Below are 71,091 nucleotides of genomic sequence, written 5' to 3' on the forward strand. Positions count from 1 at the left end.
GCGAAGCGCAGACCCAGCACCGATAATAGAGGCCTGAGACCTAGTCAGATGCAGGGCTCACCACCACGGACCCGCGCCTCCCAGTCCCGCAGTGCTCCCGGAAGCGTATGTGGGGCTTCCTCTTCCACATATGCTGGGTTTACACCGAGCGATGCGCTTTTCTGGCACCCGTTGCTCTTGGAAGGGTTTGTATCTCCTTTTAACCTGATTCCACCATGCAGAAATCTTGGGGTTGAAGCGTAAAGGGGCGGGGGGGGGGGCCCGGTCCACAGAATAACAGGTCGGTGTCAGCAACGATTTCAAAAATCCCTGGTGTCAGGAAGTAAAGAGAGTGAGGATGGGAGGGGCGCGAGGATTGGCCGAGGCACCACTCGCGGCGACGCTCGCTTTGCTGGGAAGGTGGAGGGATGCTGCCGCGCCCACCTCGCCCCGCGTCACTGCGGCTTCCGGAAGCTCCACGCCCCTCCGTATTCGGGCGCCTCCGAGGTTCCGGAAAAGCACGACGGAGCGGGCCGAGCGGTCACCGGCCGGCCCCCTGGGCGCGGCGGAGGGGCTAGGGCTAGGCAAGCGCTTTGTTCTGTGGTTGGTTCTCGCGCTCGCAGGCGCGCAGGAGAGGCGCTGGGCAGGGCTGGCGCGCGCGTCCTGGGGATCTGCGGAGGCGGCTCCGCCTCCAGCCCGCGGCAAAGGAGCCGACGCGAGCCAGTGCCTCCAAAGCAGTCTCGGGACCCCCCAGCCCAGGCGCCCGGCGGAGACACAAAGGCTGGCGGGGTGTGGGAGCAACTGTGGAGCCGGCAAAGGGAAAGCGAGAGGCCCGGGCCAGGCCAGTGCCTGAGTGAAGGCACCCTCCCGACCCCAGCGGTACCCAAGCCTGCCCTCGTGGGCCTGCCTAGCCCAGCCCGGCGCGCCACAGCCATGGCCATTGCCCATCTGGCCACCGAGTACGTCTTCTCGGACTTCTTGCTGAAGGAGCCCTCGGAGCCCAAGTTCAAGGGGCTGCGGCTGGAGCTGGCCGTGGACAAGATGGTCACGTGCATCGCCGTGGGGCTGCCGCTGCTGCTCATTTCGCTGGCTTTCGCGCAGGAAATCTCAATCGGTGAGTCGGGCGGGCGGTAGCGCAGTGGTTTGGGCCGGCCTTATCAGAAGTGCCCTGGTCTCTTATCAGAGGAGCCCTGGTCTCCGGCTAGAAGTGATTTTACTGGCCGCCCCTGGCAGTGCTCGCCGCTGTCATGGGCATGAACGATGGGAAGGAAGATAGCCGGAGTTTCTGGTCTGAAGCATCCTTTGTCCGTGGGCTTCCTTTTCCCCCTGTAGACCCTGCTCGAATCCCTACTCCCCTGGTCTCCTGTTCGCTGCTGCCCACTGATCCTTGCTGTGGCTTAGTGTTCACGTCCCTGTCGTAAGACCTGCGCTCCCGTCACCAGATTTGCCAAGAACAACAGTCTCCTCTCCCCCACACTCCCATTTATGCAGGCACCCCCAAAGTTTGTATCACAGAAGCTCCCGAGTGGCTAAAGGGAGGTTGTGAAGACAAGTCCCCCGTGAAAAGTGCATAACTGGTGTGTCCTGAGACTTCAGCTCTGCAGCTGTGAATAGTGGGAAATAACTGCTCTTGGCCGGTTTCAGAAGGGAACCCAGATCTTCTACCTGGACGCCCTGATTTTGAATGTGGAAGGAACAAAAGTGCCCTTCAAATAAATTCTCATTGCTCATAGCAACAGTTCTGTGAGATTCTGAAACCTGGTGGTTTGGACAGGATCACGTGGCTAATAAGCGACTGTCTTCCTCCTCACCAGTTCTGACTTTCAGGGCAGGAGAGAGTGTGTATGAGTCAACAGGAGCGCGGTGTGTGAGGCTGGACACAGCTCTGTGGGGCTGGGTGGTGGGGGAGAGGTTCTGTGAGAGTTGGGCTGGCCCCGAGCTCTGGAGCCTGGGTGGGATTTGGATAAGCAGAAGGATGAGCCTTGCCAAGAATTGGAGATGGCAGAGGATGGTATGTGGTCCTGGAAGAAGACTGAATGTCCCACCTGAAGCAGGAGGATTAGTCACCGTTCCTGGAAAATGAGAGTGAATGTGGGCCTGAGTCAAAGGGGTACAGACTGGATGGTTTAAAAAGTGCAAAGTTGGAGTTCCCATTGTGGCTCAGTGGTTAACGAATCTGACTAGGAACCATGAGGCTGCAGGTTCAATCCCTGGTCTTGCTTGGTGGGTTAAGGATCCGGCATTGCCATGAGCTATGGTGTAGGTTGCAGACACGGCTCAGATCCCACGTTGTTGTGGCTCTGGTGTAGACCAGCGGCTACAGCTCCAATTAGACCCCTAGCCTGGGAACCTCCATATGCCGCAAGAGCGGCCCAAGAAAATGGCAAAAAGACAAAAAAAAAAGTGCAAAGTTATGGGGAGTTCCCGTTGTGGCTCAGGGGCAACAAACCCGACGAGTATTAATGAGGACTCTGGTTCAATCCCTGGCCCCGCTCAGTGGGTTAAGGATGCAGCGTTGCCAGGAGCTGTGGTGTAGGTTACAGATGAGGCTGGAATCTGGCATTGCTGTGGCCGTGGTGTAGGCCAGCAGCTATAGCTCTGATTTGACCCCTAGCCTGGGAACCTCCATAGGCCACGGGTGGGGTCCTAAAAAGAAAAATAAAAAGTGCAAAGTTATCATTTGAGCAGAGGCTGGGCCAGGTGAAAATGGCACTTAATCGTCTGAGGGTAGCCTGTCGGGTCTGTGAAGGAGGCACGGTGGAGGTAGGGCGGCTGGATGCAGTAAGATGGGGCATCAGCTGAGGTCTTGTGCAAGATGGGGAAGGTGGGCGGGATTTCTGACAGCGAGGAGCAATAAGCAGCTCTGGGGCCCCTAGTTTTTCATCAGCCAAGAAGGGCCGAGACCGATCAAAGATGCTGGGAAGGCTGCGGGCCTGGATGACTGGAGAATGGTATTGATGGAGAGAGTGAAATTGAAAGAAGAGTTAATTAGAAAAAGGTTACAGTGAGCCTGATTTTGTAACCTGCACCACCAGTTGTTTGTCTTGACAGGAAGTTGCTAAATTCATTTTGGAAAGTAGTTTTCAGTTTTCCTTGTCGCTGAGCAGACAGAGAGAGTCGTGGAGTTTCCCTCTGCTGTCCGGATGGCTAGGAGTCGAGGCTGCCAATAGAAGGGGAAACCACCCCGTTGCATGGTCCTGGAGATAATTTTTCCGTTCAGCAAATTGTTTCTTGTGTACCAGCTGTGGCTGGACCCAGTGCTGGGCCCCGAGGACCCAGGAGTCAGAAGACGTGGGCCCTGTCTGATGCCAGGAGGGAGGTGCTGCTTACCCTCAGTGATCAAACTTCACCTCTAGCCCACAGCCGAGAGGGACTCCCGAGGCCCCTGCACCAGGAGTGCTGTAGATACACCCTAATGGATGGGCCGTCTGAGAGGCATTTGTTTGGGTTTACGCAGTAATTATGCTCCGTGTGTTGCACTGCTGTGTGTTGAGGGTGGGGGCAAAAGGAATTTGAGGTACGGTCCTCTCCCCGCCCTGCAGGGTTGACTGTCCAGCTGGGCGCTGGAACAAACCCACTGGAGGGAGCATCGTTCAGCAGTGTGTGATTCGGTGACAAGACAGTGTCGCGCTCTGGCGACCAGGTGGGTGATGGTGGGCAGGGGGCTTCGGTGACGGTGTTGAGCAGACTCTGTGTCCTCCTCTCGAGGGCATCAGGACTCCCCAGGTTGGGACAGGCTGTGGGATGAAGACAGGATCAGGGAGGACCTTAGATGAAGCCAGAAGAAAGTCTTGAGAGAGGAGAGAAGAGGCGGAGAAATGAGTGCGTGGAATGGGTACAGCGGGGTCCTGTGAGGCTGGGGGTGGGAGCAGAAGGAGCTCTGCCTTGCCGTCTGTCCGTGGTGTAGGGATACGGTGCAGAAGGCCAGAGAGGGGCTGGTGCCCATGGTCAAGCTGTAGCGCGGCTCTGGTGGCCTTTTAGCAGCCTGGGGCTGTGACCGCTCCTTGAGCCTGACTGGCCCTGGAATGGCGGGACTTACAAGCAGAAACATTCTGGAGCGAGTTGCTAGGAGATTGTGTTGAGTTGTGGCCCGAGCATTTTTTCAAGGCTTTTGCATAGTGAGCGGAGACTATTGGATGGATGTAAGAATTCAGATGTGCTCCTGGTCTGGTTAGGCCTGACATTTCTGCTCAGCTCTTCTAAAGTACTGCAGGCCTGGCTCCCCTAGAGGGTAAATTGGATAAGGGGGGGGGGAAAAACCCATTGACCCATTAATTGGCAGCAGCAGAAGACAGATTAAATTTGATTGTGACTTTGGGCTCAAAAGACTAAATGACGGTGGGAGTCAGGGAAGGGGAGTTGGTACTGCATTTCACCGGCCTTTGCTTTTTCTCTCCACTGGCCTTGCATCATGTCTTACATACAGCAGGTGCTCAATTACGATACGGTGAAGGAAATGCCGGAGCACGTTAGAGAACACTCCTGGTTCACCTGTGGAGAAGGGCGGGCCTGAGGGGAAGAGGGCCCTTCCAGGAAAGGGGCAGCATCAGGAAGGGAGGCAGGGCCTCTGTCTCCAGGTCAGATGCCGAGGTCAGGGCAAAGGTTGCAGTTCCCATGTCCCAACCCGTGCCTGGAGTTCACCAGCTCGAGGTAAGGGGGCTCCCTGGTATGGGGAGGGAGACTTCCCTGTCACCAGGGACCCCGTGTCACTTAATAACACACGTGGTGAAGCCATTCATGGCTCTCTCTCTGACATCCGCCTCTGATAATAGTAGCATTACAGGATCTGGCCATTGTGGAGGGACCAAGCTGCCCCACTTGACTTGTAAGCATAGGTTATATTGCACAGGTTAAATTGTTAGTACCTCAGATTCTCTTTTGTAGTTTTTATTTATTTATTTATTTTTTTCTGTTTGTTTGTTTTTTGTTTTTTAGTGGTGGCACCCATGGCATACAGAAGTTCCTGGGCCAGGGATTGAATCTGAGCTGCAGCTGCGACCTCCACCACAGCTGCGGCAACCCTGGATCCTTTAACCCACTGCACCAGGCTGGGGATTGAACCTGGGCCTCCACAGTGACCTGGGCCGCTGCAGTCAGATTCTTAACCCACTGGGCCAGAGTGGGAACTCTCTTTTGCAGTATTTTTGCGACCAGGAGGAATCTGTGTTTAAAATGTTGAAGGGCTCTGTGGAAGGAGGGGTGTTGTTCTCTATGGCTCAGAGAGCACATGGGTGTCACCAGTATGGATGGTGCAGGGGGTCAGAGGTCGGTGCCACAGAAGGGCCTTCATTTCTAACACACCTGGCTCCAGGTGCCTCTAGAGGTGCAGCACCTTTTGCCCTGAGATATCTCTATCTCTGTGTCTATATCTATATCTTTATCCATATATCGTGAGAGAGAGAGAGAGAGAGAGAGAGAGAGAGAGAGTTCAGGAAATAGCTTGTGACAGCTCTGTGTAGAGTAAAAGCATAATTGGGCTGCATGACCCTCAAGCTCTGAATTCTGGGAGTATTTGTCTTAACTGTTGAAGAAATGAATTTCCTAAGTGTGCTCTTTTTCGATAGCCAGGCTCTGAAAGGGATTCCTGTCCTTAGCATCTTTAGATGGGTCCGCAGTGCCCTTGACTTAGGGCTGTGCAGGGCCTGAGGCTGAGATGTTCTTCCGTCAGCACTGCTCTGATTCCCTGGCGCCCTGGCCTGGCGTGTTAGGAGATGCCGGGAGAGCAGAGCCCCTGTCCCCACCAGGATGCTTCATGCCCGGAGCCAGGCTGGCTGGACCAGATGAGCAGCAAGGCGGCCATTGGACTCCTGGGCGAGAGTGACTGGTGTGCCCCGGGAACCTTCTCTCCTCCGTGTCCTCCCAGGGGATGGCCATCGTTTCGGACAAAGGGACTCTGTCCCTCTGGGTTAGCTCCACTCTGCTGCTGTCATTCCAGGGCGGGCGCTGGGCCAGCCCCAGTGAGTCAGGGGGCAGATAGAGCTGCAGCTGCTTTCAGTGCTATGAGCCCCCAGATACCCTCCTGTTTCCTTCCAATTGAGTCAGCAGCCGGCTGGCTTAAGTCATCTGCGCTGTCATGGCTGAGTTTAGGCACCTCCTTGGGAGTGTGTCCAGGCCGCCTTTGAGCACATAGCAGGTGGCGGAGCCGATTGCTTCTTTTTGTGGGTGGCTGTAAGCTGCACTAAGACTTAGCACCTCAGGGCAAAGGCCGCATAACAGCACATCCCCAGCCCACACTTCAAGCCAAAGTGCCCAGAAAGCCTCCTAGTCCCCTTTCAGAAGGATGCCTGCTGTCCAGGCTACTGCTGCATCCGTGGTTTTCCATCTTACTGTTTTGTTGTATTTTTATTGTACAGGTAGTCCCTAAATGCCTTCTCCTGGTAAAGGATTCATAAACCTCCCTTACAGAGTGTTAGAGGCGGCCACCACAGACACTTGGTACAGCCAGGAAGCCCCCTTTCTCAGCATTAATAGAACACATTTGTATGCACATTGGTTTTTAACTGCAATGAGTCTCATCATAGTGGTTTGCGTTTTCCCACTTAGTATGTTGTGGGGAGCCTTCCATGTCAATCCATAGGTGTCCCCTCCTTGTTTTTTATTTTTTATTTCATTTTCTTTTTCTTTTTTTGGCCTCCCTGCAGCATATGGAGTTCCCAGGGCCAGGGATTAGATCCGAGCCACAGTTGAGACCTAAGCTGTGGCTGGATCCTGAACCCACTGTGCCAGGCCAGGGGTCGAACCTGCATCCCTGTGCTCCCAGGATGCCACTGATCCCATTGTGCCACAGCAGGAACTCCATCACTGTTTTTTAATAGACGGGCAGACAGATAGTCCATAGCATAGAATGTTCTCATCACGGTTCATCCAAGCGCCCCCCTCGTGATGTACATTTAGTTTCTTTCAAGTTTTCCACGATTACACATTAAGCTTCTTGGCACTAAAGTTTCTGTAGGGACCTCCCTCCTCCCAGCATTGAAAGGAAAGGAGAAGAGAACAGTATTGGTTTCCAGAAGGATGAAGTCATTTTCCAGGAAAGTTTTGCTTTCTTGAATTCTTACTTCACGTAGAAGAAATTGCTGCCTTGCATACGTTCTACCTCTAACTCCTCCTAAATGTTGCTTTATCAGAAGAGTGGAAGAGGAATTTCGATGAGCTCTTGCTTTTAAGAAGGAAACAGCGCCTTTCAGGGGTCAGATGGCAGCTTTCCTTGGACTTTCGAATGTGTCCTCGTAGCACACTGTGCATTTCCTCCTAAGCACTTAGCACAGGTTTCAGTGGGGTAATTATTTGCATAATTTTTCTTGAATGCTATCTCCCCGCCAGACTGTAAGTTCCTTGGGGACAGGGTACGTCTGTTTTCTGTCCGGTATTCTGCTCTGTCCAGTAGACTGCTCTGTCCGGAGTTTCCAGCATAAAACTTGATACGTAACAGGCATTCAATAGAGTGTGTAAATGAACAGTGTCATCGGGGGTGTCCGTGGGGATTTTAGCATTTTGGGATCCTGAGTGTTAGTTATTCTGTTGTCAGTGATGGGATTTTATGTGTCTTGAAAGAATTTATGTTAAAAAAAACTAGCATTGGAGTTCCCATCATCGATCAGTGGTAACAAACCCGACTAGGATCCAGGAGGACACAGGTTCAGTCCCTGGCCTTGCTCAGTGGGTTAAGGATCTGGTGTTGCTGTGGGCTATGGTGCAGGTGGCAGATGCAGCTTGGATCCCGAGTTGCTGTGGCTGTGGTGTAGGCCGTCAGCTACAGCCCCGATTCGATCTCTAGCCTGGGAACTTTCATATGCGGTGGATGGGGCTCTAAAAAGACCAAAAAAAAAAACAAAAAAAAAAACAACAAACCATGAAAAACATTTGTGAACTCTAGATAGTGTCATTGGAGTTGACTAGAATAACAGTAATAGAGGAAAGAATGTGAACTGACTGATAACACGCAAACATTTAGTAATGATGAGGTTGATTTTTAAAACATACTAGAACTTACCCAAGTAGCATTTGTTCTGTTTCAGTGTACACCGTTCCCTGACTTTAAAAGACCTAGTCTTTAAAAAAATTAAAAGATTCGTATTTAAGGAGTTCCCGTCATGGCACAGTGGTTAACGCACCTGACTGGGAACCATGAGGTTGCAGTTCGATCCCTGGCCTTGCTCAGTGGGTTAAGGATCCGGCGTTGCCGTGAGCTGTGGTGTAGGTCACAGACGTGGCTCAGATCTGGCGTTGCTGTGGCTCTGGTGTAGGCAGGCGGCTACAGCTCTGATTCAACCCCTAGCCTGGGAACCTTCATATGCCGTGGGAGCAGCCCTAGAAAAGGCAAAAAGACCAAAAAAAAAAAAAAAGATTCATATTTAATTATTTTCTACTCCCTTTCTCCGTCCTCCCCACCCCCTGCCCACCCTCACCCCCTAAAGAAAGAAAAGACATGAGATTGTGAAAAAACCCTATTATTCCGAAATAGATGAAACTCCCACCCCTAGCAAAAACTGAACCAGGCTTCTTGGAGCCTTTGCAGATCCCAGGTTTAGATTAGCAACATCCTTTTAAAAACCATGCAAACATCGTCACCCTTCCTCTGCAGAGTGCTTCCTTCCCAAACCCCTAACTAAGGTGATGAATTTGGTCCAGGGTGGGCGAGGGGAGGCAGTTTGGGACCATCGTGTCCTGGCTGAGCGAGGCAGGCACAGCTGTGCGCCATGGGGTTACTGAGGACAGCTGGGGACATGGGTTTGGGTGACGGGGGAGGTGGCCTGAAGGTGACCCTGGCCCTGTGTGGGGTACAAGGTGTGTGTCAGCAAAGGAGGTATTCTTCTCATTGATTTATTCATCCTCTCTAAAGGTTGTACTCCTTTTTCTCAAAAATTGTTCATACGTGTCTCTATCTGAATTATAAAGACAGGATTTATCATAGAAAATATGGATTAAAAAAAGAAAAGAGCAGTAATTCCAGCACCAGAGATAGCTTCTGTGAAATCGTGGTGGCTTTCCCCATAGCGGACAACTCGTATTGTACTTTTTAAAACCCAGACACCTAATCTGGTCAATTTACCATGTTCCTAAATCTTATAAACTGGCTTTTTTTGTTGTGGCTGCAAAATTAATTGTTACATAAGTGTGTTGAGTTGAACCTTTTCACAGTTTTTTTTTTGTTTTTTTTTTTTTTTTGCTCAAATACATATCATTGTGAGGAGCACTGCTGAATATTAACCCCTAAGCCATAAAGATATCAGTGTTTCATCAAATTGTATGTCTAGTTCTGAGGTCAAAGTGTACGAACTTGTTCAGGGCTCTGGATTCGCCTGGGGACTGATTTTCTGGAAAAGACACGGACACTTCCACCAGCAGTTAAGTTCCCTTTTCACCACTGTCATCAGCACTTAGTGATTATTGGTGACAGTTCAGGTAGGGCACTGTTTTAAGTCACATTTAATTACTGTGTTGAACATTTTTCCATATATATTGTTACCATTTAGGTAATTCTGTGAATTGTTCTGGACTTCTGCTAATTTTTCAAAGGGGAATATTAATTTCTCAGTGGCTTTTATTGATTATTTATATGGCTAGCTAGAATAGTTTTAAATTTTTTGGCTTTTCTTTCTTTCTTTTTTTTTAGGGCTGCACCCACGGCATATGGAGGTTCCCAGGCTAGGAGTCAAATCAGAGCTACAGCTGCCAGCCTACGCCACAGCCACAGCAACACCAGATCCTTAATCCACTGGGATTAACCAGGGATCGAACCTGTGTCCTCATGGAGACTAGTCAGATTCGTTTCCACTGAGCCATAACGGGAACTCCTGGCTTTTTTTTATTGCAGGTATTTTCCTTTCCAGTTGTCAGTTACCTTTGAAGTTTCGAGAAGCAGAACTTAAGAACTCAAGTCATCAAACCTGTCCATCTTTTAACTTTTTCTTTCTTTAGTGCTGTGATGAGATTGATTTAGCTCAGCTCTGGAACAGTTAAGTCTCCATCTTTTTTTTTCTCATTATCTTTAATGATTTTCTTTCACCATTTACCTCTTCCATCTGTTTTGTTCTCTGGATGGTATAAGTCAAGACTAGCTGACAACCCCTCCAAGTGTCGTTTATGGAGGAAGCCACTCCCTATCCATTGATGATGATGCTTTTCCTTATTATGTAATAAACCCTTATGTACGTGATCCTATTTTAGGACTCTTTGCATTATTCTCCTGGTCTATTACTTCTCATGAAATACCTGACCATTCTGTTATTGCTGTCATCCTGGCTTGTTTGTAGAGGCAAGACAGATACCCGAGTAACTTGGATAAATAAAATCATAGACTGTGGGAACCATCAGGAAGGAAACTGACAGCTCAGCAGTCAGAGTGACCCACTTGCCTAGCACAGACTGTTACATCTTTAGTAGATACATTCCTCAAAATATGTTAATTTCTTGTTGTTGTTGTGTGGGAGTGGAGAGAACAAGAATACATGGTGCATGCCAGGAGTTGGGCCTCCAGGATTGTGGTCCATCTATGAAAAGACCCTAGGCTAACACACGGTAGCCCACCAATCAACCTGGAAAGTTTTGTCTTTTTTAGGGCTGCACCTGTGGCATGTGGAGGTTTCCAGACTAGGGGTTGAATTGGAGCTGTAGCCGCCAGCCTACACCACAGCTCACAGCCACACTGGATCCTTAACCCACTGATCAAGGTCAGGAATTGAACCCACATCCTCATGGAGACAATGTCAAGTCCTTAACCTGCTGAGCCACAATGGGAACTCCTAAAAAATTTTCTTTTTTTTTTTTTTTTTGGTCTTTTTAGGGCCTCACTCACAGCACATGGAGGTTGCCAGGCTAGGGGTTGAATCAAAGCTGTGGCCACTGGTCTATACCACAGTCACAGCAACACCAGATCCGAGCCATGTCTGCGAACAACATCACAGCTCACAGCAACACCAGACTTAACCCACTGAGTGAGGCCACGAATCGAACCTGCATCGTCATGGATGCTAGTCAGCTGAGCCACGATGGGAACTCACTAAAATTTTTTAATTAAAAAAACCCTGCAAATAAAAAATAAGGTCTGTTGTGTCTGATTAAAAAAAAAAAAAAAGAAAAGGCATCTCACTCTTTCAGTCTCATTTACACTGGAATTTCATGGGACAGTTCTGGGCTCTTGCAGGTCCCAGAGCTGCTCACTGTCTCCAGCGTCTTTACCGTTGCCTTTTGGCCTAGGGTGTTTGATCCTAGAGAGACTCTCAGGTCTCAGCTGGTTATCATTGGCTTATAAAATATTTCCCTCTTTCCCCATCTGTCAGTTATCTCTTTTATCTTTTTTTTAAGCCAGAGATTGAAAAAATAAATAAGTTGTTTCCCTTCTGAGCCCTGTTTCGTGTTTAAATTTAATTAAGTAGCAAAATTAGCAAATATTATTTATTAGGAACTATAAAGATGTCTTATTCAGCTTTACCCTTGCTTGGCAAGGTTCACCTCACCTCTCTGCCTAGGTCATCTTTTGCAAAACAGATAACAATGCTATTAAACAAAATCATGTATGGAAAGAGCCTGACACATGGTTTGTATTCAGTACATGTTGGTTGACTCTGAAACTAGTCACATACGTGTCTCCAATCTGAAGGGACATTTTGATATTGTGAGCAGCCAGGGGCAGGGGTTCAATCCTTGGCCTGGGAACTTCTGCATACCCTGGGCTTGGCCAGAAAAAAAAAATAGTGTGAGCAGCCACCAAGCTGAGACAGAGAGCTCACGCTTCTCTCCAGCAACCATGCAGATTTGAGTGCAATTGAGAGGGACACCAGAGGCTCAGCTCCAATGCGTCTGGGGGTTGGTGACTGTGACTTGCCTACCTTTCCTTCTCCCGTGTCCCTTGGAGGGAGGAGAGTCCAGAGGCTTCATGCCTTTTGAGTCTCTATAAACACTAAACCTTTATTTTTCTCAGGTTTTCTTCGGTGCATACGTTTCAGTGAATTGCAGAACAGGAAAATGATACACTTTATATGACACTTCTCACTTACCAGCGAGGAGCAGCTGTGTGGAGCATGTGAGACCAGAAGGCGCCTCGCCTTAGACTCAGTTTCAGACGTTGTAACATGAGGACGCTGGACTAAAATTAGTTCCTGTGGGCCGCCCGTACCCTTCTGATTCGGGCCCCGCAGTCCGTGGCCTGCCTTACCGTAATTATTCTTGCTCACCTTTTGCATCCATTCATTCATTCATTGGACGCTTACTCACCGAGCACTGCTCTGTGCCCTGGGGTCTATCAGGGAAGGAGCAAACGTGGTCCCCGGAGCTTAGAGCCTGGCAGGGGAGATGGCGTCCCAATAATTACAGAATTCTGGCTGTGATAAGTGCCTTGGAACAAGGGCCACTGCGGGAGTGTCACCCAGTCAGGGGCACGGGGGGTGGCTGAGAAGTGGCACTTGGGCTGAGTGATCATGTGTGAGACCCAACATGGTTTCTTGGGAAACCCAGAAAAGATCAGTGTTCCCAGGGCCTGAGCAGCGGGGAGAGGTGAGTGATATAGAGGGATGGGTGGGGTCCAATCATGGAGGGTCTCAGGGATTTGAATTTTAGAGTTTATCCAGAGTGGTTGGGGGCTTTTAGTTATCAATGATGTAATCCGATGTGCATTTTAAAATCTCACCCACGAGTTCCCATTGAGGCCCAGAGCTTGGCCCAGTGGTAATGAACCCAAACCTGACCAATATCCATGAGGATGTAGGTTCGGTCCCTGGCCCTGCTCAGTGGGTTAAGGATCCAGCATTGCCATGTGCTGTGGTGTAGGTCGCAGATGTAGCTCAGATCCCATGTTGCTGTGACTGGTGTAGGCTGACAGCTACAGCTCTGAATTGACCCCTATCCTGGGAACCTCCATATGCCATCAGTGTGGCCCTAAAAAGGAAAAAAAAAAATGTCACCCCAGATACTTTGTGGAGACTGGACTGGAGATGTGGCGAGACTGATTAGGGGCGATGGCAGTTAAGTTCAGGCTTCCCGACTCTGAAAGAGAGACGGGGTCTTGGAGGACAGGGGCTGTCACATGCATTCGGACTCCACCATGGTGCTTTGTGTGGGGGCAGATGACTTATCAGGGTTTACCAGGAGCCATTGCTGGGAGCTCTGTGGGTGCACCTGATGCTGTCTCCCCACTGTTTGGAATGTTGGAGCTGATGTGGGAAGGACCCAGGCTGGCCACATTCTGCTCTGGGGCCCATGGTTGCTTTTGAAGCCCAGCCTGCCACAGTGGACCGTGAGGAAGGCTGTATTTGGCAGGGGAGAGCCTGGGCCACGTGGAAGCCTGGTCCAGGGTGGGTCCCAGCGGTCGGCTCTCATCACCCGGCAGAACAGGAAGCCCTGTCCACTGGGGGCCTGTGAGAAGCTGCTATTCTCAGAGGGCCTGGCAGGCCCTGGAGGTGAATAGCTGGGCGGATTGGCGTTCGAAAAGAAATGTTGCCTCTCGCCTGTGCACTTAGGCAATGCTCTTAATGCCTTTCTTCCCCTGCTGTCCTCAGGACCAATATTATTCATTGCTGTGTGTGCAAACACATACACACATGTGCATATGCATTATTTAAATTAAGGCTTTACCTTTCTATTTTTTTATTTTTATTTTTCACTTTTTTTTTTAGGGCTGCACCTGCGGCATATGGAAGTTTCCAGGCTAGGGGTCGAATCAGAGCTGCAGCTGCCCACCTACACCACAGCCACAGCAACTCAGGATCCAAGCCAAGTCTGTAATCTACACTACAGCTCATGGCAACGCCAGATCCTTAACCCACTTAGTGAGGTCAGGTTATCGAACCTGCATCCTCATGGATACTAGTTGGGTTCATTAACCACTGAGCCATGACGGAAACTCCCATTTTTGTTTTCTGAATAAGTTCATTGGTATCATTTTTTTAGATTCCACGTATAAATGATATCATATGATGTTTGTCTTTCTATGACTTATTTCACTTAGTATGATAATCTCTGAGTCCATCCATGTTGGTGCAAATGGCATTATTTCATTCTTTTTTATGCCCGAGTAATGTTCCATTGTGTTTGTATGTCACATCTTCTTTATTCAAATCCAAATCCTTTGCATTTTTTCTTTCTTTCTTTTTTTTTTTTGTCCCGTCCCATGGCCTGTGGAAGTTCCTGGGCCAGGGGTTGAACCCGTGCCACAGCAGTGACAACTCTGGGTCCTTAGCCCACTGAGCCACCAGGGAGCTCCTCTTTGGTATATTTTAAATAACAATCCCTTTTCACCATATACTGACACCTCTTTTAGCTTATTTTTCCCAGCAGAAATCCTTCAAGATTGTTATATCTTTTCCCTTTGGGGAGACTGTGTAATACTAATTAAGATATGAGTTTGGAGAGAGACTGCCTGGGTCCAGTGGCTCATCACATATTCACTATGAGACACTGGGCAAGTTCCATAATTTCTCTGTGCCCAGTTTCCTTATCAGTAAATGGGGTATTAGCAGAACCTATCTCCCAGGGTGGCGAGAATTAAATACATTAACACCCATGAACCCTAGAACCGCGTCTGGGGCATAGTAAGCGCTCACTAAAGGTTAGCTATTAAACATGCCCTGATACTTTTATGACTCTGATAGATGAGGAACTAAGGCCAATAGAGGCCAGGGGCACACAAAGCCAGCCTGGAGTGTGCAGCTCTCATTCTGAAGCCTGAGTTATCAGGCTCCCCTGTGTACTCTGTCCTCTCCCTGTGCTGTGTTTGAGCAACAGCGCACTGAAAGCAAAGCCAGCTTGTATCCCAGGACAGAAGCTGCCAGTGTGCGCTGGATCTCGGCCCTGCTGCCATGGGGTCATCCTCCCCACTCCTTGTCCTCTTGCTGGGAAAGGCGCCTGCTCTGTTAGAATCACGGCCAGCCCCATGCCCAGTTCAGCACTGCAGCCTCAGTGGGTGCATGGACTACAGCCCTGAGGGCATTCAAACACAGCTCCCCCACCCTACCCTGCCCCACCCCCTCGCCAGTATCCGAGCATCAACTCAAGACTGCCCAGTGTGTCATTCCAGGATGTCCAGCTGGACTCTGTTCCAGGCACAGTGAAGCGTGGTGAACTTTAACAACTCCGAGCCTTTCTTGCGCTGTTTCCTAGCCTGGGTTTTCTCCTCTCCTACCTTTGAATGTGAACGCCTGCCCTGGCTCAGCCATTACCTCCTGCAATTTTTTTTCTTGGTCTGTTATCATTTGTGGTTCATATTCTTGGCCTCCTCCACTGGACTTCAAGCTCTTTCGAGTACTGAATAATATTCCACTGTTTGGATGTACCAGAGTTGATCCAGTCACCTCCTGAAGGACATCTTGGTTGCTTCCAGGTTTTGCCAGTGCAAACAAAGCTATAATAAACATCCACGTGTGGGTTTTTGTGCGGATGTGACTTTGCAGGTCTTTTGGGTAAATACCAAAGAGCATAACTGTGGCATCAGATGGCGAAAGTGTGTGTAGTTTTGTAAAAGCTGCCAGACTGTCTTCCCAAGTGGCTGTACTGTTTTGCATTCTGACCAGCAGTCAATGAAAGCTCCTCTTGGCACCATGCTCTGTCTTTGAACTCTTTGTAGTACTGAGCCCCATGGGTGCTTTTTGGGCTGGGCTCAGCACCATCGAGGTCTGAGTACCTTAGGGAGAACGGCTGTGATAGGAACAGAAAGAACAGCCCTTGGGGAGAGCAGGGGGCCTTGGCTCTTCTGGCATGCTCCTGGCACAAAGACTCTGAGGCATTAAATACCTGCCTCTGAGAAACTAGGTATCTCTTCTTCTCTTTCCCGAAGTTCTTTGAGAAAAGAGCATTTGCCACTTCCGCATCTGCGTCTGTCATGTGACATCCTTGATGGTCCATTTAGAATGTCCTTGTATCTGCAAAGAAGTCTCACGACTGGTTGTTTAAATCTTGATAACCGTCATTTTAAGTTCTTTTCATTTTCCTGGAGTCATTAATCTTTGATTCGCACCAAATTTAGACCCTCAAGGCCTTCTCCACCATAATAGAGGTTCTTTGTTGCGGGAACTACAAAATCGGACTTAAAAGGCAGCTGTGAGGGAGAGGTGATGCAGGAGGTCTTAGCAAAACTGCGTCTAGTTTGAAGGTGTGGCCCTGTTAAATCTCAGATCCCAATGATCCGAGGCCTGCTTTTCATGGTGCAAAAGTTCAAGAGTTGTAGACAAGAAGACGAGCAAGTAAACCAGCAAGAGCAGGTGAAATGCCACTAATTATGAGGGCACCGAAGAAAATAAAAGAAGACGTGACAAAGGAACCCTGAATGTGTGAATCTCCAGTGCTTCCTGTGGTGCTCGAAGCATAGAATTAAAACTAATACCTACCACTTACCGAGTTCTTCCTGTGAGTGTGCCCTGAGGTTGACGTTTCTTTTAATCCTTACGAGAGTTCTCTGAAGTTTTGCAAATGAGAAAAATGAAGTTCAGAGAGGTTACATGCCTTGCTAGCAAGAGAAAGAGAAAACCTAGTGACGATTGGCTATAACAGGATCTTAAAGCAATATTCAGGGAATACAGATTCTAGAACCTCTCTAGATGTACCTAGTTGTTCTCCTTTAGGTTAAAATTGCTTCTCTGTACCTAAGTGGACTTCCATATTGTTTCACACAACGTAGGCCTGTGTGTCAATGAGGACCCGGTGGACAATCATTTTCTTCTAACCCTTTTTTTTATACTTAAAAGTGTCTGTTGACTTGTTCCTGGGCCTTATGATTTTAAGCCCTCCTCTCCCACCCCGCTTCCTGGGGGCAGCATCCATGTTCATTTGGGATGGCGCCTGCTTTCCGCATTGCCCTCTTAGAGTGCAAAAACCAAGACCACGTTTCAGAGGACGTGTGACCAGGCTGGGGCTGCTGCAAGGGTTTATTCCTGGCTCTCACAGGTCTTTCCTGCTGCGGCGTGTCTGATGTAGTTTATTTGATCCAGCCCTTCCTTCCCTCTGTGGGTCCAGCCTCCATCCCCATTGGGTGAGCATCCCCCTTGGTTGGCCCCCTTCATTCTGCCAACAAGCTTTCTGACTCCATATGAAGTAGCTTTAGGTTCTTGGTGTTAGGTCCTCACACACCTGCCATGGACCACGTGGGGCTGCTCTTGTTGACCCTGAGGTTTCTGATGACACTTTCTTGTGAACTTGGCCCAGGGCTCAGGACCAGGCTGCTGGGAGATTGAGGCTGGCCCTTTGCTGCTTCGCCTATGTTATTGGCTGGCCTTTCCCCACAGCACCTGTTCGTCTCCACTCCGCCCTGCCTCCACCCTCTTTCCCCCCTGGTCCATTCTTCTCAGGGTGTCATCACATGGGGGAAAAAGTAGGGCTGTGCACTTGGAGTTATATCAAACTTATACCAAGTATTAGCTCTGCCTGATTCTGGAAGTTGCTTAATTTCTGAGTCTCTGTCCCCTCATCTGGCAAATGGCACTAACTGATAGCTAGCTCATAGGTTCTTTTATGTGATTAAATGAGGCATCTAATTCCTATCTTATCATTGTGACGTCTGTTCTCCTTTCATAGGTGATTCTGTGATGGGAAGTAGCTTATGTGTCATCAGTACATAGGGGAGTACCGATGTAATGTGTGAGTCACTTTGGTTCATCTGCCTTTTTGCCAGTTTGTGCATGGTTTGTGCTACCAAGTAAGATGATGAAGGAAGCTTCAGAGGAGTATGGCAGACACGATGCCCATTCACCACATGCTTCTCCTCTTGGCTCCATTTGGTCAAGTGCCCTGTTTTGGAAGTGCTGTCCATGTGGTTCTTTCTGGTCTCTGTGTGTTTCTTTCTTTTTTTTTCTTTTTTTTTTCTTTTTTTTTGTCTTTTTAGGGCTGCACCTGCAGCATATGGAGATTCCCAGGCTAGGGGTCTAATTGGAGCTATAGCCGCCGGCCTACACCACAGCCACAGCAATGGCAAATCTGAACTCTGTCTGTGATCTACACCACCGGATCCTTAACCCACTGAGCAAGGCCAAGGATCGAACCTGTGTCCTCATGGATGCTAGTCAGATTCGTTTCTACTGAGCCACAACAGGAACTCCCTCTGTGTGTTTCACTCTTATACTTGGGTGCCTAACTCAGCAGCCTTCTTTAAACTCCTTCATCAAACTAGTATGTTTTTATCAGGATTGTTGCTGTTTGGCTAGTGCTCTAGGCACAAAATCTGCAGAGATTTTGAGTGATGGGCCTCAATCCTTGTACTCTGTAGCTCTGTTATTTTAGTGATTTTACAGAGCACTACGTTTTTAACACATCAATTGTATTATGGTAGAGATGTTTGTATGAATTCCCCTTTTTACTTTTCATTTTCCTTCTGCCTTCATCTTCATTTCATGGAAGCAAAGCCTTTGGCCCGGACCAGGCTTGGAACTAGAGGTGATGGAAGCGACCTCAGGCGGATGCATGCTTTGTGTCTTCATGCCCTCTCTCACCTGGTCTAGGGCAACAGAGTTTCTACTGGTCTCTGCTTCTGTTCTTGACCCCGAATGGCCAATTTTTGACCTAGCATCTAGAGTGAACCTTTTACATTGAAAATCAGAAGATATCTTTGCTTTAAAAATTCTGAAATTATTTTGTGTGAGTTTTAGGATTGAGTAAATGAGTAATTCTGTTGATGTATTTGGGAGCTAAGGGTCTGAATGAGAGACAGAAAATACAAACACGGAGTAGGGGAAGGCAAAGAAGACCCTAGTGGTATTAGATTGGGGTTAGAAGGCTCAGTGTAAACTCACACACACACACTGATTTCCTAGCTGTGCCTGCTGAAAGGGCCGAGGAGCAGTAATATCCCAGTAGCAATGAACACATCTAAATCTAGCATCTAAATCCTGGTTTTAAAATTTTACCACGCACTGAAAGGAATCACAGGCTCCTTGGAGACATGGCCAGTTGCAGGGCTGCAGCAGGCAAAGTACAAGATAAGCCCAGAACATCTTGTGCCAGGAAGAACAGAAGTGCTCCAAGACGGAGGGGAGCATGTTAGATGTAGGAGCGCATTTGAAACAATTTGAGCATCAGAATGAGTAACAGGAGGAAGCTGCTGTTGTGGCTCAGCAGAAATGAATCCAGCTAGTATCCATGAGGATATAGATTCGATCCCTGGCCTTGCTCAGGGATCGAATCTGTCTGACTTGATGGGTTAAGGATCCGGTGTTGCCGTGAGCTGTGTTGTAGGTCACAGACGCAGCTCAGAGTCTGCGTTGCTGTGGCTGTGGTGGAGGCCGGCAGCTGCAGCTCCGATTCCACCCCTAGCCTGGGGACATCTATATGCCACAAGTGTGGCTCTAAAAAGCAAACATTTTTAAAAATTAAAAATAAGAGGAATGGATTACACTATATTGAAAAGTGAAAATCTTCATGAGCCCCTGTCGATGCTAAAAATAAAATGTAGGGAAGGGGTAGTACCTTTTTGTCATAACGAATAGAGAGGGAAAGACAAAGCTGGAAAATCTTCATTTTGCAGCCACAGTTGAAGTATTTGATTCCCCACTGGGTGAAAGTCCATTGGGAAACAGACTACTTATATGGTCTCAGAAGGTCTCCCCATAGACTGTTTATTTCTCAGGGAACACAAGCACTTTCACAGCCTTGGCAGAGGGCACCTTCGCCACGTGGCCATCATGGTGACATCACTGTTGTTCTGTGGGGGACCCACAACCCTTGCGTGGGATCCCTGCTGGGAATGCAGCCACCACACCAGGGGTGTTGCATAAAATGAAGGGCCTGTATCCTTCCCATGTGAGTGTCTTGAATGACAGAGAAGGACCGCGGAACCCGCCCAGGGTAAAGGGACTAGAGACACCCGACATCTCAGTGCACAATGTGTGGTGCAGGATCGGATCCTGATTGGAGAGAAAAAAAATTGCTGTAAAGGGTAGTTTGGGAAATCTGAATATTAATAGCAGTATAGTGTTCATTTTTGTTTGTGTGTTTGTTTTTAACGGCTGACCCTGCAGCATGTGGAAGTTTCTGGGCGAGGGGTTGAATCAGAGCTGCAGTTGAAGCCTGCACCACAGCCATGTCAACACCAGATCTGAGCTGCATCTGCGACTTACACCACAGCTCATGGCAACTCAAGATCCTTCACCCACTGAGCAAGGCCAGGGATCAAACCCCCATCCTCACAAATTGTATGTCGGGTTATTAACCTGCGGAGCCACAATGGGAACTCCCTGTTGTTTTTTTTAATGTTTTGATAGTTGCACCGAGTTAGGGAACAGAATATCTTGTCTTAGAAGATACACACTTGTGAGAGCGAAGGGTCATAATCTCTGTGATTTACTCTCCAGTGGTTCAGAAAAAACGTAAATATATAGGGAGGGCGGCTCTGTGGCAGAGTATCGACAGTGTAGTATCTCACTCTAATTGTTTATGGGAATATCCTATTTTATACGTTTACAAATTTTATTTATTTTTTTAGTCTTGTTGAGCCGGAATTGACATGGAGCATTGTTTAAGTTTAAGGTGCACAGCATAATGATTTGATATATGTATCTATTGCAAAATGATCACCGTAGGAAGTTTCAGTAGCATCCGTCATCTCCCATAGTTACAATTTTTTTCTTATGATGAGAACTTTTAAGATCTACTTGCTTAGCTCTCTCCTATACAATAGAGTATTGCTCTCTGTGGTTACTAAGCTGTATATTTCACCCAGACTTTATTTATCTTATAACTGAAAGTTTTTTACCTTTTGACCACCCTTACCCATTTCCCTAACAAGCAGCCCCCCTCAGCCCCATGCCCGGGCTCTGCCAACCACCAGTTTGTTTTCTGCCCCTGTGAGTTTGGTTTTATTAGATAAAACATGGAAATAAGATCAGACATATTTGTCTCTCTCTATCTGATTTATTTGATGTAATATAATGCCCTCCAAGTCCATCCATGTTAACACAAATGGCAGGATTTCCTTCTTTCTTATGGCTGCATATTATTGTAATAGTCTCCTAACTTTTCTGCAGGTCTGAAACATTTGTTTATTGCTCTGTACAGCATGGACGAGTAGTGAAGTGCCTGGGGGACGTCTTGGGACTCTTTGGAAGATAACGTTTGATTATGCCCATCTTAACAAGGAGCAGCCCTTGCTGGGTTCTCTTTAAAAGCCAAGCTTAGCTGTGGGGGAAAAAAAAAAAAAAAGATCTGGTGAATCATCTTGGTTTAAAGGAAAAGAAAACTATCATTCCAATTCCGGTTGGTTGTGTTTGTTTGGTTTTTGGTTTGGGCTACAGAGAGTACTTATATTTTTGCACTGGTTTAAAACACGTGCGCCTTGGGGTCAGTTCCTGAAGAGCAAGAGTGAAGGCAGCAGTCATGGGCCATTTGGGACTTGCAGAATTTATTTATTTGCTTGTCTTTGAAGCTAGTAGTGGGTTTGGGTTGTAGTCAGCTGGGGAGGTGAAAGGGGAGGAAATTGGCTGTTTCTTAGAAAGAGAAGTTATCCTGAGATTCTTGGAATTTTGCTCTGTTCTATCGTGGTTTAGATCTCTGAAATGATTTTTTGGAACAGACTTCATTTGGCCGTATGTTGGTGTCAAAGGTACTTGAGACAGATTCAGACCTGTTCCATCCCTAGAGTGTTTATTGCTCTCAAGTGTTTATTTTTAGGCGCTGGCCACTCCAGTGTCTCTATACCAGTGTCTTTTTAATGTAATTGTTCTCATTGAACTCTGGAGTTTATAATAGAGTAGTTTTCAGTTTGGGGACCAGCCTTAAAATATAGCCAGAACTTTCAGAGTCAGTATTTCCCAGGTTGTATTGTGATCTAGCTGGATCCCTTATGTGTGTATGTGTGCGAGTTGTGTGTGTAGTATATAATTTACAATAAAGCGAACTGGAACTGATTTTTTTTTGTTTTGTAAAAATTAAAATGTCTTGCAGACTTTTAAAATGCTATGTCAGTAGTAATGATAAACATTGATGTTATCATGAGTATGGTCTGCTTTCGCTTTCTGCTTCTCAGAAGAGCAACCCCAGGATTTACTGTTTTCCTCAGAGAAACTCACCTGTCTCCCTCTTACCCTTTGACCTCCTCTGACCCAACTTTCTTCAATAACCTGTGCTTTTGCCTCCTCTTTCTTGTGTCTGGAAGGTAAAGATGGAAACCCAGGTTGAAGTCCCAGCTCTATAACTCACCAGCCCAAGAGTTCAGTGTCTCACTTTCCTTACCTTTAAAATAGGGTCAGAAGTTCCCACTGTGGCTCAGGGGGTTCAGGACCCCACATAGTGTCTGTGAGGATGCGGGTTTGATCCCTGGCCTCATTCAGTAGGTTAAGGATCTGGCCTTGCTGTGCCTCTGATGTAGGTCTGCAGCTCCAATTTGACCCCTAGCCTGGGAACTTCCATATGCCAAAGGTGTGGCCCTAACATAAATAAATAATAAATAAATAAAATTTAGAATGGATAAGCAAGGAGGTCCTGCTGTATAGCACAGGGAACTCTATTCAATCACTTGTGATAGAATATGATAGATAATATGAGAAAGAGAATGTATTTATATATATATATGTATGTATGTATGTATGTATGTATGTATGTATGTATGACTACGTCCCTTTGCTGTACATCAGGAATTGACAGAACATTGTAAATTACCTAATAAAATGTTTTAAATAAGATGGAGTCGCTGTGCACAGCAAGGGGTGGTTCCCTTTTCTTGCCTCTGTTGCTCCTTTAGCCTCTTCACTGTAACCGTTACCAGCTTAGAATCTCTTTCCTTTGTAAGTTCCTTTAAAGTCCTTCCAGGCAGTTAGCTAGGTTGTTCTATTGGTGTTTTGTTAAACTTGTAGTTTTGATGCATTTCCTTAACTTCTCATCGAGCCAGATATCTGTGCCCCCCTCTGAGTTGCTCTTGGTATTGAAATGCAGGTGCAGCACAGCCCCACCCCCACCCCCACCCCCAGGGCGAGGGTGGCCGGATGTGTTTCTCAGCTGATGCTGGGGGCTTGCCCAGAACTCGAAGCCCTTCAGATGCAGGCCCTCCTAACCCACCAGCTAATAGGAATGCATAAGAATGAAAAGAAAGCTTATCAAAAAGGGAGGGACAGCAAAACGAGGCGCGGAAGCCCCCGTGGTGTGGTGGACCAGAAAGAGAGCCTTGTACTAGCTGGTGCAGAGGGTGCCACGAAGAAGCCGCTGGGCTGACCACCCGCAGCTCCCGTCTGTCTCCCTTGGGGCTGTGTTGCCCTCTGGTTCTCTGCCAGCTGCGTCTGCGATGCAGGAGCAGGTCTCAGCTGGGCAGCCGCTCTGGAAGAAGGTCTTTTGCTCACGTTATCCTCCGTCGTGTTCCATCGCAAGTGATTGGATAGAGTTCCCTGTGCTCTACGGCAGGACCTCCTTGCTGATCCACTCCGAATGCAGTAGTTTGCATCTGCTAACCCCAAACCCCCAGTCCATCCTGCTCCCTCCTCCTCCCCCTTGGCAACCACAGGGAGTAATTATCAAGGGGTGGCTTGGTGTCCTATGAACGTTGGTTGTCTTTCCTTCTGACCTCCCCTTCCTGATGAAGAAGGTTTATTTAGGAGCTCAGCCCCTCCTCAGCCTCTGTGGCTAGATCCAGTTCCATTTCCTTTCTTCCTCTCTTGCAAAAGCTTTGGTGTGAAAAGTTTAGTTCTTTCTGCCCCAGCGGTTTCTACCACTGCCCTGGGGGCGGCCCCTGGGTCTCAAGACAACTTGAAGCTCTTTCCCCCCCTGAAAGTAGGTAATGACATGTTTTGAAAGTAGGTACATGGTACGAGGACTGTACCTTAGGAACTTAAGGGCCAGACGGGTTTCCTGGAAGACCTAACCGCATTGTCCATTTTCATGAGAACATGTTTGGACAGATGCTACCGAGCAGGCGGCTTGCCAGAAACCATCCACTTGTAACCAGTCTGTCCTTCTTATAGTATGTGCTGTTTTATGCCCAGTAAGCCTTGGTGTCTGGGACCTCGTAGGTAGCGTGTGACAAAGGCACGCCAGTGCAAGGGCAGAGTGAGGCTGGCTCCTGTCCTGACTGCTCTATCGTTTATAAAGTGTAAGAACCCAAGTTTAATGGGCAAGAGTTGGAAGGGACCTTGAAGTGTGGTCCCCACCCCCAGCTCATATTTAAGCCATTCCTGATGGGCTAGTACCTACCCTATTATAGGGCAGTTTCAATGGCGTGTGACTTGTCACAGTGACCCCCAAGGGCTCTTGCTGAGAAGTCCCCTCTTGATGTCTGTGGGCATAAAGGCTCCTGATAAAAGAAGAGGGGGTCCTCAAAGCCTGGCCCCGTTGTACCCCCTTCACCACAAGAATCTCCTCTCTGACAACGTCCTTATCCCTGCCCTCTGCTGTCGCAAGTGCAAAGGCCAACCCCTCCCTAAAGGAAGGTGACCCTTTGAGGCTTTTTATGTCCCTTATAAAGGGACCAGGGAAGTCCAGCTCGGTGTCTTCCTACTGTCCTGTCCTCTCTGCAGGGTATGTAGGGAAAATGATAGGCACTCCCCCCGCCCCCCCCCCCCGCCCCAAAGCTGTAACAGAGCCTGCTAACCGCTTTGGATAGAAGGGTGTAACACTCAGTGAGCAGCTGCTAGGAACTAGGTATGTAGGCATTCGTGTCAGCCCCTTTTGGGGAGTCCCTGGCTTTGGAAGGTAAGTGACCTGAGGTCAATCAGCTGTGAGTGGCAGAGTTAGGTTTAAACACAGCTAAGGTCAGAGCCCAGGCACGTAGCTCTCTCCTGCCTCACAGGATGTGGAAGAGAATGTCCCTGCTGGTCCCCGTGCTGGGACAGACACACGCTCCCATCCCTGCCTGATGGGACAGAGGAGTGGAGCTGGGCTCGTGGCTGCCAGACCCTCTTCCTGCTGGCAAAGAGGGGGACATGGCTTCAGCCCCGCACCTCCCCTAAGTCGTCTCTGCCAGTCTTTGCACGTGAGTCAGGAGCACACGGGCGCTCAGGAGCATGAAGACTCTTCCAGATAGTAAGTAGTAACAGTAGCATTTGCACAGTGATGCCCAGAGCCCTTTCCCAGATGAGCAAGTTGACCGCAGAGCTTGGAGTGGGACCCCGCTCTCCCACTGCTCCAACCAGCAAGCATTTCCCTGTCTGTGGGTTTGCAGCCTGGAGCATCTGCCTTCTTAATGTAAAACAGTAAGGTTTTGGCCTGTTCCTTCCCTCCTTCCCTTCCTGTCTCCCTCCCTCCCTTCCTTTCCTCCCTTCCTTCCCTCCCATCTGCATATATGGAAGTTCCCAGGCTACGGGTGGCATCAGAGCTACAGCTCCTGGCCTGTGCCACAGCCACGCAGTATCCGAGCCGCATCTGCAACCTCCACTGCAGTTCACGGGAACACCAGATCCTTAACCCACTGAGCGAGGCCAGGGATCAAACCTGTATCCTCCTGGATACTAGCCAGTGTCATAACCTGCTGAGCCACAGCGGGAACTCCTAGGCCTGTGCCTTCTGTTTTCTTAATGGAGCTGGGAAAGCGCCGGTTTGCCATCGAGTGACGAAGTACTGCATGTTCGCCCAGCCTTCTCTTCCTCAGGCTGCGTCCCGCAGACTCCTCTTCTGGTCCAGTGTTCCACGGTGATGCTCCTCCTCCCTCCCCTTCCCCACCTTTTAAGCCCCCTCCTTTCTCTCAATCCTCGCCCGGAACAGAACCAGCGCTGTGTGTTTCCTTAATATGTGTTCGGCTCTGGTTCCTCTCTTGCTCGCTTTCTCTCTTTATGACTCTTTTACTTCCCTCAAGAGTGTTCCCCCAGCTGAGCCCAAACCGCTGCCAGGGCCAGTAGGCACGAAGCTGTTCCACTTGACTACAGACGTGGGAGTTGGGTTTCATGTTGACCTTGCTCCGAGCGTGGCACTTGGTGTCTTAGCAAACATGTAAGAGCCTGAGAATGGGGCGGGGGGCAGGGGGGTGCTGGGTGGGCAGGAAGGGTCCAGACACCTGTTCTTTCATTTACTTGGCACAATCTGTTCTTGCTTCTCAGGTACCCAAATAAGCTGCTTCTCCCCCAGTTCTTTCTCGTGGCGTCAGGCTGCCTTCGTCGACTCTTACTGTTGGGCGGCCGTCCAGCAGAAGGACACCTTGCGGGGCGACTCTAGAAACCTCCCACTGTGCCTGCATAAGGTAACTGGGGACATCGCACATCTCGCCTGTTTGCTTTACAGACACGGGAACTGAGGCCCAGAGAGGCTGCGCCAGGTCACAGTCCTGGCAGGTGCGTGTGGCCAACCAGGACTGCAGCTCAGATCGTGCGGCCGTAGTCCTTTAAAATCACAAGGAACCTCAGATGTGACTCGGTCCAGCCCCCTCCTTTAGCAGGTGGGAAACTGAGGTGCTCTGGTTTTAGTTCTATGATGGCCGGGTCCTCACGTGTCTCAATCACCCTCTGCCCTTGATGCCCAGCAGTGTCTGGGCGTAGGAGGCTCTCAGTACCTTTGTCAGGCCTGAGTGCCCATTGTCGGGGAGCACAGAGCTGGGAAGTCGGAGCTTTGGCCAGCTCCTCTCCAGCCCATGCCGGGTCTCTTGGGAAAAGTAAAGCTCAACTGGTCAGTAGCTTCCAGCCTGTGTGTTACTGCAGCATCAAGAAGCCTGGGGGTAGTTCCCATCGTGCTACAGCAGAAACGAGTCTGACTAGGAACCATGAGGTTGTGGGTTCGATCCCGGGCCTCGCGCAGTGGGTCAAGGATCTGGTGTTGCCATGAGCTATAGTGTAGGTTGCAGATGCGGCTCAGATCTGGTATTGCTGTGGCTGTGACATAGGCCAGCAGCTATAGCTGCAATTCGACCCCTAGCCTGGGAACCTCCCTATGCTGTGGGTGGGGCCCTAAAAAGCAAAAAAAAAAAAAAAGAAGAAGAAGAAGCCCACAGATGACTCCGTCTGGGGTGTTAGCTGCAGCACAGCTTTTGGAATACATTCCTTTGCTTTCTGATGGGTCCACATGCTGTAAGGAAGCAGAGATGCTCCCCAGGAGACACCAGTGTCAGCAGAGAAGAAGAGGGGTCAGGAGCCCCGTTGAGAGGGGTGGGCGCACAGGGCACACAGCCTGGCCCTGTGGACGCTGGGCCAGAGTCAGCAGGTTAGGGCAGGAGAGTGCTCTCTGCAAAATGAAGTGGCTCCACTGGGTCTTCTCTGCACTTGTGAAAATGGGACTTTGTTTCCGACTGTCATTATTTTCTACCCCCGGTCCTTTTGTCCATCACGAAGAGGACTAGAATGTTTGTGTATCTTCGGGTGTCCTCATCCACTGAGGAAGGCGTGGAATGTTCGCTTCTAAAAAACCAGAGGCTGAAGGTCGACTCTCTCCTGCCTTGACCTGTTGCTGAACACAGAGTCGGCATTCTTCTTTTTGAGAAGCAACATTGTGTCATGTTGTGAGCCACAAGGGAAGGCCCCTTCTGATTAAAAAAGAACAGCTGCAGTCCTCTGCTGTGACTCAGGCTTGTTCCTTTCATGTTGAGTATGTATTGCGGGCCACTGGGCATCATCATGCCCTGTGCTGACGACTCCTTTCTTCTTTGGGGTTGGGCTTTTGTCTTTGACTTTCGACTTGAGCATTCATTGGGGCTTCATCAACTTTGCATGGCTTGGTAGCCAGGGCAGAAAATAATAAGGATTTCAGTATGAATGGGCACAGCTCTAGAAACTGGACTTCTTTGTTTGCAAATCTCAATGCAGGCTGTTGTGCTTTAAACCCATTTGTTATAATGGCCTTCTGAGAATGGAAGGGCGCAGTCAGTGGCGGGGCTGGGCACTGCTGGATCCGCAGAAGAAGAGTGTGTGCCCTGGGATTGTCCGGTGTAAGAGTTGGCAGGGGTGTTCGAGACTGCGAAACTTTTAGAGCAGGAAGAAATTCAGAGATTTTGATCCCGGTGCATTTTACATGTGAGGACGTGAGCACTTGGAAAGGTCCTGCCCAGGAGTCCAGGCTGGCTGGAAGGCGAGCATCCGGTCTCTGGGTTTCCCCTGCCGCTGCAGGGCCGGGGGGCACATCCAGGAAAGCAGTGTGGGTAGCCAAGCCTTAAGTGTCCAATGTCGGTGAGAGATGAAGGAACGCTCTTTCCAGTGATGGTGGCCTAGCTGGTTGGGGCGGAAGTTGGGCTGAGGATCTGAGCAGAGTTCTTGCCAGATTCACAGGGCTGGGGACAAAAATCGAAGTGGGGATGGGCCAGGTTGGAAGGATCTGGGTCAACACCCCAGGCTTGAGAAGCCGTTGCTGGGGAGTAAGGGTATGATGCAGAGGTCCGCCAGCCCTCCTAGGATCTGGAGTCTCGGTTTGAGGCAGTTCAGGACCAACCGAACGAAGGAGATTCAGGATTGTCACAGAGTTCACCCACCAGCCAGAAGCAAAAATAAACCTTTCCTCTCTGGAGGAAATAACTTCATCCTGAGCACTGGGTTCTTACTCCAGTTTATCATGTGTAGTGATCAGCACACAATCGAAAAGAGCAGTGTACAAGAAAACCAAGAGAAAACCCAGTGCTGGAAACAGATCCGCAGGAGATCCAAATAAGAGATTGATCAGACATGCTTTTTTTTTTTGTCTTTTTTTTTCTTTGTCTTTTTCTAGGGCCGAACCTGCAGCATATGGAGGTTCCCAGGCTAGGGGTCTAATTGGAGCTAGAGCCGCCAGCCTACACCACAGCCACAGCAGTGCAGGATCCAAGCAGTGTCTGCAACCCACACCACAGCTCATGGCAACGCCGGATCCTTAACCCACTGAGCAAGGCCAGGGATCGAATCCCCAACCTCGTGGTTCCTAGTCGGATTCGCTAACCACTGAGCCACGACAGGAACTCCAGATTCCCTATAGTTCTTTATTCTCTATCTACTAAGCACCTTCTGGAAGAGGGGCAGGCTGTTGGCTCATCCTGTCGGAAGCCCTGAATTGACTGTGGAGGCTGGGGCCATTGTTACAGAGGAGCTTCGAAAACTAAGAAGGGACACAGGTTAAATGCCGGCGACCGTGGGAGCCATGGCAGGTCCCTGAGCAGGGTGAACCTGATGTTGTCCTCGGAGGGAACAGAGGCAGGGACAGGGCCACCGGTAGGCATAGAGTGAGGGTTTTGATCCAGAAACAAAAAGGAAGAGAAGCTGTTATTTCTGAGAAGGCAAAGAACAGTCGATCTAAGCTCACCACTTGGTGTTTTATTGATGACTCGAAGATGACCTAAAGGACAAAGGATGATATTAACTGCTTAGACCAGGGGTTATCAGACTTTTCTGTAAAGGGCCGGATGGTAATTGTTTTCCTTGCTGGTCACGGTCACTGCTGCAGCTCTATATCGAGGGAGACAGTATATATACACCATCTGTTGTGGCTGGACATGGCTCACAGCCGAAGTGTCCCATCCGCTGGCGTCAGGTGACAATAGTGGAGCTGATGAAAAGTAGACAGATTTGGGGGCCTTCCCATTGTGGCTCTGGGGAAGGAGACGGGTTTAGAAGAAAACCAAATACTTCTGCTGGAACATGTGGCATTAGATGCTCGGTGGCCCAGGGAGGTGTCACGCAGGCAGTGGCCTGTGGTGGCTGAAGCTGTGAGAGTGGGGTGGGGCGTATATATCGTGGTCTCTCCGGGGATGGTATTTAACACGGTGGGACTGGGTGGGATTTCCTAGGGAGTGAGGGCAGAGGGGGGACCAGGTCAGAGAGGGTGCTGTGCCCCTGAGAGGCGGGGCAGTAGGGGGTGTCAGCAAAGAAGACAGAGGGCTGGGGGTCCTGGGGAAAAGGATAAGGGTGTTTTGTTCAAATGAAAACCAGGGTATCTTAAAGAAGGGCCGCAGCAGTATCATAGCCTGTGTCAGATGCTGCCGGGACACTGAGACTTAGATGAACTCTTCGTTTGGGTGGTGTCGTGGGTTCTGTTGTGTCCCCCCCAGACCCTATGTTGGCGCCCTAGACTATGACTTGATTTGGATCTAGGCTTGCTGCAGACGTGGTTGGTTAAGATGAGTTCATGCTGGAATAGGATGGGCCCTTAACCCAGTGGGTCTGATGCCCTCAGAAGGGGGACATCTGAACCCAGACATGCCCAGAGGAAGGGTGATGCAGGAACAAACAGGGAGAAAACGGCCACGTGATGACAGAGGCCTGGATTGGCGTCCTGCTGCCATGAGCCATACACGTGTGGGGCCCCCAGACCCTGGAAGCGGGAGGAGGGATCCTCCCGTCCAGGCTGGAAGGGAACGTAGACCTGCCACCAGCTTGATTTTGTTCTTCTAGCCTCCAGAACAGTGAGAGGACAAATTTCTGTTGTTTTAGGCCATCCAGCGTGTGGGACTGGGGTGTGTGCCCCCAAAGAGACTAGTGCAGGTGGTCCGAGGAAAATCAGGTTTGCAGCCTAAAGGGAGGACGGCTGTGTCCGTGTGGCTTCCTTAGCCAGGCTGGATTCTGTAACCACAGCTGCCTTATTTTCCCATTGATGCCTTTTCAAGTTTTGCGTGTGTGCGATAAAGGAGACACGTTGTAAGATTTAACTTTTTAGCCTCTTTTGAGGTGTGCACGTCAGTGGCGTTAAATACATTCACCTTGTGGTGCATCTGCTGCCATCATCCGTCTGTTTCATCTTCCCAGACTGACCCTCTGTGCTCAGTAAGCACCGACTCCCAATTTTCCCTTCCTCCACCCTGGCGAGCACTCAGCTTCCTGTCTCTTTGGCTACCTGGGTGAGTTTGCCTATTCTGGGTACCTCATATAAGTGAGGTCAAATAATATTTGTCCGGAGTTCTTGTATGGCTTAGCGGGTTAAGGACTCTGCATTGTCACTTCTGCGGCTCCCACCACTGCTATGGTGCAGATTCGATCCGTGACCCAGGAACATGCTGTGAACTCGGCCAAAAAGAAAGAAGGAAAAAAATAATATTTGTCCTTTTGTATCTGGCTTGTTTCACTTAGCATAATGTTTTGAAGTTGCACTCATGTTATATAGAGCATGCATCAGAATTCCCTTCTTTTTTTTTTTTTGTCTTTTGTCTTTTGTCTTTTTAGGGCCACACCTGGGGCATATGGAGGTTCCCAGGCTAGGGTCCTAATTGGAGCTGTTGCCACCAGCCTATGCTACAGCCACAGCCATGCCAGATCTGAGCCGCGTCTATGACCTACACCACAGCTCACAGCAACGCCAGATCCTTAACCCACTGAGCAAGGCCAGGGATCGAACCTGCAACCTCATGCTTCCTAGTCAGATTCGTTTCCGCTGTGCCACGATGGAAGCTCTGAATTCCCTTCCTTTTAAAGTCTGAGTAATAATTCCCTTGTATGTAAACACCGCCTTCCGTGTTCATCCACTGATGGACACTGGAGTTGCTTCCACCTCTTGGCTGTGGTGGAAGATGCTGCTGGAACATGAGGGTACAGGTATCTGTTTGAGTCTCCGCTTTCAGCACTTCGAGTACCTCCCCAGATCTTGGATTGCTGGATTCTTTTTTCAAGTTTAGAAAGCTCTTCCTATGGGTTTTCTTTTGGCTTCTCCACCTTCAGTGGACGCGTGGTTGTTAAACAGGCTCCTCCTTTCACAGGGCGGATGCGAGGACCATGGCGGGCAATGCCTCATCCAAGGTCCCCGGGCCAGACGGCTTGAGCACGTGGCCTCTCTCCGATTTCAGATGTTATTCACATGGGAAAAAGGGCTGGGTGCAAGTTACCAGTTGGAGAACTAGGCACCAGGAGGGTCTTTCCAGCAGAAGAGCTGTTGGGCTTGGCGGGGGCAGGGAGCCCACCGTTGGCCCAGGAGGTCCTTCGTTCAGGGTGGATGTGAAGATCTGTGTCATCTCCCCACATGTATATTCGTCACCCTGGCTGTGCTTCCTTCAGGTAAAAACCCGGCTCCTTCGACGTTCCTGACACCCAGCCACGTCATCCCCACCTCCTCATTCATTCAAGACTTTGGTGAGCGTTCTCCACCCCAGAGTGCCTTGTGTGTCCTGCCAGCTGACACAGCTGATGCAGTGTCCTCTGTGTCATCTCCAAAGACCTTTGCCTCCTTTCCACTTGTCACCATTCTGGTGGCTGCCTTGTTCTGAGTTTGTCATTACCTGGGGTGACACTGGGGCATCCCACTCCCTACTGCTGCCTCCCTCCAAGGCCCTCCCCCCACCTTCGGAGGAAAAAGCAGCTCAAGCTCGAACTCAAACTCGAGAAACCCTCAGCTCCCTGCCACCTGGCCTCCCCAGTGTCCCCATGTAGCACCAGGCCTCTCCTTCTTTTTCCTGAACGGATAAGACCCCTTCTCCTGACCGAAGCTGGACCCCCATGTGTTCCGCTGTGTTCTGGATCCCCCTTCCCCACTTGCAGCAACACCTACTCCCCATCTTTCTCCTTTGCATCCTCAACCGGCCCTTCCTGAGGTTTCTCATCCCATTAACATCTTAGCACATCTGTCTCCACCAAACCCATCTGGCCCAGGGCGCCAGTGGCCTCCCTGATGCGTGTGCCCCTTGGCTTCTCTCTGACATTCAGTCCTGCGGACCACGCCCTCCTGCACCTGCTCTCTGTCGCCCTGGCAGACTCTTTTCCCTTTTGTCCATTCCTGAGGAGTTGGGGTTCCTCAGAGGCTCTGTCCTAGGCCACGCCCTAGTCTCTAGCTGCACCCCCCGTCCCTGGACCATCGAGTGTAAAACCCCGGCTCCTGGTTTCGGGTTCCTTCTCTGGGCCACTCACACCCCAGTCTTCATCTCCACCCCAGCCTTCTCGCCTGAGCTCCAGATCCACGCCCCGAGGTGCCCTGAACTTGAACACTTGAAGGTCTTGTTCGAAGCTGAACTTGCACTTCCTGCTTGTCCCCACTGTGATGTCTACTCAGTTAATGACACCACCCACCACCCTGTCTCATCAGCCTGCAATCTGAGGGCCATTGGGACTCTTCATCCAGCCCCGTGTCCTGTCCACCGTGGAGTCCTACCTGGTCTGCTTTCTTAAATGAAGCTTAAGTCTTTCATCCCTCTGTCCAGCCCCTAGGGCAGCTGGCTGTCATCATTGTCCCCTTGCTGCTGTCATTTCTTCTCCCATTCTGCCCTTTTCTACATAATCACCAGTGTCCCCATGAAATGTCTCTGGTTCTTTTAAAAAAACAAACTATTTTGGAAAAAAAAAAAGCAAAAAACAAAAATTATTTTGGCTAACAGCGTTCACTCTTCTTCAGGCCCTTGGGAACCCTTGGGGACGGATCACTTCTGGATCCATCCCCACCACCCCCTGGGCCCAGGGACCCTGACTTCCCACAGGCCTCATGTTTCCTGGCTGTTTCACACACACTCTGCTTTGAAGAGTCTTCCTGAACCCCCACCCCCCAAATCTGATTAACTCCAGTCTCAGCTTAAATGTCATCTCTGCCTAGAAGCTTTCCCTGAACCTCTAGACTAAGGGTTGTTGCCAATTCAAACTGCTTCAAGAGTCGGGTGAGTCAGTGTGAAGCTTCTAAAAGTAAGACAGGCCACTGTGTGGACAGCCGACTGCACACCCTGCCTCAGATATCCAGTTCCTAGAAATGAGCCAGTAGCCAAGCAGAACATTGGCTGTACCCCACCCCATCTATGTTGCTTGGTTGTGCATTCCCAGAGCAGCCTGCCTGCACTTTTCCTGGAATCACCCTGGGATATAAGGTCATTACTTACTTTAATTCTCTTTAATGGATTGTGTATTGCAAGTCGCTAAGTTCCGTGCAGGCAGAGACCACGTGGTGTTCTGTTCATCGCTACACCCTGAGGACAATGCATAGCCCAAGGCATATGTTCAGAACATGTTACATGTGCAAGTGAGGAGAGAGATGAGGTGGTTTGCATGTCCTGCTCAGAACCAGACTTAAGGAGTTCCCTCTGTGGCTCAGTAGTAACGAACACAACTAGTATCCATGAGGACATTGGTTCAATCCCTGGCCTTGCTTAGTGGGTTAAGGATCCAGCATTGCCATTAGCTGTGGTATAGGTTGCAAATGCATTGCTGTGGCTGTGGCATAGGCCAGCAGCTATAGCTCTGATTTGACCCCTAGCCCGGGAACCTCCATATGCCTCTGGTGCGGCCTTAAATAGACAAAACAAAAACAAAAAAAACCCAGACTTAGTTCTCTGGGAGTGTTCTGACTACTGCTCATGATGAGGGGGTTAGAGGCGTGGCATTTATGTGAGCACTTTTCAGCTCAGTTCTGATGCCAGAGTTAAAATCAGGAGACCCAGACTCCCCCTAAAGAAGGTACTCGGTGCGATATTAATGCGTGTGTCAGGGTAGTTTATGGCAGTGGAATGCGATTCATGCTGTCATTCCTCCCCACTGACTTCTTTCATACCTCCTTCCCTTTTCCTCCTCCCTTTCTCTCCCACTCCATTTATTGCTGGTGGCCTCTTGCACCTCTAAGGTGGAAATCTGGTGGAAATGCAAGGTGACCAGCAGGTGGCACTCTAGGACTGTTTGATAACGGGCCTTTGGTCGGGGGGGGGGGGGGGGGGGGGCTCTGTCCTCTGTTCAAGTTCGTAACATAGGCAACTGTTAGGCAAGATCTTTTCTGAAACAGAAAAGCAGGGGTTTTTGTTGCTGTTCTATTGGTTTTTTTAGCCACACCTGCGACATGTGGAAGTTCCCGGGCCAGGGATCAAACCCGCACCACAGCAGTGACCTGGGCCACTACGGTGAAAATGCTGGATCCTTAACCTGCTGCGCCACAAGAGAACTCCCAGAAAAGCAGGTTTTTAACTGAAAACCAAACAACAATAGGAACAAGAAAATAAAATGAACAGAGTTGTCAAATCTTTGTGTATTTCCTTTAAGTGGATTCATAGACACTTAGTTGGAGGGGTTCTCCAGACTAGAGTTTTTGTTCTGTTTTTCTTTTTACAGCCATACCTGCAGCATATGGAGGTTCCCAGGCTAGGGGTTGAATTGGAGCTACAGCTGCCGGCCTACACCACAGCCACAGCAGCACCAGCTCCGAGCTGCATCTGCGACCTATACCACAGCTCCCGGCAATGATGAATCTTTAACCCACTGAATGGGTCAGGAATCAAACCTGCATCCTCATGGACACTATGTCGGTTCCTTAACCCACTGAGCCACAACAGGAACTCCCAGGCCAGAGTTTTTCAAACCTTAGCATTATCTGTGTTAAAAATACAGGATCCTGGGCCCCATCTAGACCACTAGATTGGAGCCTCTGAGGTTAAGGCCAGAAGTGTGGTTTTCCTCCACTTCTCAGGAGAGTCTGCTGCTGCTGGGCCAGCTTGGGTGTAGACACCCCTCGTGTACACCAGTGTTTTCCAAACTCCGTGTGCACACAGATCACCTGGAGATCTCGTGGAAATATAGGCTCAGATTCAGTAGGTCTGACGGAGCCTGCATTCTGCATTTCTAACAAGTTCCCAGGTGATACTGAGGGTGCTTGTGCCTTACTCTTTGAGAAGCAAAGATCCAGGGCAGGAGTTCCCATCATGACTCAGTGGTAACGAACCTGACTAAAATCCATGAGGATATAGGTTCGATCCCTGGCCTCGCTCAGTGGGTTAAAGATCCGTGAGCTGTGGTGTAGGTCGCAGATTCGGCTCAGATCTAGCATTGCTGGGGCTGTGGCGTAGGCTGGCGGCTGTAGCTCCAATTCGACCCCTAGCCTGGGAACTTCCATATGCCGCAGGTGCGGCCCAAAAAGACCAAAAAAAAAAAAAAAAATCCAGGGCAGGGCTTGGCAGACTGACATCCATGCTCCAGCCAGATCCAGCCCCTCACCCATTTCTGCAAATAGTTTCATTGGAAGCCAGCCACGCCCATGGATTTGCACATCACCTGCGTCTACCTTTATACTGTGACAAAGTCACATGGTTATGACAGAGGCCATATGGCTCCCAAACCTTTACTGTCTATCCTTGCGTGGGAGCTCTGAAGCCCTCCCAGGTGATCCAGTGAGAGAGAACTTCCCGCTTCACGGGACAGTCCGATCCATTTTCCTCCAGATCCTTAGGCACGCTGTCCCTAGTGGCTTGGCTCTAATTTTGTTAAGGGGAGTCTTTTTTTCTTTCCCGCAGATGCCCTGCTTGCCCTCTTCTCTTTTTGGAGTCTCTCCTCCTGTTAGGTCCTTCCCGGAATGTCACGCAGCACAGAGGCTGCTACCTTGGGTGTCTTCCCTGGAGCACAGAATAGAGTGAACTATTCTTGTTCTTCTCTGTCCTCTGCTGATGGAATGAAGGCATTCGCCTTCCTGGGCGCTAGAAACTCATCCGACTTCCCGTATTCGAGGTTCTCTTTAAGGGCGTTACTGTCCAAACAGCAAACACCCCAGAACAAATGCCACCCATGGATCTTTACGTATTGCTTCTCCTGTGAACTTTGTTCTTGGTTTACCTGCTTGCTGCTCACTGACCCTTCAGTGGTAGGGCCTCACCTACTCTCTGGTCTCTTGTCTCCCTCTGCACATTCTCCTTGGAGGATCCCAGCCATCCTCTTGGCTTTGACCCCCTGTATATGCTCCAAAATCCTGAGCTGGAAGGATGGACAGATTGTCTTGTTTTTAGTTACCTACTGCACATCTTCACCAAGATACTCTTTTTTTCCCATCTTTTAATGTTTTATTGAAGTAAAGTTGATTTGTAGTATTGCGATAATGTCTGCTCTACAACAAAGTGATTCAGTTGTGCATATTGATATGCACACATCCATTCTCTTTCAGATTCTTTTCCCACATAGATCGTCATGGAGTATTGGGTGGAGGTCTCTGTGCTGTACCGCAGGTCCCCCGTGGCCAGTCATTCCATGTGCCACAGTGTGCATAGGCTCATCCCGAAGCCCCAGGCCGTTTCCCCCATCAAGAAATTCCATTTATTTATTTATTTATTTACTTATTTTTAGGGCCACACCCATGGCAAATGGAGGTTCCCAGGCTAGGGGTCAAATTGGAGCTACAGTTGCCGGCCTCCACCACTGCCACAGCCACGCGGGATCCAAGCTACATCTGCGATCTACACACAGCTCACGGCAACACTGGATCCTTAACCCACTGAACGGGGCCAGGGATCGAACCTGCATCCTCATGATACTAGTCGGGTTCATTACCGCTGCGCCACAGCAGGAACTCCCCATCAAGATGTTCTTAACAGCAGGTGTCTCATGTTCAGACTTTCTCATCTCCTCAGGTCCGCCTCCCACTCACTCCCCTTGCCTGTGAATCTCTTTCCTCCTTGCTTCTTCATTTGAGCTGATGGTACCACCACCCATGCCCTCACATAAGAGAGAAATCCACAGTTAGCCTCAGCTCTTCCTCATGTCCATGCGTCACTTCCAGGCTGGCCCTGGAAGGCATGTTTCCCCGTGTGTGTAGCTCTCAGGTCTGTCTCCCCCACTGCCCCCCACTGCTGCTCTAGTGCTTATGACCCCCCCCCCCCCCCCCCCCCGCTTACTGCAGTAACCTGCTCTGTCTCTCCTCTCCAAGGTGCTCCTTTTTCCACTGCTGTAATAATCTTTCTAGAATCACTTTCCATCACGCCTTCCAGCAGTGGCTTCCCACACTGTGGGAGCTTTGTAATTCAGTCTCCGCTTCCCCTTTCTGTGAGTTTCCTAGGATTTCCATGACAAATTACCACAAACTCAGTAGCCTGAAACAAGAGAAATTTCTTCTCTCCTGGTTCTGGAAATCAGGTTGTCAGCAGAGTCCGTTCCTTTGGGGCTGAGAGGGAGGGTCTGTCCGTGCCTTTCTTCTGTTTCCCGGGGTGACCAGCCGTCCTTGGCTATAGGTGCTTTGCTTTAGTCTCTGCCTCCATCTTCACAGCTTCAGCTGGGTGTCACTTTGTCTTCTCGTGGCCGTCTTAGAGGGATGGCAGTCTCTGTCACTGGGTTGGGGCCCACCTTAAGTTAGCAGGACCACATCTTAACTAGTTACATCTATAAAAACCCCATTTCCAAACCATGTCACATTCCGAGGTTCGGGGTGGACATGAGTTTTCACCCTAGTTCCCACCCTTGGGTCCTTAGCTCTTGCTACTTCCTCACCTGTAGGCTCGCTCATTCACCTTGGTACTTTGGATGGGTGAGAATTCACCAGGCAGAGGAAGGAGGCTGTCTGGCTGTCTACAGGGAAGCAGAGAGCTGAGTGAGTCTTTTTGGGGGGGGGCCATGCCTGCGGCATATGGAGGTTCCCAGGCTAGGGGTCCAGTTGGAGCTGTAGCCATCAGCTACACCACAGCCACAGCAATGCAGGATCCAAGCCACATCTGCGACCTACACCACAGTTCACAGCAATGCCAGATCCTTAACCCACGGTGCGAGGCTAGGGATTGAACCAGCATTCTCATGGATATTAGTTGGGTTCATTATCATCACTTAACTGGCAAATGAAATGAGATGTTTTTGAATGAATTTATCCATCTGCATTTAATCTCATAAGACACGATCATATACATTTCAAGGGAAGAATTGCTCAGTTCTAGTTGAACACGTCTTTGCCATAGATGAGGTAAAGGGGATTTGAACACGAAGGGAAGTTGGGCCAGTTCCCCTTTCAAGAGGCCTTCCATCTGGTGGGTCTGTTGTTCTCAGTACCCTCCTTCCAGAAACAAAACAAAGTTTTAAGGCAGCTGGACTGAAGACCGGGCCAGCTCCTTCGTCCCCCGTGCTTTGAGAGACTTCCTAACCTTGTTTTGTTGTTCGTCTTTTTAGGGCTGCACCATGGCATATGGACATTCCCAGGCTAGGGGTCAAATCGGAGCTGAAGCTGCCGGCCTATGCCACAGCCACAGCAACTTGGGAACCAGCCATGTCCTATACCATGGCTCACAGCAATGCTGGATCCTTAACCCACTGAGCGAGGCCAGGGGTCGAACCCATGTCCTCGTGGCAATTAGTCAGGTTCGTTACTACTGAGCCACAACAGAACTCCTGGCTTCACTAACTTTGGAAGAGCTCAGTGCTCAGTAGCTGGGACCTCGTATAGAACTGTGCAATGATGGCTTTGAAAGGTGCCGAGCATCTCAGGACTAATTGGGAGTAGACAGAGCTTGGGAACAAATCCGTTCCCATCCAGCAGATGCACTCAAAGCGTGGCAATTTTTCTGCATTCCTTATTTGGACAAAAGGGTGTTTAAAGACTGTAATTTAATGCTTTTTTGGGTTCCTATTTCAGTTGAATTCATTTTAATACCACCTTGTGACTGACTCACTGAAAGTCACCTTTTTTATTTTTGATGAAAAGGAAAAAAGAGGTTTAACTGTGGAGAAAAACTAAGAAACGGGGCATTCAACTGCATTCCTCTAGAGGTGACCGAGGTGCAAGGCTGTTTTAGAAGAAAGCAAAACAGCCACTATTGCAACACCCTTAAACATTCATTTTTCTAATTGCAGTGAGCTGTGCACTAATTATTGCCCCGTGTTGGCATGTTAGACAAATTGCTCCAGACTATAAACAGTCTCTTTTTCATTCAAAGGAATGGTTGGAGGGAAAATGCTATTATTCAAATAGCTCTGAAACAAAAGTGATTTAGACAAATACTCTACAGCCCTAAGTTAGAAATTGTGTTCCCTCTGTGGTTCCCCAAGAAAATACCTGCTTCTTTCAGTTATGGAAGCAGCACAAAATCTTCCTCACGCAGTTACATTTTTGTCCTAATGGGCACCCTTCAGAGGGTTGGGGTTCAAGGAACACTGCTTCTCACCATAGCCCATTATGAATTATGTAGCCAAAATGTAACTAATTACAGCCTGTTGTGTGTCATTGTGTAGTGGCTGTTTGCACAGTGGGTTAGTAATTTTGAGAACCCCCATCCATGCCAGAACCCCAAATGAAAGCAGCGTGTGCATTAGAGTGATTGCTTTGTGACGTTTCCAAGCCTCAGGGAGTCCACGAACTGGAATAAGAAACCGCACGTCAGCTTTATTATGCATTTCCAACAAAAACATACCATTACAAAATGCGTATGTAAGTAGGCAAGAATCTGTAGTGGTATTAGTGCCCCTGTCACTGTGTCACCCACTGGCATCACAGGTATCTTGGGGTACTTTTTACTCTTCACCACTTTGGAGTTACTGTTGTTGGACCATCTGTTAGATCCCAGTAAATGTGCTAATAAAGAAGCACAGACAGATTGGTCTTTTAATGGTGTGATGGCTGTACAGCAACATTATCCATTTCCTCTGTGGATGTATGTGCTATTCTATGCATTTAAAAATGTTATTCTTGGAGCTCCTGTTGTGGCTCGGTGGGTTGAGAACCCAACTAGTATCCATGAGGATGTTGTTTTAATCCCTGGCCTCGCTCAGTGGGTTAAGGATCCGGCATTGCCATGAGCTGTGGTGTAGGTCGCAGATGCAGCTCGGATCTGGCATGGCTGTGGCTGTGCCCGGCAGCTGCAGCTCTGATTTGACCCCTAGCCTGGACACTTCCATTTGCAGCCCTAAAAAGAAAAACTAAATAAAAATAAAAATGTTAAGGCTTCATGAAAAATAAGGAAAGATGGAGGAACTGTCATAGAACCAAGGGGTCTGGGGAACCATGACAACAAAATGCAGTGGGAATCCTGGATGGGAGCACCGGTGACATCCGGATAAAAGCCTGATGTGCCCGCGATGGTTTCTTCCTCGTGGGAACCATGGAAATGTCAGGTGTTCACAGTAGGGAAAATTGAATGAGATGTATTCAAGGATACTCTGTACCGTCTTTGCAGCTTTTCTGTACATCTCAGCTTATAGTGAGAGTCATGGTGCTGTGTGTTCTGTCTGTTCCCGGGGATGTGGAGATGGGTTTTTTTAGTCAAGTCAAGGCTGTCGTGGCCTCTTCCTGTTACCCCTCTGAGGAGCTGTGGAGGGGAGACCAGTCCAAAGGTAGGGAGTTTTCCAGAGAAGTAAAATACTTTACAGCGTGTTATGGTGGAAGAAGCCTGGTTCTGGGGTAAGAGCGGTCAGGCCTCATAGTCTGTCTCTGTCCCCAGCTTTGTGCTCTGTGACCAGCAACTGCTCTGGGCGTTCCCCTTTCCCTTTGCAAAATGAAGCCATGCGTGACAGCCTTGCCAGGGTCATTGTGAGGATGAAAGATAACCTGCCTGCTCAGGAGCCCTGCCACTGGTTTTAGTTGGTATGTTTTAGTGCTAAGCATTTTCCATAAAGTATCTCATTTAATCTCCGTAACACCTGTATTAGGTGACCATTTCATAGATATGGAAACTAAAGTCAGAGGCTTGGCACCCTCACTGCCAAGGCCCCTCGGCTGAGCTTAACCTTGAGGGCCTGTGGGTTTTCTGCATCTTCTCTGAGGCTAAGCCTTGCCTCACTGCCCGGGAGCCCTGGTGCCTGGATGCTGTTGGCCCTCTCTGATGTCTAAATCCTCTCTCATTGGGCCTGCTCCCCTCATGACTGTTGCCCCCTGTGGTCATCTTCTCTGGACTTGAGATTGTCCCGCTGTGAAACAGCGTTTTGCGGTCCCCTTGTCTGTCCCATCCATGGCAGGTCCGTTCTGCGTTCTGTGACTTTTACCAGCTTATTTCTGCTATTTTGTGGGGGAATTCTTGGATCCCTGAGGCTAACCTTTTTCTGATTTGTTTTGCACAAAGGTATGCATTTCTGTGTCATGTCTTCAGATTCCAGAGAGGAAAAAACCATTTGAAAAGCCTCCGTGACCGCCTAAACCTGTAGCAATTAAAAAAGAAAAAAACAAAAAACAGAAAACAACTCCAGAGGGCACTGTGGCATTTACCTGTTTCTTAATTGGGATTTTGTTGAGGGATTATTCTAAAGGACAGGGTAATCATTTTATTTTTTCAGGTACACCCCTGGGTACCCTGTCGTGTCCAGTTATTTTAAGTGAAAGTCTATTGAAATGGGGGGAAAAGGTAGTCGCCAGTGTCAGGCATTATTACCTGGACAGGTGAATTTAGCCCTAAGAAGGAGCTACTGGGGAAGGAGCCTGCTGTTCCTAAGCGGTGGGGGCATGCGCTTTTGTCCCAAAGTGGGAAAACCGCGAGCAGCCCTTGTTAGCACAGTTGTTCCAGCGGGGGGCGTGCGGATCCATTGATGTGCTCTCCTGTCTTCCAGTTTTTCCCCTACATCCTGTTATTGGTGGCGATCCTCCTGTACCTGCCTTCCCTCTTCTGGCGGTTCACAGCGGCTCCTCATCTTTGCTCAGACCTGAAGTTTATCATGGAAGAACTTGACAAAGTTTACAACCGTGCAATTAAAGCCACAAAGAGCGTGCGTGACAGTGACTTGAGAGACGGTGCCTGCCCAGCTCCGGACGTTAAGGAGTACATGGGGCAAAGGTAACTTCGCCCCCAGCCGCTAGCCCATCAGGGTTTGGGAGGAGGCGTTCTTGGCCCTTCTCCTGCCCATCTGGGCTTAGGGTCCTCGCTGCCAGTACATGGTGGGCGATCATTCACCCAGGGACACCCTGGGGGAGGCAGGAAGACTGCTCTCGTCCAATCTTACCTCCACCTGTCTGCCCAGCACCTGCCCTCCCATCCAGAGCTCCGCCCTTGTCGAGAGAAGCATCACTGTCTCATGTCCTGAAAGGCAGAGCTGGTTGCTCTGACCCACCCCTTCATGGAGAAGTGCAGGGGATTATGAGGCCCCTGAGCTCAGAGAACAGATGTGTGGGAAATGGGGAACCAGTAGGCAGCTGTTTCACATTGCCTTTTTCACATTCTTCTGCTGGTTTTTGTTATTGACAATAGCAATAATAATATAAATAGCTCTCATTTTAAAAATACTTAATATGGGAGTTCCCGTTGTGGCTCCTTGGGTTAAGAACTCAACGCTGTCTCTCTGAGGGTACAGGTTTGATCCCTGGCCTCACTCAGTGGGTTAAGGATCTGGCGTGGCCACAAAATGCAGCACAGGTCATCAGTGCCACTCGGGTCCTGTATTGTCATGGCTGTGTTGTAAGCCTCCAGCGGCAGCTCCAATTTGACTCCTGGCCCAGGAACTACCATGTGCCACAGGTGCAGCTGTGAAAGGAAAAACTTAAATAAAAATACTTAGTATAGCTCAGACACTGTATTGAGTTTTTGAAGTACATTCTCTCATTTAATCCTGAAAACATCTTTACAGCCTAACTGCATTTATTTATCCCCCTTCCTTTTTTTTTTTTTTAAATTTTTTCCAGGTCAAAAACACTGTCCCATGGCTTTAAGTGGGAGATGTGGGACCTGGCTTAGATGGATCAGCCTGCAGCCCAGCCCACACCCACCCAGCTGTCTGCCTCCCACCCCTTGCCTACAGAAGGCATGTGTATTCTAGCTAGGCTAGAAAATTCTACTTTATCTTATTCTGCACACTTGAATAGAAGTTATAGTTTTAAAAAAACCAACAAAAACAGCAGCAGGGGAGTTCTCTTATGGCATAGTGGGTTAAGGATCCAGCATTTTCACTGCTGTGACAGGTCTCATCCCTGGCCCAGGAACTTCCACATCCCATGGGGTGGCCTAAATAAATAAAGAATTAAAAAAAAAAATAGTGGAGTTCCCGTCGTGGCTCAGTGTTTAACGAATCTGACTAGGAACCATGAGGTTGCAGGTTCGATCCCTGGCCTCGCTCAGTGGGTTAAGGATCCAGCATTGCTGTGAGCTCTGGTGTAGGTCACAGACGCAGCTCGGATCCTGAGTTGCTGTGGCTCTGGCGTAGGCCGGCGGCTACAGCTCCCACCCTAGAAATGGCAAAAAGACAAAAACCAAACAGTAGAATAAGAACTATGAAATTTATTTAGCAAATATTTAACAGTCATGAGGTGCCAGGCACTGTTCTAAGAATTTACAAATAGAACATATAATGCACCAGACGGTCCTAAAAATATAAAGGGACAAAGTATTTTATGATAGCTTTTCCTTCTTTTTTTTTTTTTTTTTTTTCCATCTAGTTTTATTCCCTGGTGAAGTATCGGAGGGAAGGCATTAGAGATTTTCCATGGGATGCTGTCGAATGTGTTTATATCTGATGGTCTTAATAAGGGTTTAAGTTATTGTTATTTCTTTTTCTCTTCAGTGCGTGGGAGCTATCAGAAAGCCACTTCAAGTACCCAATTGTGGAGCAGTACTTAAAGACAAAGAAAAGCTCCAGAAATTTAGTTGTCAAGTACGTCACCTGTCGGGTTCTGACACTCAGCATCATACTGTTAGCAAGCATCTACCTGGGCTATTACTTTAGCCTCTCCTCCCTCTCGGATGAGTTCATCTGCAGCATCAAATCCGGCATCCTGAAAAACGACAGTGCTGTCCCCGATCGCTTCCAGTGCAAACTCATCGCCGTCGGCATCTTCCAGCTGCTCAGTTTCATCAACCTCGTGGTGTATGTCCTGCTGGCGCCCGTGGTGATCTACACGCTGTTTGTTCCATTCCGACAGGCGACCGATATCCTCAAGGTATATGACGTCCTGCCCACCTTTGGCGTTCTGCATTTCAAGTCTGAAGGGTACAATGACCTGAGCCTCTACATTCTTTTCTTGGAGGAGAATATCAGTGAACTCAAGTCATACAAATGTCTCAAGATCCTGGAGAATATTAAAAGCAGTGGTCAAGGCATCGACCCCATTCTTCTCCTGACCAACCTCAGCATGATCAAGATGGACATGGTTGATGGCAGAAATCTCAAGCCTATGGAGATGATGGCAGAGGAGCAGGAGGACCAGACGGCAGAGCTCAAAGGTAGGCTTAGGGCGTTCTCTGATGGCCTAGCGGGTTGAGGTGCCTGCGTTCTCACCGCTGTGGCTCTGGTTGCTGCTGTGCGGCGTAGGTTCAGTCCCTGGCCCAGGAATTCCCACATACTGCCTGTGTGGCAAAAAAAGAAAAAAAAAAAAGCAAGAGAGAACCTGAAATAAACGTTGCAACTCTCATTTAAAAAAAAAAAAAAAAAAAGGTAGGCTTAGCTTTCAGGGCAGAGGCTGGGGAAGCCCACAGAGCATCTCTGCAGCCGCTTTTTATGGATGACTGGCAGTCTTTACCCTGCGCCCTGTCGCTCATCCATTTTCCGGGTCTTGGGTGAATCCCCTCAGTGCTGGGAGAGAGGGGGAAGGCTTTGGTGCTGCCCCAGATTTTCAGAGAAGGAAAGCGTCTGCTTTCTCTGGACCAGGCTCTATTCCTTCTCCTCATTCTCTGTCTCATACTACGCTTTCTGCTCAAGCTTTTCCCCCTCTACCTCTCATTGTCTGGACTGTCATTCTGCATCTCTCTCACTCTTTTTTTTCTGGCTGTGCCCATGGCATATAGAATTTCCCGAGGCACAGCAACAATACCAGATCCTTAAGCATGAGGCCGCTAGGAAACTCACTGTTCTCCATCTCTTACCAAAGGGACTGAGTTTATTGTTTTATTGTTGCCCTGACCCAACGTGAGCATTCTTTGCAGTGAGGCTGAGATGAACCAGGTTTGGCAAAGAACAGAAGATAGATTTATAGCAGAAGGAAGTGAGTGAGCGCTGTGGGTCCTGCCGTGGGACTTCCATCATAAGTACCTGTTTTCCATTTGACAGATTTGAATGTACACAGTGAAACAAAGGATGGAGAGAAGAATGCTCGACAGAGGCTTCTCGATACTTCTTGCTGATGCTTTTTTCTCCATGAACTTCAGATCTATGACTGCCGCGAGGGGGGATTCATTTTGGCTAAAGCACCTCTGTCAGGTTCCCAGTGGGTTTGCAGTCCTGGTTCTCAGCAGAGACACTGAGCAGAACTTACTGAGTCTCTGATAAGAGTGATGGGCAACGGAACACTGCGGAAGGGTGGTTGGTGAACTTCCCACGAGGCAACGTGGAGATCTTTAAGCCACAGCAGGTGGAGATGCGTAATTCCTCATTGGACGGAAAGTAGAAAGACTAATCCAAGTGAGCCCAGTAGCCCTTTTAGAGCCTCCGAGAAACACCTTTCTGTACGATGGCGCAGCAAACCTCAGAGCTACTGGGCTGCAAGGACTTGGGAAGTTTGCTTGTTTTATTTTAGGAAATAAGAAAAACCAAGTCAGGGTAGGAAACAATAATAAACCAGTTGGGGAACAATGAAATATGAATCTCCTCTCTGTGCCCTAATGACTCCGGGACAGGGAAACCTTCCCTGGCTGACTGCGGAGCCACAGGTGGACCTGCTTCGGGGGGGCCTTGGCCGTCAGGAGGGTTGCCAGAGGCTTGGTTCTCCGAGACCAGGCTCTTGACCTGCTGCCGTTATCCTCAGCCCACTGAAAGCCTCCAACTCCTGTGTGATGCCTTCCGCTGCGAAGGGCAGCAGACCCGAGCACTGCTCTGACTGCGAGCTTCTTTAATAAGACAGCGTCCAAAGGATCTTCCATTGTGACTTCCATAGAGGAAGGGATGCTCTGACAGAGCCCGGTGGGAGAGCTGAGCATTCAGAACAGGTTAATCCAGTCGCTTTGGAAGAGGTGGTCAGCAGAGTGTTCCGTGGTTATCAGAAGCTTACGAGACAGGCTGTTACCTAACTTCACAGAACGCAGAGGCTTCAAGTGCAGGACGTTTTGCCCCTCGGGATCTGAACATGTGAATGACATCTGCCCTACGGGTGCTCAGAGCCAGAACACCTTCGCAGTGTGTTTTATTTATGTTGAGGAACGTGTTTCAAAAACTCATTTTAACTTAGAGTTGTATGATGTCAGAATCGAGGCCATGTGCGAAGAGCATTCTGGCATTGATGGGAATCAGAGAATGGATGTTACAGACGGGTCTGTGGTATGACACCCAAGCATTCGTTCAGAAACATTTAAGGCCGACTTAGAATATCAAAAAGCTTATTCTAATTCCGATCGTGTAAATGGATCCTGTGTTTACATTTTATACAAAATTCTTAAAAATGACATCTGTGGACTTCGCTGTTTTTTTTCTTAGTTAATAATTCATTGCTGGTGAATAATCCTTAGGAGCCTCAAAGGTGATGTATGGCTGTGAGGACAGTTGTTTGCCTGATCTAATTATTGTTTACCTAATCTAATTACATAAGCTGCCTCTGCCCCTCAGAATATTCACAAAAGCAGAGTTTTATTTGTGCTTCTGTGATGGTTTCTGAGATGAAAAGCTAAGGATAAATAGCCAGATGCAATCGGTGTTTTAAATTATTCTTACTGCGTGATATTTATTAACATCGAATGGTAGTGTGACTTTGAAATGTCAATAACCTAAATAGTTGATTTTTGCACCATTTTTATATCATGGTACCTGAAATATATTTTTCTCTTCTTTTTTTTCTATCCCCCAAAGCCTCAGCTTCTCTATAGGCTGTCCCTAATTTGTAGTGTGGAGTGGTAAAAGTGGATACATTATTTTAGGAGACCAGGAACTCTCTAAACCCAGTCACAGGTAATTCTTTAATTAGAATGAATAGAAATGGAGCCCATAACCTCTGTGCGTCTTCTGCATCCCTACTCTCTGAGCTGCAGTAGCATCTGTGATATGCCAGATGTCACGCCAGGTCCCCATCTTTGAGGCATTCAGGGTCTCGTAAAAGGCAGTGAATACAGAGCTTCCAAGAACCACAGTGAAGGCCCTTCCACACAGGCTCTGCCCTCTTGGGAGACACCATAATGCCTTACCTTTCTCATCGTTTCTGTCGAAGAAGCTTTGGAAAGTCTCAAGTTACAGTTTTCCCAGAGGTTCTTTGGCCACGGATCCCCTGGTCTGAAGCTTGAATAAAACAATCACACAGACGGTGATTTTGAAGAGGAAGCATTCCCATCCCCTTTTGTACCTTGTCTTGCAGGGTGTGGAGAACACAGGCCTGTGGGGACTTGACAGCGTCCACGAATAGTCGTGGCTCCAGGAGGCTGATGTGGGTGGGGTCTGGTCATACCTTTCTGCTGGCGAAGACGTGTCATTAGGAAAGTTCAGTCCTCCGTTCACTGCTCTCTTAGAGGGAGGATTACTTTTTTCCCAAGTTTTCTTGAAGTTAATTGACATGGTTGTGATCATTTGTGCTGTACAGCAGACTGACCCGTCGTGCATATACACATATCCATTCTCTCCCCAGAATGAGGGGTCAGCCATGGCTTCATTAAAGGGGACAAACAGATCCTAAATGGCTACTGCCAGTAGACCGTCACTCTGTGGCTGTGTCTTCCTAATAACCCACTGCAAAGCCTCGAAGCCAGCCTCGTAACCCAGTGTTGCGGCTGGGGTCATTGTGACAGCAGTGTCCATGTCTCATTTTACCAGGGGACAGGCAGAGACCCTCTGATACAGCGGTTTTTAAACTTTGGAGAAGTTACATGCCCCCTTGTAAATATATTTCTTAATGCTCTAGAGCCTCTCCTCAGATGTATACACAACACTAAATAAAATCTTTGGGGTCATTGTGATCCACACGCCCCAGGTTAAGGAGCTGTGTTCTGATCGCCGGGGCCAAGCCGCAGGGAGGCTCCCATGGCCCTTGCGAAGAGCTGCTGCCTCCAGCACTAAGTCTCCACTGGATATTTACTTAGTGAAACCATGTTTGCACACTTTTGAGTGAATTGTCCCTTTTGAGTAACTGACGTCACTTTCTCAAGTCAGACTGAAAAAGTCAATTAAGAGAGCGAGTGAGTGGCTGGTGGTAAGCTTGGAGCGACCAGGCAGCCAGCATCTACTGCTCTTCCCACTCTGGCCACCAGGCATGATTTTATCCCAGACCCAAGTCATTGTCCCGTGCAGCTGGCCCCCCTGGAAGGCAGGGAGGATAGGCACACACCTGACCTGTAAGATGCTCAGTCCTGCTTTGTCGTCATCCTGGGAGACAGCTGGAAACATCCCGTCATATGGCGGATCCTGTTGCATGTTCCTTTCTTTTGTGGAGGTTTCCTGTTCTGAGGAACCTCTCCTATCCAAGAATGAGCTAAGGGGTGGGGGTTGGGGGGTGGGCGGGATGGATACCACGAGCCTTGTTCCCATGAGAACTAGTTCGTCTCTTAAAGGTGGATGGTTGCACAGCTTTTTAAATGCAACCATGTTGGCTTCTTTTGCTTCTCTCTGGGATACACTGAAGATCTCTGAGGGTGAGAGTTTGCAATCCACTGCTATATCGCAAGCCTCTGAAAAACAGTGACAGGCATGTAATAGGCATTCTGTAAATATTTGAACAAATGAACGTGCCATTAGAATAAATCCTGGTTTGTTGGCAACTGTGGTTTGATTTTACAACCCAAGTGGTCCTTTGTAGGACAGGGTGGGGGGCTCAGCCTCTTGGAGAGAGGAGTAGTGCTGGTAATGACAAGGTTTCCACATGTAAGTAGTGACAGCTGCTGAGCTTTTTATAGAGTAAGTTGTGATCATTTTCCAAGTCCAATACAAGTTCACTGTTGCCTCTTAATGATGAGGGCAATTGAAATTAGAAAGGTCCTGGCCTTGGTAATTTCCCAGAATAACCTCTTGAAAAGGGATGTTGATTGACATGTGCAGTGATGCACAATTGAGGCTTCGTCTGAGGCCACTAAGATGAGATGGCTCCTCCTAGGCAGGCATTGGCATTTTAGCCCTGTTTTTCCCCAGCAAAGTGAAACCTTTAAAAAAAAAAAAGCCTGGCAAAGATGCTATTGTGTCATTTGTGGAATGTGATAGATGTGAATCCGTGATTGGTTTGTTCTGCCTGCAGTAGATGAAATGTATTGTGTTTCTGGATTCTCTTTTTAGCTCTAAAAACACTTTGTCCCTTAAAGCATGTGGTTTGATCAGTCACGGGTCTTCAAGTTCCTGCAAGTTCTAAGTTTCTCAAGCCTTGAGTGCTTTCCCCTTGCCCCACCAGAGGAGGGAGCTTCCGCAGTGTCACAAGTTTCCTGCAGAACCCAAAGCCATCAGCTCCCCTTTTTTCAAACACCCGTAACTCCAGTTCAGTGGCATTTTCTAAAGTGGTGTTTTCGGCATAAATTCTTTTTAATGACTACATTTCTTCAAAACATTTAAGAAAAATATGTATGTCCTTTTTGCTGTGTCCTTTGGGAAGAACGATTGGTTTCTGTTCCACAGAGACTGAAGGATAAGAACCAATTATGGTCTTAGAAAATGACCTTCGAAAAAGCACAAGAACCTCACCAGCCCTGCATTTGGGTGGTTATCCCTGTTAGATTTTATAGTTCCACCCAAGTCAACTGTCCAGTTTCGACATTCTGGCCATGCTGACTTCCTCAAAGGAGGGTTGAGAAGGGTGAACATTCAGGCTGCGGTGTCTACAGATCAAAGTGAAACAGTGTTTTTGTTTGGCCGTGTTGGGTCCACCTAAATAAAATGTCTCTGAGTGATGAAAAATGTGTCTTAATATGTCTCTCCTTCTCTTCGGGGAAGGTGTAATGGAGGACGAGTCTGCAGTGTCTTGAGCCTCATTCCTCTGCTGGATACATAAAATTCAGTAGGCTTCATGGCACACAACGAAAAATCCAGCTGGCAGAAACTAAAGGAAAACAGTCCTTGATTATGGGCCCCCAGATTCTGGAATTTCTAAGGCAGAAATCACATGCTTTCTGATTGGGGATTGTTTGCCTGGACTCGGAGAGGAAGGGGTAGAGGCCGTCTGCTGCTCAACGTGGGTTGGCCTGCCTCCCTCTCTCAAGAAGGGGATGCCTTTGTACAATAGTCAATTAGCACAATTGACTGTTGTGGGTAGTAAGTCAGAGCTACACGAAATCTTAACACAGTGCCTGCTGGATAGTGAGTACCCCATATGCGCAGCGGTAGTTATGACTTCCTCCAGCTCCCCAGATCTTTCTTAGGGTGGCACCCCCAGCGAGCTTGGACATTGGAGTAGTTATCTATTTTTCCATAACACTTTACCACAAACATGGCATCTTAAAACAACCCATATTTATTATCTTTGGGTTTTCTGTGTTAGGATTCAGGAGCTGGGTCCCCTGCCCAGGATCTGACACAGCTGCAGTCAAGGTGTGGACGGGGCTGCGCTCTCATCCGGAGACACTGCTGGGGAGGGAGCTACTTCCAAGCTCCCTTGGGTTATTGGCAGAATTCGATTGCCTGACGGCTTTTTCTGACCATTTCGCCCACAGGGCCTGGCTCATGGGTTTCTCCAACATGACTGTTTATGTCATCAAGCCTGTAGAAATATCTTTCACCTCAGGAAGGGCCTGGTCCCTCTTTTAAGGGTTTTAAATACACATGATACTCTCAGAATGCTCTCCCATTTGATTAACTCCAAATGACCCACTTCATGAGCTGAATTTCATCTGCAAAATCCCTTCACCTTTGCACTGTTCTGTTGCCCAGCAGTGAGTCACAGGTGCTGGCCCACTTGGAGAGGAGATGGCACAGGGTGTGAACATCCGAGGAATCACAGGGCCACCTTAGGGTCCACCTGTCTGGGAAGTTATCTGAAACCCCAGCCTCTCTGTCTCCGAGCCTGTGGTTTATCCTCCAACATACCCTTCTGAGCGCCCCCTCCATCCCCAGTGCTGTCTTTGGGGCTCTTGTCACTGCTTCCCTGAATTCCTCTAACGGTCTTACTGTGTCGAATGTACCATCTATGCTCCTGTGAGTGGGCATCTTGGGAAGCAGATCTAATTATACCAACCTCCCCCCAACCCCACCACCCCCACCACTTACAAATCCCTCAGGACCTTCCATGGATTTTCAGGATAGAGAGCAAACTGGCAATTTAGGCCACGCAAGGTCCCACCTCCTGCCTACTGCTTCAGGCTCGTTCCTGCCCCCCTTCCTCCCGTCTTTGATGCGGCCACATGGACTGAAGGCCTTTCTGCTTCCTCAAGATGTCTCCTCTGTCCCAACCCCCTCTTACCTTCTATTCAGACGTCAGCTCCGTGTTGGGAAAGCGAAGTGGCGCAGGCACTGTAGAAAAAGTATAGTAGGTGCTCAAAAAAATATCAAGTGTAGGATTGCGCATGATCTAGCCATTCCACGTCTGGGTATGTATTGGTCAGCTCAGGCTGCCATGAAAAAATGCCATAGGCTGGGAGGGTTGAACCACAGACATTTGTTTTCTCAGGATTCTGGAGGCTAGAAGTCCAAGATTGAGGCTCCAGCCAATTCGGTTGCTGGTGAGGACTCTTCCTGGCTTGCAGACAGCTGCCTTCTTAATATGTCTTTCCTTGGTGCCTGCATATGTGCTGAGGGGGCGTATCTCTCTTCTGAGAAGACTGCCGTCCTATGGGATTAGAATCCCACCCTTATGACCTCATTTAACTTTAATTACCTCCCAAAGACTCTGTCTCCAGTTACAGTCACATTTGGGGTTAGGGCTTCAGCACATGAATTTGGGGGAGACACCCTAATTTGGGGGGAGTTCTGTCGATAGCAGGATGTAGTGAACCCAAGAGAAGTGAAAGTAGGTTTTGTTTTTTGGGTTTTTTTTTTTGTCTTTTTGCTATTTCTTGGGCCGCTCCCACGGCATATGGAGGTTCCCAGGCTAGGGGTCGAATCGGAGCTGTAGCTGCCAGCCTACACCAGAGCCACAGCAACACTGGATCCGAGCCGTGTCTGCAACCTACACCACAGCTCACAGCAACGCTGGATCGTTAACCCACTGAGCAAGGGCAGGGACTGAACCCGCAACCTCGTGGTTCCTAGTTGGATTTGTTAACCACTGCGCCACGACGGGAACTCCGAAAGTAGGGTTTTAAAAAAGATTGTTGTACACCTATATTCATGGCACCATTAGTCACAACAGCCAAAATGTGGAAGCAAAATGTCCATCGATGGATGAACAGATAGAGGATATACAGTACATAATACCTTCTTTAAAAAAGGTGCCACCACATGGTTGAAGCTTTTAGGGCATTGTGTGCAGTGAAATAAGCCCGTCACAAAAGAGACAAATAGGTATGATCCCACGTGTACGAGGTGAGATTCATAGACACAGTAAGTAGCGTGGTGGTTGCCAGGGATAGAAGAAGAGAATAGAGAATTATTGCTTAGTAGGTAGAGTTTCAGTTTTGCAAGATGAAAAGAGTTCTGGAGACTGGTTGCATAACAATGCGTATGCACTTAGTACTACTGAACTGACACTTAAAAATGGTTAAGATGATAACTTTTATATTATGTGTATTTTAGCACAGTAAGGAAAAAAACTCCAGCGTCTCCTGCTGGAAGCTCTTGTGATCTCTCTGCTCCCCTAACCCCCATTCAGACATCCCTCTCGTGCAAGACGATAGCACACTGGCCCCATGCTCAGCGCACTGTAGTACCACATGGCTTTCTCCTCTGACTCCCACCGGCCAGGGAGCCCCTTGAAGGCTGGACTGATGCTTTCCTCATTCCTGTATCCCCATCACCGAGTCCAAGACCTGACACCCAGACCCTAAGGAAACATTTATACTCTCATATTGGCCATGAGTATCTTCTGAGAATGCCTCGTGCGGACGAGAGCATCAGATCAAAAGGGAATGGTCCCCTCCCCTGGCCCAACCCATTGTACCACAACTCCATCCGTTTTGCCCAGTTTAAGGTGCCATGTACAAGACATCCTCTGTTCCCTTCTCTCACTTTAGTGGCTGAGGGCTGAACTGGGAACCTTTCTGAAACACATGTAAGGAACTTTCCCGGTTGGTGGCTTCTCCATCTGCACCCAGTCTAACTGACGTCTGAGCAGCCTCATTTCTTTTCCTAAGCTCTATCCTTGCCCAACCTCAATACTGAAGAAAGACCCTGGAGTCAGCGACAGAGACCTCAGTGGTTTCATGGATGGGGAACTTAAGTGTCTGAAGCAGGGCCCTGCAGTGACACCCTATCCTTGTGCCAGAGATGGAGAGCAGGACATGGTGTAGGCTTCACTACCCAGAGGAGAGGAAGGCTACCAGTTATCGGGGGAATGGACGTCAGGCTGGCTCATCAGTTACTTGGGAAACCAGCAGAGGGGCACACCCCTCACTGCCTGCCCCTTTGATATCATAGCAAAGATAGTTCTGATCTAAAGATTAGAACAGGAGTTCCCGTCGTGGCCCAGTGGTTAACGAATCCGACTAGGAACCATGAGGTTGCGGTTTGATCCCTGGCCTTGCTCAGTGGGTTAATGATCCAGCGTTGCCGTGAGCTGTGGTGTGGGTCGCAGACACGGCTCGGATCCCACGTTGCTGTGGCTCTGGTGTAGGCCGGTGGCTACAGCTCTGATTAGACCCCTAGCCTGGAAACTCCATGTGCCGGGGGAGCGGCCCTAAAAAAGGCAAAAAGACCAATAAATAAATAAATAAACAATAAAGATTAGAACAATCACTAGCTGGGGCTGGGGACAAGTACACAGGCATTTACTGATGAGGCTCCATGATTAAGAGGGAAGGTCGGTCAGGTGAGTAAGGTGTGGTGGGGCAGAGAGAGCAAGAGAACAGCCATCTTGGGCGATCTGACCACACATAAGGGATCTAACGTGCACCACCGTATTTAAACACGGATGCCGTTGGAGTAAGAGAATGGCGACACCCGCTGTTTATGATGTGTGCCCAGCCAGGAAAGAGACTTAGTCTATGCTGCTTCCCCTGCACCACGACCACCACCCTGATCACTCAGGGGTGGGGGCAGAGCCTAGGAACGATGCTGGAGGCTGCTGACCTGGGCCAGGAGCTCTGTGTTTCTCTTGATAAAAAACAAATTACAGTAGCGAACTGCAGAATGGAGAATGCATTAGTTCAGTTCTACCTCTTCTCCTCTCAAGGAAGTTCAGAGGTTCCCGTTCACCTTCTTGAAAGTGAGATTTTTAAAAATTGAGAGAGTTTCTGTTGTGGTGCAGTGGAAACGAATCTGACTAGTATCTGTGAGGATGAAGGTTTGATCCCTGGCTACGCTTAGTGGGTTGGGGATCCAGCGTTGCCATGAGCTGTGGTGTAGTTTGCAAATGTGGCTCAGATTCTGCATTGCTGTGGCTGTGGCGTGGGTTGGCAGTTGTGCTCCAATTTGACCCCAAGCCTGGAAACTTCCACACTTCCATATGCTACAGGCGAGGCCCTTAAAAGCAAGAAAAAAAAAAAAAGAGAGAGAGAGAGAGAGAGAGAAGGGAGTTTCCCTTGTGGTTCAGTGGTAAGGAACCTGACTATCCATGAGGATGTGGGTTCAATCCCTGGCCTCCCTCAGTGGGTTAAGGATCTGGCGTTGCTATGAGCTGTGGATCTGATTCAGCCCCTAGCCTGGAAATTTCCATGTGCTGCAGGTGCAGTCCTAAAAAAAAAAAAAAGAGAGAGAGAGAGAGTGCAAGAGAAGGAACAAAAGCCCTCCAAATCCTCGGTGGTTCTCTGGAAACTACAGACCCCTCCAGGAGAGCAGAAGCAAATCAAATCCTGTGAATGAAGGAAAATCAAGATCTGTTTTCTAAGAACCCTGCCCAGCATTTCAATGTGTCTTTTCTCAGGAGGAAAAGAAAAACCAGAGAAGCTAAAGTGCTATCAAAAATCACTTCCAGGAATTCCCGTTGTGGCTCAGTGGCAATGAACCTGACTAGTAGCCATGAGGACACAGGTGCCATCCCTGGCCTTGCTCAGTGGGTTAAGAGTCAGGCGTTGCCGTGAGCTGTGGTATAGATCGCAGATGTGGCTCAGATCCCGAGTTGCTGTGGCTGTGGTGTAGGCCGGCAACTGTAGCTCTGATTCGACCCCTAGCCTGGGAACCTCTGCATGCCGAGGGTTCGGCTATAAAAAGACCAAAAAAAAAAACACCCTTCCAAATCCCCAGGAATGTAATTTACGTCACCTCAGGAGGCCAAGAGTCCAGATAAAGCCTGCGCTTCCGTGGAAACAGAAGGGGATGGAAAAGGAAAGGTTCTGGTGGTGATTTCAGAGGTAAAGGGACCCAGAAAGATTTTAACATTCATGCATGCGGGCGTGTGTTCATTGTGAATATTAAAACTGTCTGTTACAAGGGAAGCATTGTTCAGCAAGGCGCCCTTGAGGCTCTTACCAGCTCTTAAAGTACTTAATAAATTATCACCCCTTGAGATAAAGAAGGCTGCATTTTTTAAAGAAAGGAGAAAAAAATTGCCCCAAACTATGGCTACTGTAAATGGGAGCAGAAAAAAAAAAAAGAGTAAGCATTACACAGAATGAGGAAAGTCTAGACAGGCTGCCCAAAAGAATAGGATGAGGGCGTCATAAATAATTTAAAATTTTCCAGGAGCTGCATTAAAACAGTAAAATGAGCAGGTGAAATCAATGTTAGTAATTATTTTAAGTAACCCAATATATCCAAATTCTCATTATTTCAACATGTAATCAACATGAGAAATATGGAGATAGTGCACATTTGGGGGACTAAGTCTTGAAGTCCAGTGTCTATTTCACCCTTACAGCCCCCTTCATTTCAGACTAGCCTCACTCAACCCGCTCAAGGGTCACATGTGGCCAGTGGCTACCATATTGGACCAAGCAGGTCAAAACAGAGTGTTTCACCCATGTCCGTGCCCATGTGATGGCCCACACGTTAATAGCATGTGTCTTTGCTAATGTCTTTCCTTTGGCCTCATGCTCTCTTCCTTTGAAGTTCAACTCCTTTTCTGAATATCGTCCGTCCCTTTTGTCAGAGAGAACTGGAAGCATATTCTCTGTTCTCTGAAACACAGTAAGTCTAGGTGTACATACCACCTGCTCACAAGGAGATGCCCATTAAATAGCGCCTTCCTTTTGTAGACCAAAATAAAATAAAATAAAATAAAATAAAATAAAAGTTGTGAGTTAAGTTTTATTTGGGGCAAAATGAGTACTGCAGGAGTTCCCCTCGTGGTACAATGGAACTGAAGCCGACTAGGAACCATGAGGTTGCGGGTTCGATCCCTGGCCTTGCTCAGTGGGTTAAGGATCTGGCATTGCCATGAGTTGTGGTGTAGGTTGCAGACATGGCTTGGATCTGGCGTTGCTGTGGCTCTGGCATAGGTGAAACCCCCTAGCCTGGAGACCTCCATATGCTGCTGATGTGGCCCTAAAAGAACAAAAGACAAAAAAAAAAAAAGAGGACTGCAGCCCAGGAAGCAGCATTTCAGAGAGCTCTGTGAAACTTCTCCAAAGAGGTAGGAGGGAAGGTTAGTGTTATATAGGATTTTAGTTAAGAGGGTGGGGTACAGGCAGTCAAGCACATATTTTGGTAGAGGCTTGCTGCTAGTCACAAGGAGCAGACGTCACCATGAGTGATTTTAATAGTGTTCTAAGTATTAGGAGATGCAAGAATTGGGCTCATAAAATCTTCTGGAAATACTCTCTGAAGCCCTGTTCTGCCAGTTTTTACCGGAGCACAGAGGGCCCCATTATTAATCTTCACCCTAAACTTCTTTCAGGGGGTGTGGAAGGTCAGCAGCTGCAGCAGCTCAGATTTAACCCTTGCGGAGATAGATGACAAGTGCCGATTTGTGGCTGCAGCAGCTTTAATCCGAGTAAGCGTGGTGGCTGCTCCCCCATGCATTCTCTTTTTTTCTTTTTTTGGTTGTGCCCACAGCCTGTGGAAGTTCCCGGGCCAGGGATTGAACCCATGCCACGGCAGCCACCTGAGCCACCTCAGTGCCCACAGTGGATCCTTAACCCACTGTGCCATAAGAGAACTCCCCCGCACCCCACACGCACTTGCCTTAATTGTTATTTGGTTTGTTGTTTGCTTCTTGTCTTTGTTTTCCTCCTCCTTTGTTCTGTTAAATTCAGGCGTCCTGCCTTAGTGTCTTCATAATGAAACGTAGCAGGACTCTGTGAGCCTCCCAGTACAGATCCCTCGCGTCCCTCGTTTCCTGTTTGTAGGAAACAGGCTTCATTCAGCCTCCTGAGCGCCCCTGAGTTCCAACAGGCAGATCCAAAGAGTCGCTTATCCAGAAAGGGAGGGAATGCAGAAACTAAGGAGGAGCCGCTGAGAATGATAGCGCAGCCCTGGGGCAAGTCCTGGTTCCTCCTCAAGGAACAGACAGAGCAAAACACCTTTGAGTTCTTCGGTAGGAATTAAGGCCCGCATGCAGGTGGAGGATCGTGACTTTAGGCTGAGCACAAGTTTCCTGGAACACTGCCCCGTTACCTCCAACTGATCAGAAGAAAGTCTGTACACGCAGTGAAACATAAGGAAGACTCTGACTCCCTCTCCGAGTGATTCTCCCTTCGAAAACTCTCATGGATGAGCAGAATCTTTGCAGTTGGTTCTTGGATGTGAGTCCATGCCTTCTCCCCAGGTGGCCAGCCTTCTGGAGAAAACACGCTTTCTATTCCTACCTGCACTTGTCTCTTGAGTATTGGCACATAGCCGAACCTGAGGTCAGCAGCATAGTAGACCTCCCCGGCCCAACTCAATCCGGCCAGTGCCAGCAGAGCCAGATGAAGTGAGACCAGAGGGAGAGAGAAATGCGGGTGAAGATGTGTTTTGCACCCCTCTGAGCCCAATCAACCTGTGGGTGCTTGGGGTCATTCTTTCTCCTTCAACCAAGGCCTCAAAGACGAAGGGAAAGAAGGATGATGAGAGCGCATGGCAGAGTCCTTCCAAAAGGCTTTGCCCACGGATGAGCTGGCTACGTCCCAGCCGCTCACTGACCCCTGGAGGAAGGCGTACTCCCTGGGCCGCCTTGGCAGGACCAGGCACTGGACAGCTCCACAGAGAAACCTCTGAAGCCAGAAGTGGAGAGGAACCTGGGATGGGATGGGCCAGCTTCTGACAGCTCCCTTTCCACACTCAGGGCCCTGTGGTGGAGGAGAGGCTTGCAATTCTGGAGTCAGAGAAGTGGAATCAAATCCTTACCTTCCTGGAGTTCCCGTTATGGCACAGCGGAAACAAATCCAACTAGGAACCACGAGGTTGCGGGTTCCATCCCTGGCCTTGCTCGGTGGGGTAAGGATCCGGTGTTGCTGTGAGCTGTGGTGTAGGTTGCAGATATAGCCTGAATCTGGCATTGCTGTGGCTGTGGTATAGGCTGGCAGTGTAGCTCCGACTGGACCCCTAGCTTGGGAACCTCCATATGCTGCAGGTGTGGCCCTAAGGGGGAAAAAAATCCTTACCTTCCTGCTCAGTCAGAACTTTAGGACCTCAGTGAGCCTCAGGTCTTTCATCTGTAGAATGGGATAATAATACCTCACAGGCTTTTTTTTGTTGTTTAACTTTTAATTTGGAAATAATTATAGATCCATAGTAAATTGCAAAAATAGTACAGAGGTCCCCTATACCCCCCCCAGCTTTCCCTAATGATAACATCCTCCATAATTATAGTATAGTATCAAAGTCAGGAAATTGATTTTGGTACAAGGCATGGCCTTTATTCAGCTTTCACCAGTTTTACGTGCATTTCTGTGTGTGTGTGTGTGTGTGTGTGTGTGTGTGTGTACACATGTGCGCACACACAGTTCTATGCAATTTCATCACAGTGTGTGTGTGATCACCACCACAATCACGCAAAGGAAGAGCGCCATCCCTGAAAGAGACTCCTTCACGTGAGCTTATATACTCAGGCCCCCACAGACCCAGCCCTCGCCTCTGGCAACCAAGTTTCCATCTCTATAATTCTGTCATTTCTAGAATGCTACATAAATGAAATCATACAGCTGTTGACCAAAAAAAAGAGAACAAAATCACAACCTAAATGTTAAGAATGATGGTTTATTCGGAGATCTTACTGAGGACTCTAGCCAGGGATGGCAGCTCTCAGGCAGCTCTGAGGGACAGTTCTCAGAGATAAGGGAGGAGCCAGGATAGCCAGGAGTTTTTTGCTGGAAAGAAAACAACCACACGTGGTCAAACTTCAAAAGCTTATGGCTAATCACAAAAAGCCAGACATCTCAAGTGAATGATTTTAGTGCTTTTCTATGTACAGGAAGAGGCTGGGGTTTGGGCTCATTGAAATTTTTCTTTGATATGCATCTGAACTTCTCTAGGGCCAGTGTCCTGTTTTTCTCCTTCCTGAATTTTCCTCAGGGCGCACCCAGGGACAGCTGCAATGACTGATGGCTTTCGGGCCAGGACACCCTTTGTTTACAGAAATGACAGGCAGCATGCTTTGTCCACACCGCATGTCATCTTTCGAATTGGCCTATTTTCACTCGGCAAAATGCCACCCAAGAAATTGTATATGTCGGTCGTTTGTTCCTTTTTATTGCTGAAGCGTGTTCTGCACAAGCTTGTTTGAGGAGGCCACAGAACAGCACAAGGAGTTTTACGTGCATTTCTGCAAGAGCAAGAACAGCGCAGCACAGCAAGCCACTAGCTCAGTAAATGTCAGGTCTTATTTCCCAGAGGCTGATTCTGAGCTCCTGCTGAAGACGGACACCAGCTTAGGGAATGATTCCCCCTGCCTGTGAAGTCAGCCCCATCTCCGTCTGTCTTTCTGCTGGATAAGCCCTGGAGTCAGACTGCGTCTGGTCCTCTCCTTCCTTCTAGAGCCAAAGTTAGGAGGGGCCAGAGATAGGAGAAGGCTGAGAAGGGAAGACCCCAGTTCCTGGATGCTGAGCCCAGGGATCTTTCCATTGTACTGCGCCTGCTTCCCGGCCTGCCGACTAGGCCAGGTGGCTCATCCCCCGCTTGGCCCCGAGGCAATCTTTATACAGCACATCAGCTGGGGAACTGGGCTTCCTACCAAGGGGGTGAGTCACCCCTGAGCACTGATCAGGTTTAGGCAGGGAGCCAAAGATGGTGGGCTTTTCCCCAGATGCAAAGCTTGTATGAGGCCAAAGTCTTCACGGCTTCAAACTCCACTCAGCTGCACATTGAGACTGGCTTCATTCATTCACTCATTCATTCATTCAACAAAGGCTTTTCCAACTCCTACAGGGACCGATGGCGGATGGGGAGATACAAAGTTGAATCAACCAATAGGCTTCGACTTCATGGCGTTTCCTGGGAAGGATGGTAACAAAAAGGGGGGGGAGGGAGTCTTCATTCCATCTGCCATTTCACCTCTCGGAGCCCTCTGCCCAAGGAGGGGCTCCGATGAAACCCCGCTGACGTCTAACCCCTGTGCTCTGGATCTAACTCCTCCCCCAGACTGTCCCCCACTGGACCACGGGAACCCGGACAGAAGAAGGGAATTCATATTTGTTTAGCCCCTGTGGCATTAAAAATATATAGTCACTCACTAAATCACAATCCATTGAGGAGACTCCCTTGGTTTCGGGGTGAAAGACATAGTCATGTGGTTAAGGGAAGGGTGCTCAAGCCAAGATGCCTTGTTTCTGTCTCTGGGCTGCACAATGACTGCTGTGTGACTGGTTCCTGGCCCCAATGGGCCTTGGTTCCCTCCTCTGTAACATCTGTCACGGTGTTTGGGGTAGATGAAAGAGATTGTCTAAAGAAAGGTACCAAACACAGTGTGAGCACATAGAAAACACTTTTTTTTTTTTTCCTTTTTGGCTTCCCCCCAGCAAATGGAGTTCCTGGGCCAGGGATCAGACCCCAGCTGCAGCTGCAACCTACACCAGCATCTGTGGCAATATTGGATCTTTAACCTAGCACACCAGGGGCGGAGATCGAACCTATGTCCCAGTCCTCCAAAGACACAGCCCCTTGAGCCAGAGCAGGGACTCCAGAAAATACTTTTTAAAGAGTCTTTGCCTTTTCTTTGTTCACAAAGTAAACCATGTTTGAAAACCAGAAAGTCCCAAGCTATTAGAGCATTACAGAAGGTACTGTGGCATATTGGGAAAGTTCACTTTGGGTATTTGATCAGAAATCTGGCTTGGCACTTGAGCTCTAGTACAAGGGATAACAGTGCTGAAGTCATTTAAAAGGTTTTTCTCCGTACTGATGTCTCCCTTTCAGGGCTGCTGGGAGGATCCAGTGAGACAATGCACTTGGCGCTGATAGGAGCTCTTCAAACAGTCGCTGTTTTTCTTCCTTCAAGAAGAAACTCCCTCTTTTATAGCTAAGTGCCAAGGACTCACGCTGAGTTTCTTCACAGCAGCGGGTAGTGGGACCTTGGGCTGGGAGAGCCTCCTGGAAAGTGATTGCAAAGACCGGAAAAGCCCCTCCGCCTTTTCCATGAGGAGCCCGGAAGCCCGCTCTTCATCCCCGGGTTTTGTCTCTGGGTGCCACGTGAGTGGCAGCGAAGACAGGGGAGTCTTGTGAGAATGACGTAGGGTTTTCAAAAGTACTCAGGAACATCCCTGACTCAGAGAGCCCCCAAAGAGGAGCCAGATGGCCCCGTGGGCGTGAGCCTCCGAGCATTTGGAGCGGAGGCTGGAGAAACTTCGCGGGGAACCCCAGCCCCCAGGACTGCGCAAGCATGGGTGGGCGCAGGGGAGACGGATGCCCTTCACCGCGTCCCCGCTGGGCATCGGCGCTCCTGTCCCCAAGCCTGAGCGCCCGCACACCCCTTCCCAGCCACTGACAGTTTCTACTCCCCCTTATTTTATTTTTAATAAAAAAATAAATAAAGATGATCCAAGCTACGCATGATTATATACTCACTTCAAAAACCAAATCAGACAAGACCGAAACACATGGAGTGAAAGTCCTGCCTTCACGGCTCCCCCACCACCTCCCAAGCCCGTTCCCCCACTCGCTTGGGAGTCACGGTTACATCCTGAGGGTTGGTGCCCCTCCTCGCCCATGGTGAGACATCCTTCATCCAGCTGCGTTTCCCCATGGGCACCTGCCTTGCTCTGCCCACTTAAGGAGTCTGGGACTAAGTTGTCCAGGAAAGTGAAGAGCGTCATAAAACATACATTTTTCTTTTCTTTTTAAAAAATTTTATCGGCATATTGTTGACTTACAAAGTTAATTTCAGGTGTACAGCAAAGTAAGTCAATTATACATATACATACATTCATTCCTTTTCAGATTCTTTTCCCATATAGGTTACTATACAGTATAGGAGTAAATTTCCCTGTGCTATACAATAGGTCCTTATTACCCCCCTATTTTATACACAGTAGTGTGTGTGTGTACATATAAATCAGTCCCAATTCCCTAATTTATCCATCACTCCTCTTTGATAAACATAAGTTTGGTTTTGAGATCTTTGAGTTTGTTTCTGCTTTATAAGTCCTATTGTATCATTTCTATTAGATTTCACATGTTAGTGATTTTATATGATATTTGTCTTTCCCTGACTTACTTCACTTAGTATAATTTCTGGGTCCATCTATGCTGCTGCAAATGGCATTATCTTATGCTTTTCTATGATTGAGTAATATTCTGCTGTATATAAGTACCACATCTTTATCCAGTCCTCTCTAGGTGGACTTTTAGGTTGCTTCTACATCTTGGCTATTGTAAACGGTGCTGCAATGAACACTGGGATGCATGTATCTTTTCAAATTATGGTTTTCTCCAGATAAATGCCTAGAAGTGGGATTGCTGGATTATATATATGGTAGTTCTAATTTTAGGGTTTTTTTGTTTGTTTTTTGTTTTCATTTTTCCAGGGCCGCTCCCGTGGTATATGAAGGTTCCCAGGCTAGGGGTCTAATCAGAGCTGTAGCCGCCGGCCTACACCACAGCCACAGCAACCCCAGATCCGAGCCATGTCTGTGACCTACACCACAGCTCAGGGCAATGCCAGATCCTTAACCCACTGAGCAAGGCCAGGGATCGAACCTGCAACCTCATGGTTCCTAGTCGGATTTGTTAACCACTGAACTACGACGGGAACTCCCTAATTTTAGTTTTTAAAGGAAACTCCATACTGTTCTCCATAATGGTTGCTTTCATTCCCACCAAGTTAGACCTGAGTTCAAGTCATAGTGCCTCCATGTATCAGGCTTAAGTTTAAGCAACCTCCTTTTCTTCATTTGTAAAGTTGAGGTAATAACACCAGTGCCTTTGAGTTGCTTCGAAAGGTGAATGTAACGATGCCGATGAGATGGAGGGCAGAGTGCCCTGTACCCATAGGGGCCTCACCTGGGTCCAGAGGAGCTCAAGCTATTCCGTTTTTCAAGGCTCTTGGATAGAAAATGGATAGCAAAACAATGTTACATAAATTGATGAAGAACTCAGATGTGTACATTTAATCAATTTTCATGTTTAGTACGCAAATACAAAGTAAGATAATTACAGGGACTCTAGAAAACATTCATTCAAGGGGTCTGAGGAGTCTGTGCCCAGAAATTAGACCCAAGTGTGTATAATGACTATTCTTTTGTCAGGAAATCTCTGTGATTATATTATACTCTTTTTGGGCATATCATCAGTAGTTTAAATGTGCAGTCCTTTGTGAATGAGCTACCCACTTGACTCTTCCAGCTGCAGTAAACCTCCCTGGCACAGAACAAATGTTTCAGTAAACAGTAGCAATCCCTAATGTCAGCATCATATCTCCTGTGAAGCTGAAACCACTTATTGCAGACGGAGTCTAAAACAGAGTGTATCAATCCGTACAGGCCACTTAATGCTGCTTTAACAAATAATCCCCCACTTTCAGTGTTTTTAATCAACAGATCTTGTGACTTTGACCAATCAATCTGAGTGAAAATGATGTGATCATTAAGAGCTAATGAATAGTACTCCAGGTTCCCTTTCCCTCTGCCCTGTCAACCAGCACTGTTCCAGGCAGTGACTACTATGTCAGTCTGGGTCCTGGATAAAGAAAAACACAAGTGAAGGTCATGGATGTATAGCGTGAACACCATTGATTAAAAACACTGAGAGCTGGGGCTTCTTTGTTACAGCAGCATTAACTTGCCTGTACTAATTGATACATTCTGTTCTAGACTCTCTATATTGTAATAGTTCTGTTTATATGTTCATCTATCCTCCTAACAGTGAACTTTTTAACAGCAAAGACTATGTGTTACTCATTTTCTGATTCTGAAGCTCCCAACACAGTGCCAGCATGCACTCGTACATAAAAAAAAAATGAATCCTTATTAATTAAATGTTGACTGAATGAATAAACCTTACATGTAGTCTACTTGAGACATTGCTTCCTTCATGAATGACTTCATGATGTTGTCACATCTATGGAATAAGGTTTTCCTATTCCATTTTTGGAATAAGGTCTTTATGTTCCATTTTTTTCTCTTCTCCTGGTCCTTTGGCACAAGAGATCATCTACTGCCACATCATAGACTATTCCCACGTCTTCATCAACTTTCCAAATAATTCAGATATCTATTCATCCATCCACCTCTTTACTCATTCATACAAATACACATTTATTCTGCAGATGTTGTCTTAGTGTCTGCTATGTGCCAGGCATTGTCTTGTAGGCTAGGGATACGAAAATGTATAAAATGTAGATCCCAGTCTAACAGAGGAAAACAGATATGAAAAATGCATCATATAATAAAAAAATATTTCCACTAACACTGGGGATTTTTCCTTTTTTTTCTTATGAAAGAAAATCTGCAAGTTTGAAAAACCCTGCCGCATTCTAAATCTCTTGTTTTTCAGGCAAAGAAACTGATCACTTGCTGGGCCAGGAAGCAGCTCCTTGCCTAATGCCCTGCTGGGGGCCCTGGGATGCTTGAGAAACATAAGGAGCTAACCTGACCCAACAGGGATCTGAGTTTGCCACTTGGGCTGTCTAGGTCTCCTTGCCCAGTACAGCACAGAGTTTGGGGGAAATTAAAAAGTGAAAGTCAAGGAGTTTCTGTCGTGGCGCAGCAGAAACGAATCTGACTAGGAACCATAAGGTTTCGGGTTTGATCCCTGGTCTCACTCAGTGGGTGAAGAATCTGGCATTGCCGTGAGCTGTGGTGTAGGTGGCAGAGGAGACTCAGATCCTGCGTTGCTGTGGTCGTGATGCAGGCCGGCAGCTGTAGCTCTGATTCGACCCTTAGCCTGGGAACTTTCATATGCCATGGGTGCAGCCCTAAAAAGCAAAACAAAAACAAAAACAAACAAAAATCGAAAGTCAAATCAAATAAATCTAGCGCCACAGGATGCATAGCACCTCTAATGAAATGCTCCTGAGGGTATGACATTTTCCTCCTTGTGTATTAGCATCAGCTAATAGGAGGCCTGACAGTCCTAGGGCCAGAATGCCGATGGTGGAGTCAACTGTGTGAACTCCCAGATGGTTTTCAAGGAAGAATTTCTAAAGGGAACATCTAGGGTAACGGCTGCAGGGTGTATGGCTTTCTTCTGATTGGCTGGTGATGAGGTAACAGGATGGAGTTCTAGGCATCTCAATAATCATCAGCTTTCTGGTTCTGACAGGTCTGGAGTCTCAGCATGGAGTCACCATCCTCCACTTGTGTGGGGGCTTTCGTTCCTTTAGATCAGCTCGAAGATATGTATCAGAGTGTTCTGTGTATCCCTTCAGGAGGACTCAGGACTCCGTTTTATCACTGTGCTGTTGTTTCCTGACTACTTTTCCTTTGTTTTTGCTTTCCTTCCCTTCCCCAATTAGTGATTGCTCAAATCTGCCCTTTGGAACTCAGGGAAGGTCTGGGAGGCCGAAGCATTTTTTTCCTTCCTACAAGCAAGAAACAGAGGTAGGGGGTGGGATGCCAAAAGGCTCTTTCACCCAGGAGGTCCTGCTCCATTTCAGTAGGGAGAAAACCACATGCTCCTGATGTAGCAAGTAATTCTTCAGGCCAGAGAGAAACAACAGCACATCATTTATATTCCAAAAAAGTCCTTGCGGGGCAAAGAACTAATCCCAAGGTCTCTGGGGCTACATGTTGTTTTTTTCCAAACAATTTTGCCTGGCTTAGTATGGGGTGTTCAATTTATAAAGCTGCTAAAAGAGGGGTGTGTGTGTGTGTGTGTGTGTGTGTTTAAAGAGCCGTGTCCTGGGTTTACCCATATGGCAGAAAAGCCTGTTATCAACAAACCTGAATTTAAAAGGAGGCCTGTGTCTGAATTAGTTCATAAGGTAAGTAATACAGACCAATCATCAGTGACTGAATCTTCACTGCCTCTCCCACACTTCCACCCACTAGGGGAGTTCTGTTTTGCTGGCTGGCTCCTGGGACCCTATTATTTAGATCAGAATGATGGATAATGAGACTATGCAGAGAAGTGGATGGGCCTATGTCACCTCTGCACTGACAGAGAGGTATGGGGAAAGGAGGAGCCAGAAAAAGAAGCAAAAAAAAAAAAAAAAGGAAAAAAGAAGCATGTGTGGGTTGAGCTTATGAGTTTAGGAGACTTCAGGATAAGAGAGAGAGGGAGAGCTTGAGAGAAGCTGCCACACAGAAGGCACTAAGTGAGAGGGAAGGAGGGAGAGAAAAATTCCATCCAAAGATGGAAAGATAGACAAATAAATAAAAAGACAATGGAGTCCTCTGGTGGTTCAGTGGCTTAAGGATCTAACATTGTCACTGCTGTGGCTCAGGTTACTGCCATGGTTCTAGTTTGATCCTCGGTCCAGGAAGTTCTGCATGCCACAGGTGCAACAGAAAAAAACAAAAGCAAAACCAAAAAACAAACCAAAAAAAAAAAAAACCCATTATAAGTACTAGAAAGAATTACTACATCAAACATGAGAAATTATTTACATCTACATTTTTAGTATTGTACCAGCAAAGGTTTTAAAATGTTAATACTCACTGTGCGGAAGGTTTTTATATCATGATTCAAACAGTATGGACCTGATAATTTCACTTCAAGGAATTCTCAAAATCCAAAGACTTAAACAAAATAATGCTTACGATGGTTTTATTTATAATAATAAAAGCATTTGAAAGAACTAAGTGGTCAATATTAGCAAAATGATTGACTAAATTACAGTATATCTACATGTGAGACTATGAGGCAGCATTAAAGGTGGCATTAATAATAGCCATTATCAAAAGAGGATGAAAACATGAACATGGTCTAAAATTAACAGTTTTCTCTGAACTTTCTCATGGACCTCAAGGCCTTGATAATGCAAGAAATCATAGAATCTAAATTTTAAAAGAAATTGGAGGACTGGTTTCACCAAAAATGATAGAGTAGAGAGCTCCAAGGATCCATTCTTCCGCTGAAGAAAATATTAAGCTGGCAAAGCTGGCAGAATCATGAATGCAATTAAAAATTTTTAGGAATTAAAACCACTAGGGGAGTGCTTAATGAAGAAGAGGCTGCTAAGTTTTAATAACAGAATGTATGGTGTTTTTGCTCACCCAGCTACCACCCCACACTCCCTAGCTCGACCAGCAGCTGTGGTGATGGAGGCTCATGCTGCCGATGGTACGGCTTTCTGGTACCAGAGTGAGCAATTCAGACCTTGTTATCAAAGAACTGTGCTGTGCTTTTGGACCTGCCTGGTAGCTCCCTGAGAGACTGGCTCAGAGGCTTGCCTTTGTTTTGCCCCTTTGGAATTTTCTCAGGGCTGGAATGACCTCCTGGAAGCATTTGTCAAAAAGTACCTAATGGCATTATACTGCTGACTTCCACCTCGTGCAAGGGATGGGGAATAAGACAAGTAGCAGACAGGCCAAAAATCCTGGGAAGAAGGTGGCTGAGGAGGAAGATGCATAAGGAATAAAGGCTTTGAAGAGCTCCCAGGTGCACCAGGGAATACAGAGGGCCAGGCACACACCTGTCTTAATACATGCTTAGAAAAGACCTGAGGTGATCCTACGCAGGATAAATTCAAAGACATCTGACTAAGAAACACTGTGATGAAACTGCTGAAAGACAAAGATAATCTTGAAAACAGAAAAAGAGAAGCAACTAGTTATGTACAGGGAGCCTCAATAATAATTTCTCATCAAAACCCACGGAGACCAGAGGGTAATGGGGTGACCGATTTAAAGTGCTAAGAGGCCAAACAAAAACAAAAAACCTATCAACCAAGAATTCTGTATCTCGTAAAAATATGCTTCCAAATTGAGAGAGAAATTAAGCCTTTCTCAGATAAACAAAAGCTAAAGGAGGTTATTGCTAGTAGACCTACCCTAGAAGAAGCAATACTACAGGGAGGCTTTCAGAATGAGATGAAAGGACACGAGGCAGTAACTCAAAACCCTATGAAGAAATAAAGAACATCAGTAAAGGTAACTACATAAGTAAAGATAAAAATGGTATTGTTGTATTTTTTGCTTCTAACACCTCTATTCCTATATGACTTAAAGCATAAGTATATAAAGTAATAATGGTAAATTTATGTTAGCAGACACACAATGTATAAGGATGTAGTTTATGACAAATAACACAAATTATGGGGTCTGTGTCACTGGACAGGAGCAGAGTTTTTATATTTTCTTAAAGTGAAGATTGTATCAATTCAAATTAGATTGTCAGAAATTTAGATGTTAATTATAATCCCCAGGATAACCACTAAGACGATAACTAAAAATATATACAAAAAAGAAATGATAAAATAAAAATGGCACGCCAGAAAAAAAAAATGAAAAAAAGAATTTAGAGGTTTTCTAAACCAAGAATGCAAGAATTGCCTTACACTGGAATTTGGACATGTAGCCCATGGGAAAAATGAAGCTTCTCTGAACAGAAATTCAGCCCACATAAAACTTTTCACAAACATGTGCTATAAATATTTGTGATGTATTATCTAATAACATGTATGACCCAGGAGCTTAAAATGGTCTAAGCATCTTTCCCACTGTTGTTGCTGTGAAACTGAGGTCTAGTGCCATGTGGCAGGCCAGCATTTCCCTAAGTGTGATTGGCAGAACACCCATGCTCTGCTATTAATGACCTTAATATACACGAGGGGTGCTGTGGAAATGCTGCGTTAAATGGGGTTCAAGAAATGTCTTGACTGCAGGACTCCTCAGAGGCTGTAACTCATTCAGCATGTACACTGAGTCCTCAGGAGGTGCTGAGAGCTTGACTATGTCCCCACCTCTTTGGTCATGAAAATAATCACTCATTTTGGAGACTAGAGCTTCAGGGAACATCCTTTAGGGAATGATGTGGACGGGAGTTAATGGGGGAGTTCCCACTGTGGCTCAGCAGATTAAGGACCAAATGCTATCTCTGCGAGAATGCCAGCTCGATCCTTGGCCTTTCTCAGTGACTTATGGATCTGGCATTGTTGCAAATTGTAGCATAGGTTGCAGATGTGGCTCAGACCTGGTGTTGACGTGGCTGTGGTGTAGGCCGGCAGCTGCAGCCCCAATTTGACCTTTAGCCCAGAAATGTCCATGTGCAGCAGGTGCAGCTGTTTAACAAAAAGGGGGAGTTCGCCATAATACAGAGATTTTCTGCACCCCCCTTTCGTCATGATCAGCATTTAGGACTCCTATGTGATCACCTGAGTGACGCATTTAGCTCAGTCCTGCCGCGTGGCAGGTCCTGAATACTCTGCAGATTTTATTATAAGATTTAAGTGCCAAGAAATAATTCAGTAGACTTTTTTTTGTCTTTTTTTTTTTTTTTTTTTTTTGCCACTTCTTTGGCCGCTTCCATGGCATATGGAGGTTCCCAGGCTAGGGGTCCAATCGGAGCTGTAGCCTCCGGACTACACCAGAGCCACAGCAACAGGATCCAAGCCGCGTCTGAAACCTACACCACAGCTCATGGCAGCGCCGGATCCTTAACCCACTGAGCAAGGCCAGGGATCGAACCTATAGCCTCATGGTTCTTAGTCGGATTCGTTAACCACTGAGCCACAATGGGAACTCCTCAGTAGACTTTTTTTATCTGGTTAATGTAAAACAGAAGAGCACAGACTTAGAAGTTAGATAGACCTAGACTCAAATCTGTGTTCATCACTGACCACTGATTATGGGCTTGAAAATTCTACAAACTCCCTTTGTAAACAGCACCTATGTTAGTGTTTGAGGGAATCAAAGAGTCCGATAACCTAGACAAGCTGACATAGAAAACTGACCACCACAGCCTACTCTTGTCAACTTGGCACTGATACATGTCTTAAATCATACTTAATCTCCAAGATATCAGTGTCCTACTTCCGCATGATACAACTCTCCTGTGTACAACCAAAAATATGCTAATCCATTTCCCAGAGATGTTCAGTCTTCCCCTTTGACATCCTGCCACTTAAATCTAGCAATATAAAATTAGCCATTCCTAATACAGCTTATGACAGATGATAAGGAGATAAGACCTTGAGCAACTCATTTAACCTCTCTGAGATCATCTGTACAACAGGCTAAATACTTATGCAGGGTTAAGTGCTCACTATTCAGCAATTATTTGTATCAATCAATATACACTATGTCGTATATAGTATGGCACTAGACTCAATCTGTGCCCTTGACCAGCAGACAAGGCAATGAGATGAAGTCTCCCAAGAGTTTGGTGCAGGGCCTGGATCAGTCATTCCTGAGAAATCTTGACTTCTCCTTCCTCCTGGAATGGGGGAAGGCACAGTTCTCAGAATCATCACAGTGGTGGCTTGTGTCTCTTCATCTCACCCAAAGGGACCATGCATCCTGCAAGAGAAACACCCCCTGAAAACTTCTTCCAGATCCAAAGAAACCACCATGCTGGGCAATGTGGAGGAACTAAGAGAATTTCTACATTTCTGCAGATGGGTGCAGTGCTTTGAGGACAATACAGTAAGATG

At 47.9% G+C, this 71,091-nt stretch overlaps 1 protein-coding gene across 1 annotated transcript; it reads left to right on the plus strand.

Annotated features, from left to right (window-relative positions):
• Nucleotides 1–304: 304 nt before the first annotated feature.
• PANX1 (pannexin 1) lies at nt 305–50,078 on the plus strand. Its single transcript, XM_047752897.1, has 5 exons — nt 305–1,093; nt 25,911–26,050; nt 41,916–42,139; nt 43,857–44,515; nt 45,339–50,078. The coding sequence occupies exons 1-5, from the start codon at nt 913–915 to the stop codon at nt 45,410–45,412; spliced, it is 1,278 nt and encodes a 425-aa protein (XP_047608853.1). The 5' UTR covers nt 305–912; the 3' UTR covers nt 45,413–50,078.
• Nucleotides 50,079–71,091: the final 21,013 nt, after the last annotated feature.

Source organism: Phacochoerus africanus, chromosome 11, assembly GCF_016906955.1.
Source record: "Phacochoerus africanus isolate WHEZ1 chromosome 11, ROS_Pafr_v1, whole genome shotgun sequence".
NCBI classification, from domain to species: domain Eukaryota; kingdom Metazoa; phylum Chordata; class Mammalia; order Artiodactyla; family Suidae; genus Phacochoerus; species Phacochoerus africanus.

What these genes read in the sequence shown, in the direction of transcription:
- PANX1 (XM_047752897.1), top strand. Translation starts at nt 913, where the DNA reads ATGGCCATTGCCCATCTGGCCACCGAGTACGTCTTCTCGGACTTCTTG. An exon ending in CGCGCAGGAAATCTCAATCG is followed by an intron (nt 1,094 to 25,910) that starts GTGAGTCGGGCG and finishes CTTGCTTCTCAG; the next exon opens with GTACCCAAATAAGCTGCTTC. An exon ending in AAGGAGTACATGGGGCAAAG is followed by an intron (nt 42,140 to 43,856) that starts GTAACTTCGCCC and finishes TTTTCTCTTCAG; the next exon opens with TGCGTGGGAGCTATCAGAAA.